The sequence below is a fragment of the Sorex araneus genome, chromosome X, assembly GCF_027595985.1.
Source record: "Sorex araneus isolate mSorAra2 chromosome X, mSorAra2.pri, whole genome shotgun sequence".
Lineage (NCBI taxonomy): Eukaryota > Metazoa > Chordata > Mammalia > Eulipotyphla > Soricidae > Sorex > Sorex araneus.
In genome coordinates this window covers 308,565,242-308,637,330 of record NC_073313.1, presented here as the reverse complement: position 1 = coordinate 308,637,330, position 72,089 = coordinate 308,565,242, and the positions used below count along the sequence as shown (strand labels likewise).

General features: G+C 42.3%; 1 protein-coding gene across 1 annotated transcript; it reads right to left on the bottom strand.

The window, feature by feature from the left end:
• Positions 1-21,085: 21,085 nt before the first annotated feature.
• On the bottom strand, positions 21,086-65,260 carry IL1RL2 (interleukin 1 receptor like 2). Its single transcript, XM_004617917.2, has 11 exons — positions 65,142-65,260; positions 64,509-64,577; positions 63,239-63,473; positions 59,286-59,481; positions 48,074-48,236; positions 43,521-43,595; positions 37,916-38,045; positions 36,945-37,081; positions 31,124-31,267; positions 24,259-24,417; positions 21,086-22,308 (listed from the first exon to the last, which is right to left on the bottom strand). The coding sequence occupies exons 2-11, from the start codon at positions 64,564-64,566 to the stop codon at positions 21,923-21,925; spliced, it is 1,683 nt and encodes a 560-aa protein (XP_004617974.1). The 5' UTR covers positions 64,567-64,577; positions 65,142-65,260; the 3' UTR covers positions 21,086-21,922.
• Between the last annotated feature and the right edge of the window lie 6,829 nt (positions 65,261-72,089).

Sequence of the window (72,089 nt, the reverse complement as noted above, 5' to 3'; positions counted from 1 at the left end):
TGCACCCTCTTGGTACCCCAGGGGGCCAGACACAGGAAGATGTGCTTGCTGCAGTGCTCACAGGGCCTGGGGCCAGTGTTCAGGGCCCTCTGGGTGCACTCAGGATGCTGGGACCGCTGGGATGTGCAAGGATCCAACTCAGGGCCTCTCACATGCAGGCACATGCTCATCACTGCAGCTCTTGTTCAGTCAGCCTCACAGTGGAATTTTTGAGTTTCAGACAAGTCAATTGTGGGACACTTGAATCCATTCCCAAGTCTGCACAGAGAGTGGAAAGATGGTCCACAGGACTCTCCGATCTGCGAGTCTCAGGATGGCAGCTAGAGATAAGATGGGGGTGAGTGGGGGGTCCTGGGAAGCAGAGCCTCCTGATGCTGCCCTGTGCCTGACCCAGCTGCTGACCCCAGAGGAGCCCAGGGTCAGGTGCTATGCTCTAGGAGTTCCCACCAAGTTCCCTAAAACTTGCTCTGGGTGTGTAAGAAAAGAGTCAACACAGAGTGATTGTTTGTTTAATTGTTTGTTTTTTTTTCTGGTCCCTGGCTTTCCAGAGTCTGGGAACAAGGAGAAAACATGCTCATTTCCCCATAAAAGCTATCTTCCAGGTGCGCACTGCTACAAGTAAAGGCCAGCTAAAAGGACATTTGTAAAAAACTAAAGCTCTCGGAAGAAACTGTTTATTCAATCTTTAAACTTCCATCTCCCGCACTCCCAGCTCCTGGCCTCTCTCTGGATCTACTCTGCTGGTATCTCTAGTCTCGCCTTCCCCTTGTCTCTCTCTCTCAGAACCCCTTTTTGCTCAGGGCGCAATACATTGACGGCACCAAAGGCACCAAAAGATCTTACAGGAAGAACATTGAGGCAACGTTATTCTCTTGTATCTGCAGGCCAGTAATCTAGGCCTCCGGAAAGAAGATACAAAACCAAAAATGAAGCCTTCCTTGGGCTGAAAGCACTCGGATTTACACACCAAAGACTGGGCTGAACTGCCACATGAAATCTACATTGTCAATTACAAACTAGGCAGCACCTGAAATCTACATCCCAAAGACTAGGCTGGGCCAGAGCCTGGAATCTACAATGTAGCAGAACACCTATTCTCTAGGACAGATATCTTTCAGCAGGACCCATCAATGATGAAATCCCATGGTTGTGTTTCTCCTCTCCTTGTCCAACAAACATATAAGTATTCATAATATTAATAGTTTTGTATGGGCATAGCAAGAGATGCATTAAGCTTTTAGAATTGCTCTCCTGGGGCCATCTCAATCTCAGACTACAGTGCTCAGGCCAGATTAGTCTTTCCTATCCCTAGCAGGGTCCTAGTCTCATCATTACTTTAAGATCATGACAGCACTTGTCCATGATCAGACTCTTAACGTATAGTTAAGAATAAGGCACTTTGGCCAGGCCCATCTCTATGCCAGGGTAGCACATAACTTACCGCTTGCCCTGGGTCCGTCTCGTCCCCCGTTGGGACCCTGCCTTTTAGAGGGCTAGGAACTGAGGGCAACCAAGGCTACAGTCAAGAAAGCAGATGCCCGGGAATTAATAATATTCAAAGCCAATTAAATCTGAATTGCAAAGGCATATTAATAAATGTCTTTCTTTGTCCATACAAAAAGGACTTGCTCTGAAATAAACTATGCAAAGGACCCAAGGAGAAGAGAAAAACATTATTTACAAGTCAACAGAACACTAAGAAAGAAGCTACAAATAAACACAGAGGAATGGGAGCACTGTGACAGGAGTAACCCAATAAACCTAAACTACCTGAAGCTATGTTATCCTACAGACATTGGAAGGACAGTCTTCTCTGTGGATCAGTGCCCTCTCAGTCACCTCAACACCAGCAGGGGGCCCGCAGGTAGCTTTGGGTAGGATGAAGCTCATTTCTTCTTACCCTTTCTGGGAGGGGAGGGTGGAAGGGAGCCGGGAGGTATATTCAAACATCTCCTAGGCACTGAATTGTCATGCTTGCTTCACTGGTCACTTTGCTGAACCTCTTGCCTAGAAAGCAGGCAGAGCGGAGATGAGGCATCTTGGCACAAAGGCCAGATGGAGGCATTGTGGGTACATGCACTAGGCTGTGTGCATACAGCCACTGAGGTGCCAGGTACGACAAAGTCGAGAAGGATCCTGAAGCTTCCTGCAGGCCAAGAGCAGAGCAATGCCCAAGATTCTGGTGCAAAGGTCTGGGCAGATCTCTGCAATGAGCTCTCTGCCCCTTCCCCAATCTCTGCAATGGGGGAGGAGCAGTCTCAGCTCTCTTCAAGGGGCACCCTCGTGGGGGGTCTTCACTGAGAGTGAGCTCTTAGAAGGCAGGGTCTTCCAGAATCTCTGTCTCCCAGGCCACTTGACAGTGAGTCAGGACTGAGGTGGCCAGGGAGTAAGCAGCCACCAGGAGCCAGGAAAGGCTCCTGGGGGAGCCTAGACAGAGCAGGCTAGGGAGGAGCAGAGGGAACCTGAGGATGCCAAAGCATTTGCCTCTGATATGGACTGCAGCTGCGTTCCCCAAACACTCAATGACTCCTCAGAGCACACAAAGGGGCTCTAAGGTAAAAGCCCTATAGTCCTGGAGGGCAATTCCACCCAGGGAGAAGAAGCTGGTCCGGAGAATCCTGTGTTTCACTCTGGGGAACATCTTCCAACTCCTGCCTGGTACAGCAGTGGTGATAAGGGAAGATTTCCTATCGTCCTTTTCTTATTAATTTCAATTTAAAGTCTCTTGTTTGATTTTGTATTGAATCACCACGGATTACAACATTACAAAGATATCTGTGACTGAGTTTCAGGTCTACACTGCGACAACACACATCATCCCTTCCCCAGAGTCCATCACCCTCCACCAAAGTCCCCTGTTGCCATCCAGACTCCCAGCCTGCCTCAGTGGCAGGCACAGTTCCCCTCCACAATTTTCTTAGTGTTCCTTCCCCTGACTTATCCCCCAGCCCCAGCCCCTGTGGCAAGAGTCCAATTCTCGTACCTCAATGGGATTGTTCTGGGAAAGTCTAGTGCAAACAACATCCAAGCAATCATGGAAGAACTCTGAGACTATCTGCTAAATCTTAAGTTATTTTGTTGTTTCATGTTTCTGAAGCAAGGAGGAGTGCAGCATCCCCGTCAGCCAGTCTGTTCTCTTCGGCGCATTATGCCTTAACATGGATCTGGAGAGCATTGTGTCAAATCCAGGAAAGGATTGTGTTTTCAAGTAGAATCTGAAACTGAAGGGTAATGCTACTGCGCCCCCTTCAGGACTTTGGACGCCATTGCAGGCACTTCCTTCAGCCGCCTCAGGACTGCAGGCTGGGAACATCCCTGGGGTTCAACCACAGGGGTTCAAGTCCCATCCTTTCCACTGAGGGTAAACCCAGAGGAACCCCTCAGGGAAGTCTGAGGGAGTCTCAGCCTGGTGGCAAGCCCCTGGAGAAGCCGACTGGCTGGATCTGGGTTGGAGACAGGTGCTGGCAGCTGCTCTGGAACCACAGCAGGCAGCAGCCTTGAGGGAAGCAGTTCTCCTTCCTATGTGCCCCTGCCCTTAGGTGGCCTGGGTGCCATGCCCCCTCTAACCCACCCCCCCCCCCGCCCTGCAGCCACCCAGGAGCCCCATCTTGCACTCCACAGCCCCAGGCTGTGCACAAAGAGACCACTAGAAACAGACTCATATACAGGCTCCTGAATGACCCTAGACAGGCTGGCAGAGGGCTTCGGTTGCAGTTGGCCAGCTCTGTCTCAAGGGCCAGGGCCCAGCTCCTTCCACACGCAGGCCAGATGGTCAAGAGGATTGGTGTGGGCATGGGGGTGACTCAGGATCATGACAGTGCCCACATATAGAGAGCCACATTCCCCTTCAACTATAGTTGCATTAAAGATGGAGAGGGACTAGAAAGATAGCGCCGGAGTCAGGCACTTCCCTTGCACGCAGCCAACCCAGATAAAATTCCCAGCACCCCATATGGTCCCCTAAGTCCCACCAGGAGTGATTCCTGAGCACTGAACCAGAAGTAAACCATGAGCACCACCTGGTGTGACTCAAAACTATACAAAAAAGGGAGATGGTAACAATAGAGGTAGAAAAAGTATGGTGAGAGCCACCCAGAGACACAGATGACCTACAGAGACATTGAACTCGGTTCAATTCACTTTCTCCCTTGATCTCTTATCTGACCCTCTCTACGCTCCTTCTCCCCACTCCTCTTCCACCCTTCCCGTGACTTGCTAGGATCTTTATGGGGGCTGAATAACTCATGTTGTTGCACACAGAGAAGTTGTAAAACTGAGAGGTAGGGGTGCAATTTCAAGTATGAAAACCAGGATCAGAGAGATAGCACAAAGGCAAAATGCTTCCTTTGTACACAGTCAACCTGGGTATAATCCTCAGCACCACATATGATTCCCCGAGCACTACAAGAATGAAACCAGAGCATAGAGCCTGAGCACAGCCAGGCATGACCAACCCTCCCCAAATAACAGCAAAATTAATCAAGCATGAAGATGAGGGTAAGTTTTCTGCTCTTGTCCACCTGCTTCCTAGCAAGTGTTTGGTTGCAGTGGGGTTTTTTCCATTATTATTATTTTGGTGAACAGATGCTGAGTTTTACTGATGACCTATTACATTCCCAAGATCCTAAGCATCTATTTGCAAGAATATATCAAGAAGGGTTGGAGAGATAGTCCAGAAGCTAGCAAGCTTGCCTTGCACATGGCAGACCTGGGTTCAATTTCCAGCACCTCATGTGGTGCCCTGAACCTGCCGGGAGTGATTCCTGAGTATAGAGCCAGGAGTCAGTCCTGAGCACCGCTGGATATGACCCCAAAAACCAGAAACTAAAAGGGAATACTTCAAGAAATTTCTCAAGCACATCTGTTCCTGTCAATGGTGGAATGTGAAATAAAATCAGAGAAAATAGCATTCTATTTTTTCACAATATTTGATTACATTTAATATTCAACCACCAATCCCACCACCATTACACCTTCCCACCACCAAATTTGGGATGTTTCCATCCCAAACCCCAAGCCCTATCTCAAAGCACAACCAAAATAATATATTTGATTATTTTCTGTTATGAAAAACCGCTGAAAATGCTACCAAAAAGTATCCATAGAGGAAACAGTGTGAAGATCATTCTATTTTGGCAGGGGCCACTAAGACATTCATTAGGATATCACATACATGTTGTTAAAGGTTGAGTGATGTGAGCTTTCGTATATATATCTGAAAATATGTATGTATGCATATATGTATTTCCCTCTATGATTTGTTGCCTACTATTTGAACCCCATCACATGTGTTGTGGTACTTATGGAGAATGGCTAGGGAGTGTCTCATGATGTTGCAACGGCGCGGTCCAGGAATGCGTTCAATCATGCGTGAGGCTCAGCCCAAGCGTGTGAGGATGGCCTCTGACAATGCTCTTGGCCATGGTGGCAGTTGGGCTCTGGAGGTTTTAGGCTGTGAGGGCTGGTCCCTTGGAGCAAAGAGAGCTCTCACCCGGCCCCCCTGTGGCGCCCTGAGTGAAACAGCCTGGCATGGCGTCTGGTGGCATGGCTATGGCGGACATCATGTTGCTCCCTTCCCGAAAATAGCATTCTAGACTCCCAGCTGTCTCCTCCTTGGAGGGAGACCCTCCGTCTCTTCCCCCATTACAGCCCGTGTCTCTCAATCGAGCCTCTGTCTCCTTCCATCCTTATTTTCCCTTTGGGGCCCTAAATACAAAAGACCCCCAAATGGGGAGGCAGCTTGTAAGCTCTGATGAGGTCTGGCTGCTGTACAGTCAGATGCAGCCAGTGCTGCTGTGGGGGGGCTCTCTCTGCAGAGTGCTCTGTCAGAAAGGTCTAGAGATTCTTCAGTGAATTCAGTGCCCCAGAACAGCAAATGTGCATTATATGATCCTTGGACACAAAGAGCATCCAGCCTGTTCTGACTTGTAATTAAGTTGGAAGTATCCCAAAGCATATACAGCAAGAAATCTCCCTGTGTCATCACCATGATGAGATGAGTGAGGCTGACATTTGCCATGGGGATGCCCAAGAGGGGTTTATTTCCAGGCACTTTTGGGTACCAGTTACAACAGGTGCCAGATTTCTGGAAGGGAGTTTGGACGGATACTATCTGAGCCTCAAGATTCTACCTTCAGTAATTTATTCAAGGAAAATCATCAGATGAGTACAGAATGCTAGCAAAGTTGCACACTGGAAACAACATAATTAGCCACAATTCAAGGTTAAATTGATTATAATGCATTAATGTTATGGAATAATATGCAACTGTTAATGTTGCTAAGCCAGGACATTAGGACGAGCCTCTGGATGCTGGCCTGCAAGCAGGAAGCAGAACCGAGGCCCCACTTTGAGTTAAGTGGGCTAGCTAAAGCTTGTGAGTCTGATGATCTGGAGAAGCACAGCATGCTCTCATATGCCCACCTGGTCATACATTATTTTGGCAGTACAAAGCATCAGTTTCCCCCTCTCTTACACAACCTTAATCTCGTTGGACCTTCAAGTATCAGTAAGAGCCTTCTCTTTGCCCTATGTGTAACCAACCACAAGAATGTGGGGTACGTGATCTGAAGGGCCTACGTGTCCAGCTCCATATCTTCCTCTGACGTTTTAATCATGACAACATAGCTTTGGCAGCATAGCTTTGACAAGACAATGTATACCCTGATGTTTCTTTGACAAATGCTCATCCTATAACTGTTTGTACTCTTGTTAATGAGTCTTTCTCTGTGATGAAGTCATTAGTATGTAACTGATAAAAAATAGAATAAAATGTGGCCTCTGGTGTGTTTCATCTCTGCTCCTCCGACTGACTGATTGATCACTTCATGCAACATGTTAAAATATGTGTCTCTGTGTTTATTGACTTGCATTGATGGCCAGGATACATCAGAATATTTATATGTTACTGCTTTAGTTAGGAACAATTACATATGTGCAGCAATTTTGTATCGTAAGATCAGTACAAAAGATCTGTATTAAAAAGTTAATTTAATACTGCTTTTCTAGACTTTTTTTTGTGGGGGTCACACCTGGCACTGCACAGAGGTTACTTCTGGCTCATGCACTCAGGAATTACTCCTGCGGGTGCTCGGGAGAACATAGGATGCTAAGAATCAAACCTGGGTCGGCCAGGTGCAAGGCAAATGTCCTGTCTGTTGTGCTATAGCTCCAGTCCCTTTTCTAGACATTTCTGATTTTCTTGATTTATCCAATGAGTAAACAAATGAGGGCTCAATTTAAATTTTGAAAAGATATGTTTAAACATATTTCCTTCATCTTACTCTTCAGAAGATTTGGTCCTTCTGTTTTCAAAGACAAATTTGTTCAAGTCTCTAACTTTGCAAAAAAATTAATTATAACTACTTCAGTTTTCCTTTTTTATTGAATCACCACTACTTCAGTTTTCAGCTTTATTTTGAGAACATTTCAGACATACAAAAAATTGAGAAAATTTCAGGATGATCTCCTTTGAACTTCATTTACAGTTGATCTTGTTTCATTAATTCTCCTGAGCATCATTCCTCTCCCAAAAATTCCTGAGCTGAATTCTTTTGCTACAAATTTCATACATTATAATATTTTATTTATCTTTTAATATACAATCTCTAGCACAATACACATAATGGAAAAATTTATTCTTTCCTTTAAAAAGCAAACGTTCTATAAATCCCTAAATTTGTGCATTTATATTTTGATAAAATCAAGCTATTCTTTAAAAAATATTCCATACTAACATTTTAAATGCATTTTGACAGATCAATTCATAGCAGGAGGGCAAACGGAGCCTGCGCTTACTCATGTGTGATACACTCAAGGTACACACTGACCCCTCCCCAGGCTCTCCCCTCCCCCACCCTCCCAGCAATTCCATCCTCTTTGCTCCCAACTGCACACTGACTTTCTTCCATAGACTTCAAACAATCAACTAGCCAAGTTAATTACGGTCCATCTAAACAAAGTTAATGCTAACCCCACCATGTGACTGAGGTTTACTCTGTATCACCTGGGATAGCTTTCAGTTAGCAGTTCACTGCAACTTTCTCTAACAATCACTGTATCACTGTATCACTGTCATGCCATTGATCATCGATTGGCTTGAGCGGGCCCAGTAATGTCTCCATTCATCCTAGCCCTGAGATTTTAGCAGCCTCTCTTTACTCTTCCTTCCAAACGGGTGCCACATTAGAGGCTCTTCAGGGCTGGGGGAATGAGATCCATCATTGTTACTGTATTTGGCATATGAATACGCCACGGGGAGCTTGACAGGCTCTCTCCTGTGTAGGTAGTGCCTAACAAATAAGAACAAAACAAGAACAAGAACAAGAACAACAACAACAACAACAATAATTAGACAATTAGAACCCAACAGCAGGTTGAATGGTTAAACTAAGAACAAACTGGAATTGAGGATGGGGATGTCCTTGAGAGCGGAGCTTGTCCTAGGAGTGAAAGGCTAAGTATCAGACAGAACTCAGAAAGGTCTGGGGTATATATACCTTGGTATGGGCATGGGGGTGATAAAGATAAAGGTGCAAAGATAAAGGTCTTTGCATCCAGAATCAAGAGCAAAGCTTTGGGAGCTCCCAGAGGACATTCACCCTGTGGTCCAGGGGATACTGCAGGTTTTCAGCTTCCTCAAAAATAGATGGGCATCATCATTGTATAGTTAGGAAGAAACTACTGAGGTTTCTTTTGAGAGAAATGTGTGTAAAGGATTAGGGACATGGAATCAAGTCCTTCTTAAGGTAGATCTACTTTGTACAGTAACTCAGTTTTAGAAGGTAATCTTAGCCTTAATCATATTCATAATGATACCAATGACCAACCCTTGTCTAGAGTGTAGAGGTTCTTTTCATTTAATGTTAATAGTCATGCTATCGAAGGGGTTTTCTATGCTAGACTCTAGAGATGGAACATTATCCCAGTGAATATTAATAATTTTGCCCTACCTATGCCAGCTGCAAAAATACCCAAAATTAGGATGCCTGGCTTTTAGACCTTATCATCACAAAACCTATAAAAAAGTAAACCTGGATGAAGCATACAGAATATTGGAAACGTGGATAATCTCGTCATCAGCCACAATCCAGAGTCACATGTCCTTCTCTCCCGGAAGGGAGCATAATACAACACTGCCATAGCCATGCTGCCGGATCCCGTGCTAGGCTGTTTCACTCAGGGGGTGTGGGGGGGAGGGGTTGGGTGGTTGAGATCCCTTTCCTCCCCAAGGGACCCAGCTTATAAGCACACAAGGCTCAACCTTTAACAACATGTTTTTGATCTCTTATAGAAAGTCTTAATGGTCCCTGGGTGAAATACAACAATCTACACACTCTTTCCTCTAAGGATGCTTTTTTGTAGCATTCTCAGCTGTTTTTCATAACAAGCTATGCAAAATAAATTATTTCAGTTCTGCTTTGGGGCAGGGGTTGGGGTTCAGGATGGAAACACCGAAATATGGCAGTGGAAGGTATAATGGTGGTGGAATTGGTGTTCGAATATTAAATGCTATCAAATGTTGTGAACTACTTCATAAAATCTTTAAAAATATTTTAAAAGGTTAAAAAAATTAAAAAGAGAATTTGAAATGTAGAGGGTGTTTGGAAAATGTTAGTGATCATCACTATCATTAGTGCTGTAATGATAAGCACTAAAAGGAAAATAATTAGAGTGAATAGGAGTTGATAAAAATAATATTAACTAGGGCCAAAGACATAGTACTATGGCTAGGACACTTGCCCTGAATGCATCCAACATGGTTTCGAGTCCTGGCAGGGTACATAGAATCTTGAGTCTTTCCAGGAGTGATTCCTGAACACAGAACCAGGAAGTCCTGAGGGTGTGACCCAGCACCGCCCAATAATAATAGTCAATACTAAAACAGCATTGCAAGTCAGGATTTATTAAGGCCCTACCAGATGTCAATACACATTTTGTTTATGGCTTATCCTACAATGTACAGAGGTACATTATCATTCTCTTGATACAGGGGGAGAAACTGGAGCACAGGATTTGTGACTTGTCAAGGATAAGAAATTAACCATTTGGCAGACTAACTCCATCAGAACGTGGTGGAGATAAGATTGGTGTCCAGATCATGTGACACTGGGGAGACCTTTAAGGAGGATGCTCAGCGCTACAGTCCTGTCCTGCAGGGACCTCCTGGTCCCATCTCAGATATCTGCAGACACAGACATCCAGGTGTATGTTAAGAGAAGGACACCGTTTCAACCTATCCCCAGCCTAAGAACAAGAAAGATAGTTTGGCCTTACCTTGGAGCGGCAGAGATGCAGCCCTGCATGCCCCTGCTTGTGCAGCCCTGTAGAATGGTGGGACCAGCTTCATTCACCAGCCTCATTTATTGCAGGCGAGATAAAGAGAATTCTGCCTCGGCTGCCAACAGAGAATGACCAGAAGAGGGCGGACGAGAGTCGGAATCAAAAGCACTGGCTGTCTTATTATTATTATTTTTTTTTTTTTGGCAAGTTAAAACAGGAGTTTTAGTTGCTCCCGTGTCTCCCTGGAGAAAATATTTTCTCTTTCTCAAGGTTGGTCATTCACAGGGTTGTTTTCTTTCCCTTTAGAAGACATCCTTTTACAATCGCAGAAATCGCAGAAGATTATGTCCACATAGAACCTTGTTAAGAAGGACCTGCTGCTGCCTTGTGGTGGTCGCTTAAAATAAAGGATGCTGATCAACCAGGAAGTCAGACAATTACATCAAGAGACCTAGAAGTCCTGATAAAGCCTGGCTGATTGAAAATGAAGCCGTTGTGCTTGGCTGGGGGCAATATCTGTTGGAGGCAGGGAGATGTTTTTCAAACTATTTTGGGGAACACAAGTTGATCATTAAACAAATTCCTTGGCTGTTACAAGTATTTTTGAAACCTTGACTAAGGCTAAGAACAACAAAAGTCAAACCCCGTAGCTCATGGCTTCCGTAATTATCAGTGGCCTTGGTGGTGGTATCAGCACTTCCGCTCAATCTGGGAAATCTACCCTCTATCTCTGTCCTGTCGTGCACATGGCTCAGCATGGGATGGGGATAAAATAAAAACGGGGTCATCCCCCAGAAACATCAGATTGTAAGATATTATTACAAGAAATTCTATGCCATTAGACTAAAGAACCTAGAAGAAATGAATGAATTCTTAAAATCATATGAACCTCCCAAAACTAAAGAGGAGGAAGTAAAAACCTGAAAAGACAAATCAAGGAAATAGAAACAATAACTAAAAGTCTCCCCAGGAACAAAGCCCTGGTCCAGATAGGTTCACTGGTGAGTTCCAGCAAGGTTTCAAAAACTTACTATCTTTACTCTTCAAACTCTTCCAAAATATCATAGCAACAGGGTACCTTCCTAACAGCTTCGATGGAGCCAACATTACCTTATTAACAAAAGTAGACATATTATTCAGAAAATTTCTGACAAATTTTCTTGATCGGTGCTAACACCTTTAACAGAACTTGGAGAGCTGAATTCAATAGCAAATGAAAAAGAGAACATACTGCAGTCAAGTGGGACTCATCTGAGGAATTAATTCAAGGGTGGATTCTACATATGCAAATCCATTTATTTAATGTAATATCAACAGACGGAGAGATAAAAATTTAATGTCTACATCAATGCAGAGAAGATTTTGACAAAATCGAACATTTATTCATGAGTAAAACCTTCAACAAAGTAAAATTAAAAGGAAACTCTCTCAAGATAGTAATGACCACTGAGAGCAAACCCCTGAGTAGAATCATACTCAGTGGTAAAAAGCTGAAAGCATTACCTCTGAGATCTGGCACAAGGCAAGGATATACACTCTCTCCACTGCTATTTGATTAATGTTGGAATTCCTAGCTGCAACAGAGTCTAGAAATAGGAATCAAAGGTGTTCGAGTTGGAAAAGAAGTCAAACTATGACTATTTTCAAATGACCCTAAAGATTCCACTCTAGCACTGTGGCATTGTTATCCCGTTGTTCACTGATTTGCTCGAGCGGGCATCAGTAACGTCTCCATTGTGAGACTTGTTGTTACTGTTTTTGGCATATCAAATATGCCACGGGGAGCTTGCAAGGCTCTGAGTGGAATAGTCTCAGTAAATTGCTGGGCTCTCTGAAAGGGATGGAGGAATCGAACCGGGGTCGGCCAAGTGCAAGACAAATGCCCTACCCGCTCTGCTATCGCTCCAGTCCCACAATACACAGAAGATAATTCTTTCAAACATCCTTTTTTGGCCAGAGAAAGGACCCAGCCACAGGACTCATCTCAGAGAGATGCCGGCAAATGAGTTATCTCAAGAAGGCCTGGGCCTCTGCTGGACCAACAACTCTGGACCCTAGTTGGGATAGGGGTAGCCAAGTCCCCTCCCTGCCAAAGATTCCACTAACAAAAAAAGAGTCTTAGAAACAATGGATAGTACAGCAAAATAATAGGCTATGAAGTATATACACAAAGTCTGTCACATTCTTATATGCTGATAGTAAGCTAGGAGGTGGATAGGGAGTAAGGAGCCCCTGGGTCACTGGTGAAAGGTCACTGACACCTATGGTGGGTTTAGAGTGGGAACATTAGATGCCTAAGATTCCACAAATTTTAGTATTATAAATCATAGTGCCTAAATAAAAATATTTTAAAAATATTTTAATAGGGTCGTCAGGCTGGACACATCTGAGAAATACATTGAAAATATTATCTCTACCCCCAGTCTAAGCCTAAGCCTTTATTTCCCATGCACTTCACTGTAGCACTGTCATTCCATTGTTCATCAATTTGTTCGAGCGGGCACCAGTAACGGCTCCATTGTGAGACTTGTTGTTACTGTTTTTGGCATATTGAATACACCACGGGTAGCTTGCCAGGCTAAAGGTGATCATTTGAGCCCTGCTGCTGGGTGGAGTCATAGGGGCAGCGGAAGGGAGGGGAGGGTGTGCATAAGTCTTGGTGACGTTAGCAAAGACAAGGAAAGGAAAAATTAAGATCCCAAGAGGAGTTCTGGGGGTCAGAGCACCTTTTATTGGAGAATTCCAGGTCTCTACTCTTCCTAGGGCTAAATTAGAGGCAGCATTAATAAATTAAAGGAAATACTGGACACCTACCCCAAAGAGCAAAAACTCTATTCTGAAAAGTCATGCTGCTTCTATATTCTCTGCAGCAGTATTCACAATAGCCACAACCTGGAAGTAAGCCAAGCCTCCATAGAACAGATGACTGGATAAGGGAACTATGTTATATACACACAATGGGATATGACTCGACTTTAAGAAAAGATGAAATCATACAAATTCCTGCTTCATGGACAGATCTGAATAGTACAACACTGAGTAAATTTAGTCAGCAGAGGGATAGATAAATGATGATCTGGTGGGGCATAAAGAAACATAGTCAGGGAATAACAAATGACAAAAGGTAACTGAACTTGAGAACTAGTCTACAGAACTAGGCTGACCATGGTGGGGCAAGGGGTGTGAGGGTGAGCCTCTTAGACAATGAGGGAGAGAGGCATACACTATGGTTGAGGGTGTGGTGTTATAACAGTGCATGCAGTTCACACTAGTATTAGCAGTATTATAGGGCCTGGAGGATAGTACAATGGGTAAGGGTACTTGCTTTGCATGTAGCCAACCCAGATTCAATCCCTTGCCATACCATTTGGTCCCCTGAGCATGGCAGGAGTGATCACTGAGTGAAGAGCCAGGAGTCACCCCTAAACATCATCAGGTCTGGTCCCAAAACAAACATCACCTCCACCACCAACAACAACACAAAAACATTAGCAGTATTGTAAATCACAGTTACTTTTATTTATTAATTTATTTATTTATTTATTTAAAAATTTTTTATTGAATCACCGTAAGATAGTTACAAGATTTCATGTTTGGTTACAATCTCACAATGATCAAACACCCATTCCTCCACCAGTACACATTCCCCACCACCAATATCCCTGTATACCCCCCATTTCCCACCCTCCCCCTGCCTCCATGGCAAACAATATTCCCCATACTCTCTCTCCACTTTTGGGCATCATGGTTTGCAACACAGACACTGAGAGGTCATCATGTTGGGTCCTTTATCTACTTTCGGCATGCATCTCCCATCTCAACTGGTTCCTCCAGCCATCTTTTTCTTAGTGATCCCTTCTCTATTCCATCTGCCTTCTCCCCTCCACTCATGAAGCAGTCTTCCAGCTATGGAGCAATCCTCCTGGCCCTTGTATCTATTGTCCTTGTGTGTCAGCCTCATGTGATATTATTCTATACTCCACAAATGAGTGCAGTCCCTCTCTGTCTGTCCCTCTCTTTCTGACTCATTTCACTTAGCATGATACTCTCCATGTCTATCCATTTATAAGCAAATTTCATGACTTCATACCACCCTGAACACGCCTGATCTCATCTGATCTCGGAAGCTAAGCAGGGTCGGGCCTGGTTAGTACTTGGATGGAAGACCGCGGTGACTTTTTTGTTTTTTTGCTTTTTTGGGTCACACCTGGTGATGCAAGGGGTCCCTCATGACTCTGCACTCAGGAATTAGTCCTGGCGGTGCTCATGGTATGCTGGGAATCGAACCCGGCTCGGCCGTGTACAAGGCAAGCACCCTACCTGCTGTGCTATTGCTCCAGCTCTGACCACGGTGACATTTCTAAAAATTAAAATAGTAGCTGCCAGTGACTCAGATTGAAAAACAAGGCATCCACTGAGTACAAAAGAGGGGAAGGCTATTACATATGTCCACACACTTTTCTATGATTATAATCAGAGCTTAACTTCACTGCCAGGATGGTGTAACTGAGGTGTAAGTGTGTGAATGTGACAGATTTGCTGCAGTAGAAATAAGATATTTGTTGTTAACCATGTTGACAAGAAAATAGTCATTTTCTCCTGGGTGCTAGACAAATAATACTGTGCTTTGTATTTCAGAAACTGAGTATGGTACATTTCCCAGGCCTTCTGACAGTCTTAGCAGTCCATTTGATTTTCCATTATAAACATGGGAGCATAAGAGGCAACGACCATTCAGGTGGCAGCTTACAAAAGGGATTCTTCCCACCATAGCTCATGATTCACTTTAGGAACCTGGTAAGATGTGAGGGCAACCCAAGTTTCACCCCTGCAGCTCTCCTCCATAATTCAGCTGAACTGAATGTCTCAAATCCCAGCCTAGCCCTAAACTGCAGCACTGCACGGGCAGGAAGATGAGTCCCAGAGCGAATCATGTGCACACAGCCTGGCTCTGTGTGTGAGTGCTTGTTCTCACCTGCTCAGGGGTGAGTGTTGGGAGCCGGACAGCCGCCTAATGAGGAGTGGGGGATGTCCCCTTGGCCGTCCAAATCAAATGCTGGCTCCATTCTCTCCATTCACCCCTTCTTGGTCATTTAAAGAATCAGTCATTGAAGGTAGAATGTGGCAATTGTCTCTAAGGAATAATGACATGGGAGAGCAAGTAGCACTGTAGCACTGTCGTCCCGTTGTTCATCGATTTGCTCGAGCGGGCACCAGTAACGTCTCCAATGTGAGACTTGTTACTGTCTTTGGCATATCAAATTTGCTACGGGGAGCTTGCCAGGCTCTGCTGTATCTGCAGGAGGGATACTCTTGGTAGCTTGCTGGACCTTTGAGAGGGACAGAGGAATAGAACCTGGGTCAGCTGCGTGCAAAGCAAACACCCTACCCGCTGTGCTATTGCTTCAGTCCAGGGAGAACAAGTACCAATGTCTAATTTCCCCTTTCCAAAATGTGCCTTGGTGTCTAGGGCACCAAGTGGCAGAAGGCTCTGTGTCCATCCATCAGGAGCCCAGAGTTCCCTGAGATGCCAGTGGTTCCCACTTCAGACCCAGAGTGGCGCAAAGTCAGCTCACTCACCCTCTCCCGCCGCCCCCCCCCCCCGACCTTCTTATAGGCACTGGGGCTTTGTCAGCTATAGAAAAATCTCTTATTTCAAGGAGGATTCCAGGGGCGGGGTGAGGGTGGGGAAATAGTCTACTGTTTTGATTTTCCAGACACTGCCCTGTAAAAGTCAATCATATGTTGGCAGAAAGTTTATAAGTAGTAACAAGGTCAAGAGCTCAGAAAAGGTCAAACTCCAGCTTATTTCAGGAAGCTCTGAGTCCCTGTGGGCTCCTGCTGGGGATAGAAGTTCTGGGGCCCTCTCTCCATGGCCTGTCTCTCCATATCTCAGTGGCAAGGTCAGACTAATTACTTGTGATATTTTTCTACGCTGCATCCGCATTAGAAACTAGTGGAAGCTGAAGATGAAAGTGCTTAAACTAATAGAACTAAGGTTGAGAATGAGATGGAAATTTGTGGGTATTCAAAACAGCAGCGATTTAGAATGTGTTTACATTTGGTAGTCTTTATGGGCTACATTCATGTTCAACATAACAACATAATAAAGTTTTGCTCACTTCTGGTTAACAACAAGACAAAAAAACGTGGCGAGCTCTAACAAAGTCAAGAGAAAATCCAGAGAAATCACAGAAGCCTAGCTCAAGTTCTTTTTAGAAGCCCATTGTAAAAAACATCTGGGGGGGGGGGTCTGTTGGGGAGAACCCTGGCAGCTCTCCCCATTGGCCACCCGGGTTTGGGGAGGGGAGCTGTGGTTCCGGGCTGCTTGCCCAGCTGGAGTGGCCCAGGCCATGGGGCAGATGAAGGAGGAAACAGGGCCAAGCCGGTTGATTAATCAGTTGCCGTTTATTCCATTCTCTCCACGCGCCTGTTCTAGTCTCTCTGAACTCCCATTCCAGTCTCACACTGCCCCTCATTCCTGTCTCCTTCTGTCTCTCCCAGCCCCTCATTCCTCGATCCCCGCTCTCCGGATTCTCCTCTCTTCTCTAGTCTCTCCCCCCTTATTTGTCTCTCTGAGCCCTAGTCATACCCAGCAAAATCAGCATAAGAAATCCCTTTCTGAGGCTGCAGCAATAGTACAGCAAGTAGGGCGTTTGCCTTGCACGCGGCCAACCCAGGGTTTGATTCCCAGCATCCCATATGGTCCTCTGAGCATGGCCAGGGTGATCCCTGAGTGCAAGAGCCAGGAGTAACCCCTGTGCATTGCCGGGTGTGACCCAAAAAGCAAAAAAAAAAAAACCCTTCTTGAGGGCCCACCAGGTTCAAAGGAAACACTAACTAGAGGCATTCCCCTCCTCCTAGCATTTTAATTAACATCTCAATATTAGTTGTTTCTGTATGGGCACAGTAAGAGATAAAATGAGGCTTGTAGGGCAGTTCTCCAGGGAACATCTTGCCACAGACTCAAACTACAGTGCTCAGGCCAGATTAATCATTCCTAACCCTAGCAGGGTCCGAATCTAGTTATTACTTTTTGGATCATGACAACATTTGTTCACAACCAAGCTCTTAACTTACAGTTAAGCATTAGGCACTTTGGCCAGGCCCATCTTGATGCCAGGGTAGCACATAACTCACTGCTTGCCCTGGGTCCATCCTGTTCCTCCTAGGAACCCTGCCTTTGGGGGTGCTAGGAAGAAAGGGCAGCTGAGGCTTATTTTGAGAGAACAGATGCCCAGGAGGTAAATATCATTCAGAGTCAAATGACTTCCAGGTTACAAAGCATAGCATTTACTACTGTCTTCCTGTGCCCATGCAAAAGGACATGGCGCTGAATAAACTATGCAAAGGACTCAAGGAGAAGAGAAAAACAATATTTACAAGTCAACAGGGCACAAAGAAAGAAGTAACAAATAAGCACAGAGGAATGGGAGCACTGTGATGGTAACAACCCAATAAACCTAAACTACCTGAGGCTATGTTATCCTACAGTCCACCTCCAGTGATTGCAGTATTTTTTATTTAATTTCAATCACAATTGATGTTAGGATCAAAAAACAGATTCCCATGATGTCAAACGCAAACGCATTGAGAAAGTAGAGCTGTCAATTCTGGCTCTGCCATGAACCCTGGAGGGGGCTGCAGACCCCAGTGTCCCCGTGGGGAGTGGAGAGGATGCCCCACTGAAGCCTGCGCTTCCCAGTCATCCACATCTTGCACACAGAGAAACAAGGCTGGCACTCTGGAGTGGATAGAGAAGGCTGAGTCTGCTCAAGAGCCAAGGAAATGAAGCCAGAGGAACATTCCCAGAATCCTTTGCGGTGAGCTAGTTAGGAAGGGATAGCTGGAAGATGTGAAAAGGACCACTCAAGTCCTATGTACTTCACTTTACAAGGGACATTTTTGGTGATTCGGGATGGCTCCTATCACCAGATCTGGGCATAGGATTCCATAAAAGTCTGAAATGGCAGCTCCGAAACATGAGCCAAAAGATTTCTTCTCAAGGGTCAGGTTCTAATCATGTAGCTTCTTTCCTGACCACTGACAATCTTAAATATTCTCTCTGCCTCTAAAGTTAAAGGGAAAATGTGCGTATGTTGAATTTTCCTTTAAAAGAGATCTACATCTTTCTGCTGCCGCGCGAGATCGACCCCGGAGGCAACTGAACCACTTTGGACACGAGCAGCGCCCCCAAAATGCCTCCAAACTGTGTGCTCGGAGCTACTGGCCCAGGCGCCGCCAGCGGGGTATGGTCTTTTCTCTCTCAACTCTTTCTTTTTGAACGCAGCGAGGCAACAGCCGGTTTTTAGACTATGCAGGAAGCCCGGGAAAGCCGATGGGGCGGGACTTCCGGATCCGCCCTGTGCCGATATTTAAGCACAGAGCCATGTGGGTACGCTCCTTTCTGCCGCCGCCGAGCGAGATCGACCCCGGAGGCAACTGAACCACTTTGGACATGAGCAGCGCCCCCAAAATGCCTCCAAACTGTGTGCTCGGAGCTACTGGCCCAGGCGCCGCCAGCGAGTGATGCAATTACCAAAAGAATTTTCCCTGGACTTCATATAGAAATCCAAAAACGCGGGGACCTAATATCTCTTGATTGTCAGCAACGTGTAAATGGTCCTTTTTAGCAGGGCTTACCGTGGGGGGAAACTCCAAACAATAGTACTGAGTTTTTTGTTGAAGGGTAAAGATTGTAGAGATAGAATTTTAGGCAGAATTTTCCCTGGACTTTATATAGAAACCCAAAACCGCACGGCCGCGGCAGCCTAATGTCATCTAATCATCAGCAATATGAAATGGTTCCTTTGTAATGGGTTGGACTTTGGGGGGACCATAATAGGGTTAAAGTTTGTAGTGACGTGTAATTTCTGGCTGTACTTTCCCTGGACTTTATACAGAAATTCAAAGCCGCAAGGCCGCTGCCATGGCTGCGCGACCTAATGTCATTTAATCATCACCAATATGAAATGGTTCCTTTTTAACGGGTTGGACTTTGGTGGGAAATCCTAACAAGAATAGTAAGTCTTTTGCTGAAATATTAAAGGCAATCAAAGTGGTAGCCATCTCTATAGACTGAACTAAGCCATATCCCCACGCCGGCTGAGAAGAAATATCCTTCTTTCTCGGGAAGAAACGCGGCGTGGCGTTAACCATAGTATGATGTCCATTAAGCTGACACGGACCTGGTGGCATGGGAATGGGATACAAGGGAATAAATCATTATGTACTTGGAACAGCGGGACGCTGGTGGAATCTCGAGCCGGGGCCGATACCAGCGTATTACTTTTGGTTCCAGAAACTGCTTGCAGACATTCTACCAGACTATCAACTAAGCCAGAGCCCCACGCCGGCTGATGACGGGAAATAACCAACTTTTTCGTTTTTTTTTTCCCTTTGTCAGGCAGCGTGGTGATTACTAAACAGGCATGAACTCGGTGGCACGGGACAAGGGGGGAAAAAATAGAAAAGTTATGTAACAAACAGCGGGACTTAATATCTCTACATTCTCAGCAATGGAGAGCTATCAAATGCTTCCTTGACAGTAGGACTGTCTTTTCTTTTTTGGGGGGGAAACCCTAGCAACAATAGTGAGGTATGTGTTGAAACATGGAATGTAACCAAGATAAAGCGTAAACGAAGTGAAACTTATCACTTACAAGGGCGGGGACTGGGGGGGTGAAAGGAGGTGGGAGGTATAATGGGGTGGTTGCTGATGGAATATGGGCACTGGTAAAGGGAAGGGTGTTTGAGTATTGTACAACTGACATAATCCTGAGAACTATGTAACCCTCCACATGGTGATTCAATAAAAGTTAAATTAAAAAAAAATAAAATTAAAGAGATCTACAGCTTTACTCAAATGATGAAAAGGGCTCTGCCAGCAAGTTATGCACGCCAGGTGAGCACCATCACACGATGTGCAACCCAGCTAGTACTCTAGCTCAGTTGAAACCTGTGTGCACAGGGCTGGAGTGATAGCACAGCAGGTAGGGCATTTTCCTTGCACGCGGCAGACCTGGGTTCGATTCCCAGCATCCCATACGGTCCCCCGAGCGCCACCAGGAGTAATTCCTGAGTGCATGAGCCAGGAGTAACTCCTGTGCAATGCCGGGTCTGACCAAAAAAGCAAAAAAAAAGAAAAAAAAAGAAGACCCGTGCAAACTGCCACCCTTTGTCCAGCCCATGAGAGTACTGTCAGCCCACGTGAATACTGTCACTCAGTGTAAACCCCAGTGAGCACTGTCACCCCATGTACAACTCCTGTGAGTACTTGCACACACTGTAACTCCCCATGAATATTGTCACCCTTTGTACAATCCCTGTGAATACTGTCCCCCTCTGTATGGCCCCTGCAAGTACTGCCACCAGTGTACAACTCCTACAGGGATTGTCACCCTGGGAGTACTGTCACCCAGTGCACTCACCCTGGGGTGAGTCACGCACTGCACCTGTTTTCCAATGGCAAGGTCCACCTAAGACAGGGAAGGGGCTACATGCTGCTCAAACATCACATACCAATAACCTTCGCTAGCACACAGAGAGTTCCCAAGTACTAACCCAGAGGAAAAGAGAGAGAGAGAGAGAGAGAAAGAGAGAGAGAGAGAGAGTGTGCGTGCGCGTGTGTGTATTTGAGTATGTGTGTGAATGTGTTGCATGTGTGTGTGTTTGAGTGTATTTGTGTGTGTGCATGTATAGTGCTATAGGGAACACAGAAGGAATCATCATTTTTCTCTTGGTTCACCATTAAAAAAAAAATTTATTGGGGCTGAAGCCCAATACTAGTGCAGTGGGTAAGGCACTTGCCTTGCATGAGGCCAACTCAGCTTTGTTCCCCAGCTCCCAAGCCCCACCAGAAGTGATCCCGTGTAGCCTAAAAATCAAACAAACAGCAAAAGAAACAAAAAACAGACTTTAAACTTGAAAATCTCCATGAGGAATTCTAATCCATTTCCAGGCGACTCAGGCTGCAAAGGTCTCAGGGAAAGGCTGTTGATTGTCACCTTATGACCTGCTGGTGGCCCCTCAGGTGCTGCTGTCCTCTCACTGTCCCTTCAAGGAGGGAAGAGAGAAGAGACAGGAGAAATCTTTCTTTCATGGCCTGTACCCACGGGGAAGGTGATTCGTGGACAGCTGCCCAAGTGCCCCCTGTCTCGGGAATCTGTCGTTTCAGCAGGATACTCTGAGACTCTGGCCACGGTTGTGTTTTGTGCTGAGAAATGACAGGGGCTCCTAGACGCAGCAGGTCATCCTGACAAGCAGTGCCCGAAGCAGTGGTCAGGCGAGAGGACGTGCCATGACCCTGCTGGCCACCAGCCCTTCCCAAGCACACGGCTGCCCTTTCTGCACTGCCCTGATGAGCCAGATCTCACATCAGGGGCCACAGCACATGCCAGACTAGCTTCTGCCCTCTGTGGGCAACTCCTCGGCCTGCTGAGCACTGCTGCTGCCAGTGACTCTGTGCTCCACGTGTGAGTCCCTGTGCCTTCAGATCAGAGCCAGCAGTGACTGGATGCCTTCTGGACAGGGGCTGTGAGCCCCCCAAAGCAGCAGTGCTGGTCCTGGCAAGCAAACACAGGCCCTCAAGATCATGTTCAACTGTGAGTCACCCAGCAGCGGGGGCGGCACTGGCTGTCGTCTAGCCCGCTGTGCGGTCACAGGGCGTGTGAGTCAGCAACTGGACAGGAGGCGAGGGTGGACACCGCCTGGGCGGCATGTGGTACCTCACTTTCTTCCAGAACTTGCTCTGGGCGAACTGCGGCTGCCGCGTCAGCGCCCCGCTCCACTGGAGGGCGCCGTGCTTCCGTCTGATGTACTGGATGGACTCTGGCAAGGCTGTGTAGTCCGTGGCCTCGTCCACCTCGATGAGGATGACCTTCATCCCGTTGTGGATGAGGGCATTGTAGATGGCGATCTGCTCCTCCGACATGTTCTTTAACAGCTCGAAGCTCAGCGATTCCGCCACTACCACGATGATCAGCCTCCTGCAGAGTTTAATGTTTTCATCGATGACGTTGGCCACGGCTGGAAATAAACAGAGAGACGGCAAACATCTCAGAAGGGAAACAGCTTGGGTCTTACTCGCCGGCAAGGATAGAACAGAGCACTGGGTGGATTAAAGTTTGTTTGAACATTTATCACCTCCTCTTTGAAAGCTGTGTCACTTCCCCTGAAAAATTGGTTTTCTGCATGCCTGAGTCATGCTTTTTGATGCATGACTTTCCTCGGACACAGATGCATAACTTTTGCTCCACCCACTGTCACCTGTATCAAATAGAATTTTATCAGCTTTATTCCTGGACATGGCTGAAAGTCTGGTTCCACCAGATAATGATTATATTTCTTACAGTAAGTGGAGTTTGAAAGGATGGAGGAAATGCCGGTAGCTTAGATGCTGTGCCAATTCTTTTGTTACGTTTTTCACGTGTGCATCTTCTCCTTTAGATAATAATGATTTGTAAGACTTACTTAAAAATCACTTTCATACACCCTGATGATTCCTTTGGAAAGGCAGAGTTCTGGAATTATCCATCTCTGCAGATATGACTCAGTCTCCCATTGCCTCTCAAGACTAGCAGGATAGATTGGCTCCCCAAGAGCAGATTCTCCTTTGGGGTTTGTTTTTGTATGTCTAGAGCTTGTAGCACTAGGTGGCATAAAGCAGTTACTCCATAAATATTAGCTGGGTAAGTGACCAAATTAATGTCAATGCATTCATGAAATTAGGGTCTCTAGCATCGTCATTACAAACTCTGGGCCAGTATCTATTTCCTCTTCAAGGATAAATTGACAGCTTGAAACAGATAGCCTTGTATCTCACTATAAATATAAGAAGCCTACAACTCAAAGCTCATGAAACAAAGTAACTGAGAGAAGACCAGCACCAAATAGATGTTAGCAATCATGGCTGGCTGGGGACTAGAAAAGGAGGTTTCAGATTTCAGTCAAGTATCCTAGAGAATAGCCAACAATTATAAAAGACAGAGATTTTCAAACTGCTTATGCCTGTGCCCTGCTCCAGTCCACCTGCTCAGAATCTCTGCTCCTTAGCATTAAAAGAAAGAGAAACATGGACAAAAGGGAAATTTTCCTCTACTGATTCTCCAAAAGGTGCTAAGCTCTGTCTTTCACAGGTTTGATATTACCTAATTTTCTCAGCCTAGTCAGGGAAGAGACCAAGGCTCAGAGACATGAATTGCATTGCCCAAAGACACTCTCCTGTTACCTGGAAGGTATAAAGACAGGAGATGAGTGGTTGGGGTTGAGATTTATAACATCAGTCATATATGTAGATAGATAGATAGATAGATAGATAGATAGATAGATAGATAGATAGATAGATAGATAGATGGATAGGCAGGCAGACAGACAGACAGACAGACAGATAGACAGACAGACAGACAGACAGACAGACAGATAGATAGATAGATAGATAGATAGATAGATAGATAGATAGATAGATAGATAGATAGATAGATAGATATTTGAGGGCTCCTCTGCAAGTCCCTCCGGATGAGGCCTGGGGCTAGATTGCTCATGCTAGACCCAGTGCTGTGGTACGACATGGTCCTGACCATCAGTGGGCAGGTCCAGATATATCCAGAGTTGCTCAGAGCACTGTGCAGTGCTGGAAGCTGCACTTGGGATCTTATACATACCCAAAAATGCACTCCTGTCTTCTATACTATGTCCCCAGCCCATCAACTCGACATTAAATACGAACTAATTGGATAATCAGACTGACATTTAGTAGTAGTGAGTGGGTTTCAAGCACATGAGAACAAAGGCCTCTGTCTCCTTTTCATTTCTAAAAGCCTGCCTTCCGGTTTGATTGTAACCTCTTCTGCTCGGGAGCTATGGACTGAGCAGCCTCTGGAAAAGGGACCTTGTGATTCTATGGGAGAGTGCCCTAACATAAGCAGAGGAAATCCTTTCTGATTTATTTGTTGGTTCTGTACCTCAGGGAAGGCATACCTTGCCCAGGAATCCCATCTCTGCCAAAAATAAAGAGCTTGTATCCACATTGCCTCTCCAGCACCTCAGGGAGGATCTTCAATGCCAGAGTGTTCACCTCGGGGCTCTTGTTTTCTTGGGCCTTCGGGTATAAGACGTAGGCATCATAGAGCTTCCCATCTGAAAATGAAATGGACAAGCACCTAGAATCATTCCCACTGTGTGCTCTGATATTAATGTGGAAACATGAATGCTACCATCATTTTTGTTTGGGTCTAAAGACTTCACAGTGTTCAATTGTGACTTCACTTGTGTCCAATACTGTCTTGTCATATTCATTTCATTTTTTGCTGGATGAGAGCATCCTATGAGCTTCTGCTTAGTCTCAGAATCAGAATAAGCCTATGGGCCATGATGCATTGATCAGTGATTCTCTGCTGTGACTCCCACTTCAGAGTAGCTAAAATGCACTTGACTTGGGTATTTCTTTTCCCCAGATCTGTTACCCTCTAATAACACCCCGGCAAACTAGTTTTTATTGGCTAGTTTCTCCTGAGGGGAGAAATTGCTAAGATCCAAGTGTTCTGATATGTATTTTAGAAAAGTTTTTTTAATCCCCGTGAGATACAGCATTACAAAGCTGGTTAGGTTCCAGTCATACAGTGTTCCAACACCCGTTCCTCCACCAGTGTACATTTCCCACTATCCATCAATGTTCTCATCCCTCCTCTTTCTCTGTGTCTCTGTGTCTCTGTCTCTCTCTGTGTCTCTGTCTCTGTCTCTGTCTCTCTGTCTCTCTCTCTCTCTCTTTCTCTCCGACCCTTTTGGGCATTATGGTTTGCACTATAGATACTATGAGGTTATAGTTCCTATCTTTTATTCTCCTATAGGAATTCAAGAATTCTATAGCACATATGTTTTGCCTTTTGTAGTTGTTCCATATTTCTTTAGTACTCTATCTACAAGCTCAGACATTTTTTCTTCAACTGTGTCTAGATTCCTAAGAGGTCAATGAGAGTCACTTCCTTTCTTTTGCAATACTTTTTTGAAAATCTCTTTTCTTTCGATTCTTAATTCTCTTGGAATTTGCCTCTCTCTGCATTCATTTTTTTCCCCATGTTTTCCCCCTGTTTTCCCATGCAGTTACTCTGTTAGAATTCATGTAACATTATTCATAAGTTGCTTAGAATTTCTGGTCTAATTTTTTGCCAACGTGCCTTCAATGTCTGGTTCTGGTGTTTTCTCTGTCCCTTCAAACTGTATATTATTTTTACCAGAGTGTCATATATTTTTCATGAACTTGAGTCATGTACTGAGAAAAAGGAATTGCTGTAAATAAGCTTTTGGTAATCAGGGTAAGGGGAAAGGGGTCATTCTCTGGTCCTATGACTGTGGATTATAAATATTTCTCAGTTTTTACTCCCATTTTATAGTGACTAAAATTAACTGGACTTGAGTAAAAAAGCAGTTATTTTCCCCCTCCCTTGGATGCCTAGAAAAGTTTTCCCCTGATCGTTATTGCCAGACCTTTTCTGAATTCTGAAGATGACCTTTCAAAAATGTATTCCTTCTCATAACTGGGTCCCTGGGAATTTCAGATTTGGCTACAATGTAGCCAATGTAGATTTGGCTACATTGATCCTCTAGTAACTTTGTCAGTTGCAAGTGTCATTCATCTGAATCTAAGAAGTCGTTTTAGAGGCATCTCCTTTTCATAGACTGTACCTGCAAGGGAAGTGGCCTTGTCCAAATAAAACAAGTGTCAAGTTGATATGAGAGAGACGACACCATTTTTCAAGGCCACCGTGAGTCTCCTTGCACGACTGTCAGTCCCTGTGAGGTGACTGGAAACAAGAACTGACTCTATAGTTTCTATCAGTATGACCCTTGGTGCGCCCTGCCCAGAGGAAAATAGTCCTCAGTGTATTGGGCAAAATTGGCTGCATCTTTCACAAGCGCAGAGTCAGCAGTGGATTCTGTGATTGCCATTGGACAATCCCATAACAGAGATGAGCATCCAAGCTGACTGCCGAAATCTGCTGTGCAGTGCTGGAGGAGTCTAACCATATCACCACCAAGATGAGCAAGAGTTTTAAAACAAGGAACAGTGCCTGCACACACCAGCAGAGAGATGATCAAGATGCAGATCTAGCGGGGAAACATGCTCATAGGCTTAGAGATAAAAATATGTTGGTGGGCTGGAGCAATAGTACACAGTGGGCAGGGAGCCTACCTTGCTCATGGCCCCACTCCATCCCCGGTTCCCGAGTTATCGCTATTTATTTGATTTCAGGGTAAGAGTTTGCCCTGTCTCTTTCTAAGGGGATTCAATACTGCTTTACTGTTTCTAGCACCACTGGCATTCTCCCCTTTTTGCATACATTGATGTTTATTAAGGACTGACTTAAAATTATTTAATTTCCTACTTTCTCCGGATGAGATATCGCTAAGGTTTAAACCTTGACCAAACTGCACCAATGGAGAAGTTGGATAGGTCCAATTGTCCTTTGTTTAAGTGCCTTTAGTAAATTGTATTAGATTTGGCATTTTAGATCAAATGCATGGTAGAAGAAATGTTTTAAAATATATATAAATTATGTTACTTCGCTTATTATAGGGTTGGTGTTGAAATTTCATAACAGCATAAAAACTAGGATCCTGAAGGCTGGAGATATAGTACACCGGGAAGGGACTTGCCTTGCATGTGACCAACCTGGGTTTAATCCCCAGCACCCCATTTGACCCTGAGCATTGCCAAGAGAGATCCCTGAGTGCAGAGCTAGGAGAAGCTCCTGATCACTGCTGGATATGCCAGTCGGGATGGGCAAACACGATGACCTCTCAGTGTCTGTGCTGCAAGCCATGATGCCCAAAAGTAGAGAGAAAGTACGGGGAATATTGTCTACCATGGAGGGGGGTATACCGGGGATATCAGTGGTGGGCAATGTGCACTAGTGGAGGGATGGGTGTTTGATTATTGTGTGATTGTAACCCAAACATGAAAGCGTGTGAAGATCTGGAGCTGCCGTGCGCGCGAAAAGGACCCTCTGCTCCTTAAAGACAATGATCCGAGAGGTCTTCTAACCCATTTTGGCACCCAGAGCGGCTTCTTACAGAAATGCATCTAGACTGTGAACTGAGCTAAAATATCAGAAATCCAAAACTCATAGAGCTCATAGAGTCTTCATTCTCAGCAATGGAAAACAAATTATTAAATGGTGCCTTTTCAGCAGGCTTGACTGTTGGGGGGAAATTCCAAATAATAACAGTGAGTTCTCTATTGAAATATTGAATGTATTCAAAGTATATAGAGAGAATAAAGTGAAGATCATTAGCCACTCATGTGGGGGGGTGGGTGGGAGAGGGGTATATTGGGGATTTTGGTGGTGGAACATGTGCACTGGTGAAGGGATGGGGGTTTAATCATTATATGACTGAGACTTAAACCTGAAAGCTTTGTATTTTTCTCACGGTGATTCAATAAAATAAAATATAAAAAAGAAAGAAAGAAGGAAAGAAAGAAAGAAAGAAAGAAAGAAAGAAAGAAAGAAAGAAAGAAAGAAAGAAGAAAAATATGTTAAGATCACAAAAAAACATGAAAGCATGTAACTATCTCACAGTGATTCAATAAAATTTTTATAAATAAATAAATAAAGGAAAATAATGAGGACTCTCTACTAAAAAAACATTTCCTTGGAAATTTGTCCCAGAAAAAGTCATGTGTTCCCTGAACAAGTGGAAAGTTTTTGTGAGTGGCAATTGCCAGTGACATGCTAAATGCTAATTGCTTTTGCTAAAGCAAGTTCTCCTTTGAAAACAATCCAAGATTTGTCTCTCACTCAACTCCAGGCTTTATTTTACTCTTCTAAAATGTGTTTTCCTGTGACTCTTGTACTAACTTTCTTTGTATGTTTCTGTTTTTATTTTGGTATTGGGGAAAAAAATCCAGGATCTGATCTACCACACATGAATCCCCATGAGATATAGAGTTACACAGCTGACCACAGTCAGGTTCCAGTCAAACGGGCACACATGAAGCAGATCAGTACAGAGTGCTCCACTGAGCTATGTCCCTTAGCCTGTGCACTGGCTTTAGTTGTTATGTTCTATGTGACCATTCTACACAAACCTATTTGGAATAAGGTAAGGCATTTGTAAAATTCCCCATTAGATTTGTGAACTTGTTTTATACTCTTGTGCGTTTCCACACACCTGGCAAAAGAATTTTTCAAGGATCTCTTACGAATTAAGAGAATAGAGAGAAAGCCTGGGCTTTAGCTAGGCTTGAAGATGACTCTTAATAGAACTGTGAGTCCACCACTCTTGTGGGCCATGTTATAAAGCTTAGTCTAATCTGTATCACTGTATCACTGTCATCCGGTTGCTCATTGATTTGCTCAAGCAGGTACCAGTAACGTCTCCATTATGAGACTTGTTGTTACTGTTTTTGGCATATCAAATACGTCATGGGTAGCTTGCCAGGCTCTACTGTGCGGGCGGTATACTCTCAGTAGCTTGCCGGGCTCTCTGAGTGGGATGGAGGAATGGAACCCAGGTCGGCCGCATGTAAGGCAAAGGCCCTACCCGCTGTGCTATTGCTCCAGTCCTAATCAAATCTAATTGGAGTAAAACAAATTTTCATGAATAGGACACAATTTTCTCCTTCGATTGTATTTTCCATTCACCACATCCTGTGTTACCCTAAATAACTCAGAAGATATCTTCGAATTATTCAATGCAAGTACCAACCCTCCCACAGGATGATTCTTATAGACTGAACTCCAGAGAAATGAATCACAAAGAGCACATGTGCTTTTGGGATCTGAAACATGTTAACAGTGAAGCATGAACTGTCAGCTCTAAATCCTCAGCCCTCTGGGGCTGAGGCCCAGCCTGAGCAGAGGGTACCTTGTCATCTGCTCAGCCCCTCTGCTAGGGGTGACTCACCCTCCATCTTGTTCTTCCTGCTAAACATGACCTCACTCAAAGAGAGTGTCTCCACGCACTTGGCACACACGTTGCTGGGAGTGTCTATGAGTCAGTCACTGAGACATGTCATGGACCGGAGTTTTGGGAACAGTCCTCACAGTCCTTTATAGAGCTGGAGTCAAAACAGCCAACCAGGGATAACTCTGTCAGACTCAATAGGTGGGTCAGAGGAAGCAAACCCAACCCAAAACTGAGCCAAGTTATCATCAGCTTCAAGTTACATGGGCCACAGAAACCAGATTTCCACAAACAAGTTTTATGACAGAGAGAGAGAGAGAGAGAGAGAGAGAGAGAGAGAGAGAGAGAGAGAGAGAGAGAGAGAGCACAAGTTTGTTATTTTCTATATCCCTCCCAGGCTACCAATACAGAATACTAAACTTTAAGTTAGAATTAGGTCCGAGTTAGGGCTTGCCTTTGTATGGAGGACAGACAGAGAGTATAGGAAAACTATCCTGTGAAACAGAGACTGATAATGCACTTGGACAGCACTTTCCGGTTTTCCTTTCTGATCAGATCTGCAAGTTTCTAGAAGGTTGCACTGTTGCACTGTCATCCTGTTGTTCATCGACTTGCTTGAGCTGACACCAGTAATGTCTCCATTGTGTGACTTGTTACTGTTTTTGGCATATCAAATACACCACAGGTAGCTTGCCAGGCTCTGCCATGCAAGAAGGATACTCTTAGTAGTTTGCTGGGCTCGACCTAGGAATTGAACCTGGATTGGCTAAGTACAAATCTGTGTATCTCCCATAAATGAATTGCACAGATTGCTTTTGGTCTTATATTAATTTTCTCTTTAATTAGAGGGCATTAATGCAGCTATATTCTGAAATAGCTCTGATGCAGGATGATTCCTTCCTTCTCTCCTTCCCTTCTTGCTTTCCTCCATTAATTCCTTCCTCTCTTCTATTCTCCCTCTTTTCTTCACTCCCTCCTTCCCTTCCTCCATCTTCCTCCCTCCCTCCCTTTTGTCCTCTCTTCCTTCTTCTTTTCCTTCCTTCCTTCCTTCCTTCCATCCTTCCTTCCTTCCTTCCTTCCTTCCTTCCTTCCTTCCTTCCTTCCTTCCTTCCTTCCTTACATCCTTCCTTCCTTCCTTCCTTCCTTCCTTCCTTCCTTCCTTCCTTCCTTCCTTCCTTCCTTCCTTCCTTCCTCCCGCCTTCATACCTTCCTGCCTTGCTGCCTTCCTTTCTTTTATTTCCTGCCTCCCTTTCTTCTTTCCTTCACTTTTCTTTCCATCCATTTTTCTTCTTTCCCTCATTTCTTCCTTCCTCTCTTCTCTCTCCCTCCCTCCCTCTCTCCCTCTCTTCCTTCCTTCCTATCATTAAAAAGAAGAAGAAAATGAAATACCTTTCTAAGATCACACAGACACTAAGTGGAAGTTAACTCCAAACTCAGGTGGGTCTTCTTTATCTAGGTCTTTTCCGGCACCAGCACACAGTTGGGAAGGAGGTGCAACCCAAGCAGCTCATCCCACCCTCTCCTCATTTACATAAATTCTATTCCCACTTCCTTGAAATTCTATTCAAGCCACTTCCTTGAAATGGTGTCATAGACAGAAAGCCCTATGCTCCATGGGAATTTTTTTTCTGCACCCAATGTTGTAAGAAACTTTCTAAAACATCTGCAGGGGTGCTCAGAAGATGCTGTACTCCTGCTATCTAACACATATTTACTCACTCACTATTAGCCTGCAAGTCTCATTTGACCAAATACATGTTGCTGACTATGAACATATTGTGTCTCTGAACTATGACACTCCAGGGAGATTCCTTCCTCTATGTTTGCCTACAAGATCAAAGAAAAACTAGTACATCATGACAAATGCATTTTCAGTGGTTCTATGGATGAGTGGCTGTCAATTATATTATGACATTTTTCAGTGGATACCCGCACTTACCTTCCATGGTCCTAGTAGAGCTGAAGGCACTTCGATACCAAAGTACAATATCAATTTTGAAAACATTGTAGATACATGTGACAGACACGACCACACACATCAGGCCAAGAAGCCCACCAAGCAAGTATGCGCGAAAATCTGGAGCTATAAATGACAGCAAAAATCAACAGATAAATACACAGATACATAGATTGGCTACTTATCTTTTTTTGATCTTATGGCTCCTCACATAAAAGAGGAGCTAATTATTTGCTTCACTTACAGAGATTGCATCACAAATGTCAAAGAGAAAATGTATTTGATGTCATTGAGACTGCTGCTTCACTCTTTCATACAGTGAAATCATGGAGTGGGAGTAGAATGGTCTGGTCTGGACCACAACATTTAGGAAACAATTGATTTCCTGGGAAGCTGGGAAGAGATCTCAGTGAAACCCAAAATGTCAAGGGTAAGTGGAGTGACAATCCACTTTTTCTCACAATTGTGTGAGAAATTCTCTCAAAGCACACACGACCAAATCTTCTGTGATTAATACCAGATACTCAGTGATGGAAATGAAAAATGTGGGGAAGTTCCCGGGTGCCTCTGGTTCATGATTATATAATATATATATATGTATATATATATATATATATATATAATCTGGTTCATGATTATAGCACTGCCTGATTAAAATCACTCTCCTGCTGACTTAGTATTGGGCATCAGAAGTCAAAAGTTTCGTTCCCCTCGTCTGCCAGCTTTTACTGCTGGCATTCAGACCTGTAAGAGCCCAAAGTCCACCTCCTCACTGGTGCAGTAGACCCTGGCCCGAGAACCTGTGTGTGAGACAGGCTTAGGAAAGGTGGTTTCTCCTCGGCTTCACAGTGAATGCATCACAGAAAATGACCAAGAAGAACCAGTTCCTCTAGAAATACAAGTACCCGAAAACAAGCTCCTACATATCTGAGAAGAGGAAGAGCGTGGCTTTTTCTCTTACCACAGGCCAAACATGGGCTACCAGAAAAGGAGCTTCTAGGAAGGGGAGCACCAGAAAAGGGAAGAAGGAGAGAGGAAGAGAAATTCTCCTCATTCTTAGATCCCACTATATCAACCACTTCCTTCATTGCTCCCTTCCTGATCCGCCACTCCCAGGATTCCTCCACTCCCAGAGGGAGGAAGGAAGAAGGGGGAATTTTCTTGCCTTTAAACTTCCAGGGCTGGAGCGATAGCACCAGCGGGTAGGCATTTGCCTTGTACATAGCCAACCCAGGTTCGATTCCCAGCATCTGGTATGGTCCCCTGAGCACGCCAGGAGTAATTCCTGAGTGCAGAGCTAGGAGTAACCCCTGAGTATTGGCAGGTGTGACCCAAAAACAAAAACAAACTTCCTAGAGTGTTTTTGTGTTAGAAACTCTGACTGAAGGGTCTATCACAGAGATAGGATCAAGGGTAAGGTTATTGTATATTGCAGATCAGATTTGATCCCCAGCATCCTATATGATCTCCTGAGGACTGCCAGGAGTGATTTCTGAGTGCAGAACCAAGAGTAACCCCTGAACATTACCGGATGTGACCACCACGCCCCTACTACCCCCCTCTTTCACAAGAAAAGGTCTATTACAAACTGCCCTGAGCTACAACATATTATAAACTTTTTTGTTTATGTGTATTCAGGACACACTCAGATGTGCTCAGGGCTTACTCCTGGCTCTCTGGTCAGGGTTCACTTCTGGGGAGGGGGGAACATTGAACCATATACGGTATCAGGGATTGAATAAGTAAGAATCTTATTCACTATGCTGTTATAAACATTTACTCTGTAACAAACACTGGGGGGAGGGAGGAGAGGCCTCACCTGGCTGTGCTCAGAGCTGACTCCTGGCTCTGCATTCAGAAATCACTCCTGGCAGAGTGCCAGGGACCATATGAGATGCTAGGGCTCAAACCTGGGCTGACAGTGTGCAAGGCAAGCAATCTTACCTGCTGTACTATGATTCCTGCCTCTGTTACAAACATTAAGGTCAAAATATCCTGCATGTCTTTAAATATGTTGTTCAATAAACTACTGATAGCTAAAACACATTCTATGCTGGTAAAAAAGAAAAAATCTATCACTCCATTAAGTTCCAGAGCAGCCAAAATCTCTAGTTTCTACTGGATGATTCTACTTTTCTCTTGTCTTCTACTTATCTTGGCATTTCCTGAATCTTGGACCAACAATGCCTGGGGACCTGGTGTGTGTGTATATATATATGTATACATATATGTATACATATATATATACATATATGTATACATACACATATATACATATATGTATATATCCAATATCCTGATATATATGTATATCAGGATACACACATATATACACATATATACACACACATATATATGTATACACACACACATATATATGTATATATATCCAATATCCTGATATATATGTATATCAGGATACACATATATATGCATATATATATGTGTATATATATATATCAGGATCTTGGTATTGTAGTAGTCATGACAAGACCAGACCCATCATCTTCAAAAGGCTCCTAATTAGTAGGCAGGGACAATGGAGTGGAATTTCTTTTGTTTATTTTTGGGAAGCCACACCCAGAAGTGTTCAGGAATTAGTTCTATCTCTGCCCAGGAATCACTCCTGACTCTGTGCTTAGGGATCAGATCTGTCAACGCTCAGAGGAACATGTGGGATGCCAGGGATCAAACTAGGATTGGGCACATACAAAGCGAGCATCGTACTCCCTGTACTATCACTCTAGCCCCAGGAATTTCTGAGTGTATCACTCATTGCATTCAGAAGAATTAACACCATCTGCTCTTAACTAAAATATAATCAGAAACAAGAAATTGATATTAAAATATAAATGTAATGTTGGAGTAAGTAGAAATCTAATGCTCAGAGAGAAGGTGTTGTTGAAGGCAGCATTTGTATTTGGGTCCATACGGTTACCTCCAACTTTCAATTGAGATAGTATCTAATAACAAGGATTACAAGAAGTCACAAATGGCATAGAGTTAACTTCCTGGGTATTTTGCGCCAAAAAAACAAAGTAAGATCCAAATTTTGAGAAGTCTTCAACCAAAATATAAATAAATAAGAATGAAGAAGTCAAATGGAGATGTCTCAACAAAACCTTTGGTGTAAGAGGCTACTATTCCTTAGAAGGAAAACAAAAGGATGCAGTGATCAAAATTATATTGCATGTGAAATAGTGAAATGAATGCAGGCAGGGACAAAGATGAATTTAGTAATTATGGGTTTATAATCCCATGAAGGATCACAAACAAGAGACAAACCACTCTTCCCTCCCTATTGCACAATTGGCAGATGTTACTAATTACAAAGCCTGGACTTTGCCTGAGAATATTTCTGGACGTGGTACTTCCAGGTAGTCAGTCTATTAAAGTCAGTATGGCACAGGAATCTGTGTCTGTAGCTTTAAATCTGTAGCTTTCTGATTGAAAGCTAGATTGAGTCTGACTTCAGCTGTACTTACTTTCAAGTTTCCTGCAGTCTCCAAAGTAGGCATCCCACAATCAAAGCCCCTTGTTTTTCCTTTCTTCTTTTTTTTTCTTTCTTTCTTTTTTTTTTCTGTTTGGGTCATACCCTGCGATGCACAGGGGTCACTCCTGGCTCTGCACTCAGGAATAACTCCTGGCAGTGCTCGGGGGACCATGTGGGATGCTGGGAATCGAACCTGGCTCAGCCACGTGCAAGGCAAACACCCTACCCATGGACCCTTAGGTACTCACTATAACAGTTCTTTTTTTTTTTAATTTTAAAAAAATTTTCTTAATGAATCACCCTGGGGAACAGTTACAGATTTACAAACTATCCTGCTTGCATTTCAGTCATACAAAGATTGAGTACCCATTCTTCTACCAGTGCCCATTCTCCACCACCAATGATCCCAATATCTCTCCCACCACCTCCACTTCCCCGCCCAACCCCCCACCTGCCTCTGTGGCAGGGCATTCCCTTTTGTTCTCGCTTTCCTTTGGGGTGTTGTTCACTCTAACAGTTCTACCTCTAATGATGTATCATCATCTAAAGTGACTACCAAAACACAGAGGAATTTTCAGTGACCTAATTTATTAATATCACCAAATTAAAACAATTCAAATATAACATATTTATAGAAAATGGATACAACTTGATCTAATAGTTTAATGAAATAGGAGTCAGCAATGAATAACCAGAGCTGAAGCTACGTTACTGACACATTAATGATATACATAAAGCTAAGGAAGTAAACCACATATCTATGACTCTCTTTATATAAAGTTTAAAGTCAGTCCATCAGAGAGTTGGAAATGCAGGGCTGTCCTGCAGGAAGGGAAGACCATGGTTAGAGACTGAGAGGTGCTTGGGCCTGCACAGTGATGAGAGGTGGTCCCTAATGGAGATGATCAGGAACAAAAAGGCAGGAAGAGTGGTAAGATAATGGATCCTCAATAATCACTCTGACATGTCACAAAGATAGATTTCATGCACAATAATACATTGAGGGAAAATGATTATAAAAAAAAAGACTTCTATGACAAGGCAAAGCCACTAAGAAAAGATTTGAAAAACAGATCAAGAGGCTGCTGAACTCAGAACTCCTTTTATCTGATGCAACTCAAGAGCGTCCCCCATAGATCTAGGGTTTGGGAACAAGGTGCCATGTGTTCATTCAGAGTTAAACCATCTACACACAGGGACTAGAGCGATAGTACAGCGGGCAGGGTGTTTGCATTGCACGTGGCCGACCCGGGTTCGATTCCCAGCATCCCACATGGTCCCCTGAGCACTGCCAGGGGTAATTCCTGAGTGCATAGCCAGGAATAACCCCTGTGCATTGCTGGGTGTGACCCAAAAAGAAAAAAAAAATTTTTTAAAGCATCCGCACACTGAGTGACCTTAGCTTTCAGACCATGGAAGTAAAAGCACAGTTCAGGAATTCAAGCTATATTAGACACATCCCCACTTATGGTTATTTAAGAAAGCTGACAGGACTTGGCAGTGACAAAGTCACACTTGCTAGCTCCATATAGTGAGCACTGAAATAATACTTTATGTTGTTCTGGTAGGACTTTGAAGAAATGCATATAAACTTGGGTTCAGTGAATCCTTAGTAGTATTGGCAGATTCTTTCTTAAAAGAATTGAGAGAAAATATGCTGTCTTGATAAATTTCATGCTAACTACTTTAGACACTTGCCCTGATGTGTAAAGAGAGTTAGCTTACTCTCAAGGTTGTGAATTCATCCTTCATTCTATCTTGTCTCTGAGTCTGTTGAATCGTCTCTCTGGGTCCAATCAGAAATCAATGCCCTATGTACTGTGTTAAATATGTTATATAATGCCAAGTGTGGATGTTGGAAATCTTGCACGATACCACCACACCAGAGGCGCAGTTCCCATGTGGGTTTTGAATCCCAGCTCTAATCACAGAATTCAGTCATTAAAGGTAAATTCATAAAATTAAATGGAAAAACACATACAGACATTCTATTCTTACATCAAGTTATTTATAAAAGGGAACTAAAATCTAAAACCTATCAAATAATAAAAGTTGAGGACTTGAATTTCAAAGAAAAACTTGTTCCATAAATTTGGTGCATAAATTCCTGATGTATCTTAAGATGACACTTTGTATCATATTCATGCATGTTAATACATTAGATAGAGCATCAATTTTCCCTTTCGTTTCATGTTGAGCTTTCCTATTTAATATAACTCTTTTGACTCATGGCAAGCCAGGATTGCAACTCTTCAGATGTTTCCTTGTCATTGTTTTGACCACGTGAACAGAAAGTCACAGAAACATTACCTGGGGGTTTCAATATAAAATACGCTGCAGCTACTCCAGCATGGCAGGTGAAAGGGTGGCCATAATCCTCCATCTTCACTTCTAAGAAGGTTATGTTTACGGTATAAAAATTATGCTCCCTCAAATAAACAGGGACTCTAGAAGAGAAAAGAACCAGGTATTCATGCATGCATCATATTGCTTAAGGCATAAGCAAGCCTGATAGCACAAACCTCTGACCCTTCTTTGATGCTTGGTGAAGCAAACTACTAAGATCTATAAAAGGCAGTACCAAAGGACATCATGCATCTATAATTTATAGCCCTGAATGTTGAGAGTGAATGTTTTTCTGGAAACACTTTGGATCATTGTTTCACTCAGAATACTTCACTGAGAACTTCCAGGTTTGTGGATGGACACAGATACACTGACAGCCCTGAAGAGATTGTCTCTATTTCTTTCCTCTCGTACCATCTGGTCCATACTGCAAGGCCCAGTTCAAGTTCTGCTGCTCGCTGACCCCATTAGTCTCTTTTGACCCTTGGTAGACCACCACAAATGAGCTGATAGGGCTCAGTTAGTATGCGGTGTCTCCCCCACAGTGCCTAGTTGCTTCTTGTTTAATTAATTCAACTTTGAAGGCCTATGGATCATGTTCTAACTGAAGAGTAATGAGACCTATCTTAAGTAGTAACTGAGAGAAACTGTTTCCTATATTTCCTCATCTTTCTCACAAGGCATAAGCAAGCCTCATCATGGCACAAGCCTCTCACCCTTTTTTAATGCTTGGTTAGGCAGAACAATAAGATCTGTGAAAGACACCCCCAAAAGAAATCAGGAAGGGGCAATGAAATTACCTAATAAAAGTAACACAAACAGCAAAATAACCCAGAGGGAAAATTCTCAATGGCTTGGTTTTCTGAGAACCACTGCACCCCCACCCCACCCCCCACCCCGCTTAAACAATCAAACAAAAACCATGGTGCACCTACTCAATCCCTTCCCTGATCCGTGTGGAGTCCCTGTAGTAATCATTCACCAGCGTGTCATTGACCTTCCAGCTTCGTGGATTTGTATTCCCCTTCACATCTGTTATATTGCAGTCAACAACGAGAGTGGAGCCTATATAAAATAGACCACAGAATTACAAATTTATACACATTCTTTCCTTCAGTCTCTCCAGTTTTTCAAACGACTCTCAAGGCAGCAAAGGGGGAGAGCTATGAACCCCACTTTACAAAAGACACATTAAGTTTCAGATAGATTGAGTAATGTGTCCAGTGTCATATATTTATTAGAGGAAGAAATTGGATAAAAACAGTGGTGCAACAAATTCAAGTCCACTGTCTTAGGTATCGCGGGTTGTTGTCCCTGCCTCTTTCCTCTTTCCTGTCCAGCATTCATATGCACAAATTCTATTTAATAAATGTATATTTTCACTTTATTCTACCCAAATCTAATAAAAATCTGTATATTTATTACAGAAAATTATATTTCTAAAATCCACTTCTATGATACATAGTTATGAGGCTTTGTTTTAATTTTATGAAACATAATACACAAAGTCAAAAGTATAAAATATAGATGTGAAGCTCCTGAATTAAAGAATATTCCGTACCACCTGTATCGCATAAAGAAAACGGTGTGTTTTCAGTGTTCTGAAAAAACAGCATATTTTCATAAACTTCCCTGTGTACCCTCCCTCTCTACTTTATATTTCCTTAATTATAGGCACACCCCACAACCCCACAACTCTTGCTTCCACTGTTCAAACTTTGTGGGGCTCTTTTGCATTGCTATCTGAAGGTATACCACATTCAGATGACATAAATCAATAAACCCCCCTTCTTACTAATTTCTTCTAAGGTTGCTTCATGCTCCTATAGAAATATGGTTTCCAGAAGTTACGGGTATGCCTAAGGCTTCCTTAATAGGTATCCTGGGATACACTTTTGCAGATTTCATTAATCCATACTCTACATATGATGGATTCATGTGCCAAAATTGATAAATTACAAATCATCCATATTTCCAATTTTAAAAGTGATGCCAGACCCATCTTTTTCTAAAGTGGCTGCACCAGTACACATTTCCACTAACAGTGTATGAGAAACACACTTACACGGCATTCTCAACATTGTATACTACTTCCAGTGCCTTTCCATTTGCCCATCTCCATGTGTATGATGTGGATTAAACTGGCATTTCCTTAGATTACCCCTGCTTAAGCATCTTTGCAAACTTTTGTGGACCTTGTCAATATCCCTTGCTGCAAAATGTCTGTCCAATGGTCCCTTTAAACTTCTACTGCATTGTCTCATTCTCGTAATTCTGGAAAAGTTAGTTCTTCATAGATTCTGGTTATGAGACCTATGTTCACTTATTGCACATATTTTATTCCAATCAGTGAACTCTTTCTATCTTAATAACCCAAATCTTCTGTGTGTGTGTGTGTGTGTTGCCAGGGATTGAACTCAGATCGTCACATATCACTGTCACTGTATCACTGTCATCCTGTTGCTCATCAATTTGCTCGAGCGGGCACCAGTAACATCTCCATTTGAGACTTGTTTCTGTTTTTGGCATATCGAATATGCCACAGGGAGCTTGCCAGGCTCTGGCTCGTGGGTGAGATACTCTCAGTAGCTTTCCGGGCTCTCCTAGAGGGGCGGAGGAATCGAACCCGGGTCGGCCACGTGCAAGGCAACCGCCCTACCCGCTGTGTTATCACTCCAGCCCATCCTCATATATATGAGGCTAAATCACATCCTGGCCAGAAATTTATACTTTTTACTTTACTTTATGTGAGCTAACATGGTTGTAGTGGTGGTAACAATTTTTGGTTTTGTTTCATAAGATTACTCTATCCTCACCATCAACAAAGTCTCCAAAATTCTCTACCACTATTTCTATGTCACTTCTAACCCATCTTTCCATCTGCCGACCTTGGCTATTTGATGATTTCAAGTTTTGTGCCCAAGCATCAAAGGTTTGTCATCCACAGTATTGTCCATTCCCTTGTTTTGTTTCTCTCTGTGTAATAAGTGAATGAAATCATCTGGTATTTCTACCAGATTTGCTATTGTTCTTCTCCCCCTGACTTACTTCATTTAACATAATGCCTTCTAATTCTATCCATATTGCAGCAAATTACAATATTTCATCTTACTTAGCCCAGGAGCTAAGGCACATATATTCCTTGCATGTAACTGACCCTGGTTCAATCTCCAGCACCACACGGTCCCCCGATCATCACTCAGTGCAGTATTGGCATGGTTCTAGCAGAGCAGACTGGCAATCCTAAACTTGCATTCAACCACTGGCTCAGCTGGACAAGAGTCATAGGAAGAAGCTCCAGGAAAGCTGGGTACTGCTGGAGATTCAGCACCACTAAAAAAAGTTCATCTTTTCTTTCAGCTGCTTCTATATCTTACCAATATTATCTCTTTGAATTCATGTTTTTGCACTAAAATTCTATTATATTAATATATTTTAATTGGAGTGGGAGCACAGCAGGTAGGGTGTTTGCCTTGTATGCAACCGACCTGGGTTCAATTCCTCTGCCCCTCTCAGAGAGCCTGGCAAGCTACCAAGAGTATCTTGCCCGCTCGGCAGAGCCTGGCAAGCTACCCATGGCATACTCGATATGCCAAAAACAGTAACAACAAGTCTCACAATGGAGATGTTACTGGTGCCCACTGGAACAAATCGATGAGCAACGGATGACAGTGATATAGTGATACAGTGATATATTAAAATGTGTTATTACATAATGTAATATACTTTATCATTATAAACATAATTCTATATAGTGATGATTATTAATAGGATAGAAATAACATCCTTTTGATAAGCTTTGATTCCTCTGCCCTTCTTGAAAAGACCGGCTAGCTACCGAGAGTATCTTGCCCGCATGGCAGAGCCTGGCAAGCTACCCGTGGCGTATTCAATATGCCAAAAATAGTAAGAAGTCTCACAATGGAGACGTTACTGGTGCCCGCTCAAGCAAATCGATGAGCAACAGATGACAGTGATACAGTGATATAGTGATATATCAAAATGTGTTATTGTATAATGTGATATGATATACTTTATCATTATAAACATAATTCTATATAGTGTTGATAGTTAATATGATAGAAATAACCTCTTTTTGATATTGAGCATTTTCATTTGGGAACACAGTAAGGAATTTCATTAAAGCAAATCTTCATTTATGCCCTGACTTAAAAGGTTGCTATTTTCACACAGGCATGTCTTTCAAAATCTTTTCCAGCTTATTCCTTAACATCTTTCTATTTTACTGTATTTACAAATGTTTTTATAATTATAAAATAGACAGTCATTTCAGCCATATAAAGTATTATTAGCTTTGAAAGTTTCTTCCTAAATTGGAGTACCTTAACAGAACATTGTAACTATTATAGTGTTTTGAATAATTTTCTTAGAATTTAACAGAGGAAATAGATACATACACAAACATTAGATAATGGGCTTTTTTAAAAAAGCTATATATTCCTCTCTAAGATCTACATCTCTTTATGTTTTCATTATTTTAAATGCATCATCTTGAATTTTCAAAGACAAGAAAGTTAATAATAGACATACTATTATTTTTTAGCTATTTATAAGACCAACTAGTACACTATTAACATGGCATTAAGATTATATATTAACATATAACTGATATGTCAAATAGATAAATAGATTCTATGATGGCATTGCCATCACCATAAAAGTTTAAAATAAATCCCTTTAAAACCTGTGTGTCTGCAGATCAGGATGATAACTCAAAGGGGCCCTGAGTTTAACTCCTGCCAGTGTAGGCATAAGAACTGCCCCAAGTAGCCCTGCTGGGTTCTACAAGGCTGAGGCCAAGCAACTGTGCACTATTTGACTGCACAATTTTTCTGTGTGAAAGGTGTGGCTTCTACGAATGCAAACAAGTCAAATTTATTATTTAATGGGGGTTTTGCACTGTAGTCACTGTAGCACTGTCATCCCATTGCTCATCAATTTGCTTGAGCGGGCACCAGCAATGTCTCATTATGAGACTTGTTGTTACTGTTTTTGGCAAATCCAATACACCATGGGTAGCTTGTCAGGCTCTGCCGTGTGGGCAGGATACTCTAGGTTGCTTGCTGGGCTCTCCGAGAGGGACGGAGGAATCGAACCTGGGTCTGTTGTGTGCAAGGCAAATGCCCTACCCGCTGGGCTATTGCTCCAGTATTGTCAGGGACAAAGAGGTAGCTAACATGGTGGATCATATGCCTAGCACTCATAAGGTCCTGAGTTCCATCCTCGCATCCCATGCCTCCACCCCAGCTCTGCCGGTTGTGACCCTGTTAGGCCTAGAATCTGAATCTGAGCATAGCAGATCTGAGACAGTCCATGGTCTTGTAGGAATGGCCCCTTACTAGAGTAAAAAAGTAACAAAGAAAGCTTAACACACAGAGAACACTGTCTATCTGTCTTTACCTATGTGTTGCCTCTCTGTTATGTTTGTGCTAACATACAAAATATTTGTGTAAGTGCCTACCTATTGTTTGTGCTAATGTACAAGGTGCTTGCCTATACATTTATATTTTAATTTTATTTATCTATTTATTTATTTTGGCTTTTTGGGTCACACCCTGTGATGCTCAAGGGTTACTCCTGGCTCTGCACTCAGGAATTTCTTCTGATGGTGCTCCAGAGACTATATGGAATGCTGAGGATTGAATTTGGTTTGGCCACATGTAAGGCAAACACCCTACCCATTGAATTATTGCTCAGGTCCCACATTTATATTTTTGTCTTCCAGGTCACATATATTTATATCTTTGTCTTTTAACAAGAATATGTAGTAGAAGTCCAATATAAAATATATCGAATATATTCTATAATAAGTATTCTCTAATATAGGATATGTAATTTTAGCTTGTCTTTCCATGGGGGCTTTATTTTTAACTTTCTTATTTCTTCAGAAGCCACTTACCTTTGGGGAGAGGAGCATACCCAGTGCTGCTCGGGCTTACTCCTGGCTCTGCACTTACTCCTCACAGGCTCAGGGGACCACATGCAATGCCAGGAATCAAACCCAGGTTGGTGATGTGCAAGGCAATTAACCTACTCACTATAATATCACTCCAGTACCTGCCTACCTATCTATTTACTAGTGATTAAACTTAGAGAAAATACTTTGAGTTCCTTTATCTCCACTCAGATCACAAACTGAGGAAATGTGTATTTATTTCTTCCTACATAAAATGCACACATTGCCCTACTGCTTTAATATGCTTTCCTGTATGAGATAACATGATCAACATCAGTGGAAGATTTGTGTTATATGTCATCTCTTTCATGAATGGTTTTTACACTTTCCATTGCTCTGATATAAACTGGTCATGGGAGCCCACTCCAAGAGTTTTAATGCCACAACTTCCTCAGGCATCAGTCTTTCTCATCTTTTTAATTTATTGCCTGTCCTGATGACCCAAGGTCATCTGAAAACTGGATGCTTATGGAACATGACTTTGCCCTTTAAATTTAAAATATTCTCTATGATATGTGACCATACAGATTCAGATTTCTGGCCTAGTAATTTCATTTACTCACCAAGTTGTACTTCAATTGAATTGTTCTTTGGATAAATTATATTTGGAATTTTTCCTCCATATACAACTTCTTCTGCTAAAAATAATAATACAATATGAAACTGCATTAGAATCACATATAATACATTCCTGGCTACTTTGATATTTTATTAACATAAAGAAAATAGCACAGAGCTGATCATCTAAATAAACATTGCTCAAAAAAATAAAATCTCATGACACAATGTAACTCTATAAACACATATTTTTGAACCAGAACTAATTAAGTTGCTAGAGAATAATTTCTTAAGCAAGGGAACTGGTTTTGCATTTGTATACTTGATTTTAAAATAAATATAAATCAGGGCTGTAGCTGGTAGGGCATATGCCTTGTACACAGCTGACTCAGATTCGATCTCCAGCATCCCATATGGTCCTCTGAATGCTAAGTGCAGAGTGCAGAGTCAGGGGAGTAACCCCTGAGCACTGCTGGGTTTGACTCAAAAAGCCAAAAACAATTGAACAAAAAAAAAATACACAGAATTATTTTAATAGCCAAATTTACTTCATAAGCAGTAGCTAGAATCAATGGTCTAGCTGACGACTCTGACATGTAATCTGTAGTTCTACCCCTATTCCTTCAAAATTGCTTTTCATATTTTTAGCCTTTGATCTTCTGTATTATTATTCAAGTTTAATTCTTTCACACATTTTATAATTATCTCCCTTATACGAACTTTCTGACTTCATCTTTTTCCATGTTTTCCTCTTCATCCAAAAACATTTAGCAAAACTCTCAAATTCTTCCTATATATCTGGGGTGAAATGTGGAAAGTTATAAAAGTTATAAAATGAAAGTCATATGTCTATTATGAAGGCAATAGTATTTGCACACCATACAAGCTGATCTCATTCAGGATGTGCCAAATACAAATCTTCACCAACTAGTTAATTCATTCCGTAGGTTATACACAGCAAGATCTGGCAGTGATTCTAGGCAACAGCTTCTTAGTCATCTTCAACTTATAAATTAACAAGTAAAACCAAGCTTACCTCCCACGTGTCTCAGTCCCTGGACTTTTTATTTACTCTGCTACCTCTATTCTCTGCTCTATAGTATTGTTGATATCTGCCTCTTCTTGCCACTTAAAGGCTATGCCTCTGAAAGTTGCACCCCCAAGACTGCCTCTAAACTCCAGGGCACACAAGTCTTGTCCTAGTTGACATGTCCACTTAGGCATCTCAAAAGCACCTTCTACTCCCACCCTTGATCAAAATCACAAGCTCTCTCCTACACCGATTTTCCTCCAAAGTCAACTTATTTTCTGTAGGGCACAACTCCGTCAGTCACAAATGCGAAAATGCATAGCTTTCTTGACCTTGTATTTTATCTTTTATCTTGTATTCAATCCAACAATGAGATCTGTGAGATAATCTCCTAAAATTCTATGAACCCATCCATAACTCTCTATCACAGGAGTTAGGGAGATACCTCTATTCCTGCACCTACCTTCTTACTCCAGTCTTATCTCTGGAGAAGCCACGATGATGTTCTGGAAATATAGATTACATGATGTCCCTTTCCTGATCTCAACCCTACTGGTTGCTTATTATTTTTTAGAATAAAATCCATGCCCCTTGGTTTGGATTGTGTGTGCCTACCCGGTATTGTCTCCTGACTATTTTGTCAATATTATTATCTAGCATGATATTCAGAACCATTCCAACAAACCTGTCTTTATTCTGTCCTTCAGATATACTCTGACAGGGCCCAGGGAGACAGTAAGGGGTTAGATGTAGCCCTGTGCCTGACCTAAGTCCAGAAGCTCGGCGCTTCCTGAGCACTGAAAGATGATGCCTTGGAGGCCTGGAACACTGCTGGGTGTTCCTGGGGACCCTGGCCCCACAGTGCTGAGAGCACCATATCCTCACGTCCTAGCACTGAACCCCCAGCCCAAGTGACTAAGTATGACAGGAGTAGCTGCAGGACCCTTAAACACTGCTTAGGAGGCTCCACATGAAAAACTAAGATTTAAGTTAGAAGAAAAACTGACACAACTTGGTATATCTCTGATCATGTCCTCACTTTGGCTGCTCTTTCACTTTTGAAAAACCTTGCATCGCTCAGTACATGCTTCCTAATCCTCAGCATCACCACTGGGAGCCAGGAAGCTCCCCTGACCTGCTGCTGTCTCTGCAGAACCTTGTCTGTAGATCTCCTATTTTCTTTTCCTTTCCTGCGTAATCTCCTTGCTAATTACACATCGTGTTCTTATACCATCCGATTGTTCTCAACCTCCCCACACTGCTCAGACCTCAGCACTCCACCAGAGCAGTGACCAACCCATTTTCCTGGCACAGGATCCATGCCTGTCTGTACACACTCAGTAAGTGCCTGAGGAATAAAGCCAGGGCACCCTGCTAAGTTCAGAGGATCAGCACTCTTCTTGACCTTGTGGGGGTCTCCCAGCGGACCTCCAGTCCTTGAGAACAACTCCAGTGTTTGCTTGAACCATCTCAAGACTTGTGGCATGCATCACAGAGGAAGCCTCTCTCCTCTGCTCTGGGGCCCATGCAAGGACTCCATGGCAGCTGCAAGGCATGTGCCCTGTGCCTGTTTGCTTGTCTTTGCTCCCAGCACTGCACCTCAGCCCTAGGTACCATCCAACAAGGTGGGTTTTAGCGTCAACAGAATCCATGATAGTTGATGTGTCTGCCTCCCCTCACCCTTGCACTGCTGCTGTTCTCCCTCTGCCTTACCTAAGTCTCACTCACACTTCCTGATTCAGATGTGAAGCTGTTTCCTCTCCCAAGACTGTTCACTTGCTGCATGACAACTACCTCTGATTCTTTCCCTCCTCTCCATAATCTTCCTTTAATTCTATTCCTTACTATATCTTGTTCAAGTTACCCGTCACCATCTATCGTTACTTCCACTACTACCAGATAGGGAGCATATAATAGAAAAATTTTTTCCATTTCCAATGATCATGTTCTAATACAATTTTTGGCCTAATCCACTATAAACAATATTGACTGAAATGACACAAATTCTAGACTGTTGGTATCCGTGTATTCTTGGGGCATTCCTTCATTTTTGAAATGTCTCTTTTCAAAGAATTTCTACTAGCTACTATACTGTACTCCCACATAAAAATACTCAATTATTCAGCTAATAAAGAAAGCTGTACTTACTCTCAGACAGGTACCATGCTTGGGTTAGGGAATCAGTTGTGAAGATGAGATCATATGTGCCTACTTTCAGAGAACCCAAAAATAAGTTAACCCAAAATCTAATGCATGCCATTCATAAACTCTAATGAAATCAATTTTCTCAGTTCAATCCACACTGAATACATGCTTCAAGGGTGATGGCTTGAGAGAGAATACAGAGGTCCAGGTACTTGCCTTGCATGTGGCCAGCCTGGTTCCTAATACCTGTTTGACTGAGCATCACTGGGTATAGAACCGGATGCTGCCATTTCTAGCATTATAGTGCCCAAGTAGAAGAGCCTGTTCACTTTGCTCTGAATAGCCAAACTGGTTGGCCAAGATCCACTGGGAGGGACTTCAGGCCTTCTGATCATTTGTCAGAAACAAAGCACAACAAAACATCCCCAAGAGGGTCAAATCATAAAGCAATTGCTAGTATTGCCTAATATCATAAATTCTCATAGAAATTCATGACAAAGACAAAGATAAAGAAATATTTGGTCTTCAGTGTTTTTCTATGTGGGTGAACAAATTCTTTTTGAAAGTGACAAAACTGTCAAAAACAGAATGAAAACAGAAAAAAAAAGGAACATAACAGGAACGCCTTACTAGATATATTAAGAATAAAAAAACCTGAAGTCCTGAATTCTGTCCCTGTTTCTGAAGCTAGCTAATTTTGTAGTCTCTAATAAGTCACTGCTCTTAGCAATTGGCTTAGAATTAATGTCATATACTGAATTTTTGGGTGGATTGGAGTGGTTTGTGTCAGCCCCGACTGAGTTCAGGGCTCACTCTTGAATTCCTTACCCAGGGGTCACTGCTGGTGGTACCCAGGGGACTAAGCCACTTAGCCTCGTTACTATCTCTCTCTGTCCCGAGGTCAATTATTTTTAAGATTTTGCTTTCAAATCTCCATGTCGTGTACTCAAGAAATCTGACCTCTCTAGTGTAGGGACTGAAATTCCACAGCATTTGTTTATGCTGGATGCAAGTCCAGAATCCTTGGGAGCCACAGCTGGTAAGGCAAGGAGGCCAAAGCTGAAGCAAAGCAAAGATCAAGTCAAAGCCCTCTGAAGTGGTCACCCAGTGACATCTGGGGATGAGAGCAGGGCCACAGTATCTGCCATGTCTGGAATAACTGCACTTAGCTTTATGTGCAAGATTTCACTGGAGGTACACAAATAAGAGTTTCTAACAATGTTCTTATTTTTTCTTCAGACAACTAAACTCTTCATGCCCTTTGTCACATCCTTTCTTCCCACTGGTTCTGATATGACAATTTTGAAAGCCTGTTAATCTTTGGGAAAAATCAAGACCAACTAGTGTCTCAGACCAGAAACCATGTGGGATGAGCAAACTTACTGACAGTCACAGCAATGCTTGTCTGAACTGTGTAGGACTTCTTTGCATGGATCAATGTGGCTACACAGATGTACCTCCCACTGTCCTCTGTTGAGATGTTGCTCACCATAAGATTCTTTTCCAAAGCATCAAAACGCTCTCTTTTAATAATCTCTGTACAGTCCTAGACACAAAAATAAGCAAAACATGTAGACAAAAGGTACTTTTAATTCAGACTAGCATTGAGTACTTGTTACATTCATAACCTGCACTTTTCTGTGAACTGTAAGGAGGAATGAGAAATCAGTGTGGTCCCTGGACTTTCGACAGTTTTATCTAACCAAGGACTCTATATGCATTTTTGCATACATACATATAAGCATATGTATATCTTTAACTATAAAAATCCATGAGATCTGACAAACACTATTTTACAGGCTAAAGTGAATACTGTGACTATCGAGTCAGATAGAAATTGAGGGAGGCTAAAAGGAAGACTTTGTGCAAGGTGATTGGGTCTAGACCACAAAGGGGTTTGCTAGAAGAGTGCAGACTGGTTGGATATCCTCTACCTGCAGGGGTCCACCTCCTCCAATGTCTCCCAAATGACAGCAAGACCAGGTGAATAACAGTTGCTTCCTCTATGCTCTAAGTCTAGTTACACTCTCAGGAGGGTGAGGCACTGGGCTGGATTTGACAAAGGTCCAAAAAAATCGTCCCCCAACTTCTCATCAAGGAGTCTTTCAGCAGTAATGCAAAAACAGGCTATGTCATTTACACTTCAACAAAGGGGTGTCCTCAGGGCAAAGCAAGACTGGTCACCAGTTCTCAGTGTCCTCTTCAGCATGCAGGGGTGAGTCTCCAGTTCTGTTCATCTGTCTCCTCTGCAGTACCTACACTCATTATTATGCTAACTGCACTCCATCAGATGATAAGGAAACACTCTGGGAGATTAACTCTTGTTTGCCTGGCTGTCAAGGGTTAATCTGGCTGTCAAGGGTTAGGATTTCTGTCCTTGCCTAGTCTGTAGCTCAGTCTTAGAGTTCCTTCTACATCTTGGAGAGTGAAATGTAATGACACCAGAACAAGCAACTTTATAATGTTACCTACAATTTTCTATCATTCTTACTTTGTTTCTCTATAAATACCCATGTATTGAAAGCAAATGATTCTCAAATAAATTGATTACTAAGTAGTATGGAAATTACTAATAAGAGCCCAGTGAGTGAAGGCACCAGCTTTTCATAACATGATGCTGTCTTCTTCAGAGTAAGAAGCAAGAATAGTGATGCTTGGGAATCTCTTTCCTGACTAGGCATTACACAAGCACAATCTCATTACACAAGCAAAATCAGGAAATCTCCATTTCCTGATTTTCACTGTTGACCTGTCTTTCTTTTAATTGACTCATTATTTCCAAATATTTACTCAATCTAAAGTTCGGCCTTGTTAGCTTAAAGGTAATTTTGTCCTTTTCCTTTACCTAAAATCACCTCTCATGAAATCATCTGGGACATAACAAGCAAAACTTAAATTAAAATACAAATAGTAATAGCAACCAACAATCTCAGGTGTTTTGTATTTGAAACACCAAAACACTATGTCTAAGCCTGCATGTGCAATGGTTCAGGTGTGCAGATGAGATTAGCGTATCCTGGCTCAGTTGTAGCAGCTAGGAAAGAATATGGAAATGATGAGATGATCAAATTCAGTCACAGAAAACCATAAAGACAGGCTTAACAGTTTCTGAGCAAGATAATGTGACAATACTCCTGAGAATTATCTCTGGTTGCTGTGAGAGAAAGAATTAAAAGTGGGGTTGTCCTAAGACAAAGCTGTCACAACACAGAAGTTGTATGTATAAACTAAGGGGAAACAGCATAAACTAAAGCAGTGAGGATAGCAAGAAGGGAACAATTTTGTAAGCAGCTCTAATCTACAAGATTTTGTCATAAACTAAGACTGTGTAAAAAGAACATGATTTCAATGACCACAGTTTGGGTATACACAGATATCATTAGATGGGAAAAAAATGCAAAAAAAAAGAACAGAATAATAATATTTCTTGGTAGACTTAAAAGTATCTCTAGGGTCAGAAAAAGAATACAGAAAGGAACTTCCCTTGTATGCAGCCAACCCTGGTTTAATTTCCAGCACCTTAAATGGTTCCCTGAGCCCCACTAGGAGTAATTCCTAAGCACAGAGCCAGAAGTAAGCCCTCAACACTTCCAGGTGAGTCCCCAAAACAAAACAAATAAAATAATCTAAAGAGAAGTTGTGGGCTGGAGCGATAGCACAGCGGTAGGGCATTCGCCTTTCATGCAGCCGACCCGTGTTCAATTCCTCCGCCCCTCTTGGAGAGCCTGGCAAGCTACCGAGAGTTCCCGGCAAGCTACTGAGAGTATCGAGCCTGGCAAGCTACCCGTGCGTATTGGATATGCCAAAAACAGTAACAATAAGTTTCTCAATGAGAGACATTACTGGTGCCCACTTGAACAAATCGTTGAGCAATGGGATGACAGTGACAGTGACAGTGAAAGAGAAGTTGGGCTGGAGAGTTAGTACAGCCATAAGGCACTTGTCTAGCATGTAGCCAACCCTGGTTTGATCCCCAGCATTCCATATAATCCCCAGAGCATTGCCAGGAGTGATACTTATGTAAAAAAATTAAATAAAATAAATGTAAGACTGGGCTGCTGAAAGGCCAGCGGTAACCTCAGCAATTACACATTCAGCACAGTGGTGAAGCAGAAATCATTGTATTGAAAATAAATTTGAAATGGACACATGGGGATCTGACAGCTTTTCCAAATGCAAACACTTCACTATGTCAATATACATTCAAGCTTCTGAAACTTCTCTTTTATAATCTCCTTAGTTTCTCTTATTTTAAAAAAAATAGTGATTCCTTCCATTTCTTTTAATTTCTTGTCTATGTGATAGAAAAGTGTCCTCAGATATTTCCCTGTTACTGTAGAAAGTGGTAAGTGGTTTAGAAAGTGATGAAAGATTGCTACAAACTCTTCCTTTAATTTCATAGCTCTGTAGAAATCCTGGCCAGGTGCTTTTACAAGTTCTTGTAAAGAAAGAAAGGTTTCAAGTTACTATATAGTCCTACTGTTAGGGGTTCATAGCATATATTTTTCATATAGTAAAAATTTAGAATATTCTTGAATTTGGAAAACATAGACAAGTCTCTTTTATCAAAGGCTCTTAGACTGGTCATCAATCTCCTCAGGCTCAAATGCCCTCAACTGATTTTTTGAATTAACATAATTTATTTTTTATTTTTCATTAAATTTTAATTTTTTATTAAGAAGCCATGATTTACAAAGTTATGTATAGTTGAGTCGCAGGCATACAATGTTCCAGCACTAATCCTACAACCGTTATAAATTTCCCTCCACCAGTGTCCCCAGGTTCCCTCCCAAACCTCTGCCCCAACACCAGCCTGCCTCACTGACAGGTACATTTTTTAAGTTTGGTTAGTTGTAGTTTGGATCTCCTGCTCTCAGTGTTGTTGTCTCTGAAGCTTGGATAAAAAGCAATATCACACCTCTACACCAGTAATGTAACCAAGACCCTGACCCTGGTCCTCATTGCTTCCTGTTCACTTCTTCTTGCTATGCCCCTCGATTCATTCCCCTCTCTGCCTTTCTCCTTCCTATATTATGTGGTCAAGTGTTGTAGGATAACATAGCTTCAGGTAGTTTAGGTTTATTGGGTTACTCCCATTACAGTGCTCCCACTCCTCTGTGTTTATTTGTAACGTCTTTCTTAGTGTTCTGTTGACTTGCAAATACTGTTTTTCTCTTCTCCTTGAGTCCTTTGCATAGTTTGTTCAGAGCAATGTCCTTTTTGTATGGACACAGGAAGACTTAGCAAATGCTATGCTTTTATAACCTGGGAATCATTTGACTCTACATGATATTTTCCTCCTGGGCATCTGTTCTCTTGACCTAAGCCTCAGCTGTCCTTACTTCCTAGCACCCCCAAAATCAGGGTCCCGACGAGGGACGAGACGGACCCAGAGCAAGCAGTGAGTTGTGTGCTACCCTGGCATCGAGATGGGCCTGGCTAAAGTGCCTAATGCTTAACTATAAGTTAAGAGCTTGATCATGGACAAATGTTGTCATGATCCAAACAATGATAACTAGATTTGGACCCTGCTAGGGTTAGGAATGATTAATCTGGACTGAGTGCTGTAGTCTGAGTCTGTGGCAAGATGTTGCCAGGAGAGCTGCCTTGCAAGCCTCAATGTATCTCTTGCTATGTCCACTCAAAAACAACTAGTATTAAGATGTTAATAAGTGTTTGGATTAAGGAAAAGAAAAAAACCTTAAGAGTCAGGAAGGGTTTTGGAATGCCTTGCCCTCAGGAAGGGCTTTCTTATGTTGATTTTGCTACCTGGCTGGGTGTAGCCTAGAGGGCAAAGTGGGAGAGAGAAGTAGGAGGAGAGAGAGAAGCAAGAGAGGCTGGAGTTGATCCAGAGAGAGGACGGAGCCAGGAGTGCGGGAGATGAGAAAGATGGAAGATTGAATAAACAGTAACTAATCAGCAACCAGCTTGCTCCTTGTTCTTCCTTCACCTGTCCTTGGCCAACGGCTGTCCCTATCTAGCCCATACACAGTGGTTCCAGAGCATCGAATGTGGGCGGTGAGACACAGCTGCCCGGAGAGTCCTCGAGTGCACACGCCCCTCAGCGTGCTTTAGTTTTTTACAAAGTGTGATTAAATAGTCCCTTCAGTTTCTTTTTAAAAATGTGCTATTGTTATAGTTTAGGTCACATGTTTACAATAGCACTAATGTTTACTGGTTTGATATACACAGTTACCACATCACATTCAAGCAAAGTGGTCAATACTCTCCACTAATATCTTCATACTACTTCTTCATTCTACCACCTCTACTCCCCTGACTGCTAAGTAATCTCAGTTTTGTAATCCAAGTCCAAGGTCTTTCATTGGTCCATAATGTCTATTTCCTCATCTTGTTGCTATGTGATCCACAGATGAGGAAACTCATCTGCTATTTACCTTTCTTCATTTTTAAAAAATGTAGGGATTCTTTTGAATAAGGTATATGGAGGGGATCCCAAGCAGTGCCCAGAGGACCAGGACCTGGGGCCATTTCCAGTGACACTTGACCAAAGGTCACATGGTACAATACTTAGGTTTGCTATAAGGTACTGACGGGTCCCAGAGGTGTTGGGACCTCTAGGACTACACCCACAGCATTGGAAAGGGGAGCATGTATTCCTCGGGATCAGACTAGGAGCCTCATGTGCCAGGTATGTGCCCCAGCCCTATGAACTCCATGGTACTTTAAAAAATAATAATTTTAGGGGCTGGAGCGATAGCACAGCGGGTAGGGCGTTTGCCTTGCATGCGGTCGACCTGGGTTCAATTCCCAGCATCCCATATGGTCACCCGAGCACCGCCAGGGGTAGTTCCTGAGTGCAAAACCAGGAGCAACTCCTGAGCATAGCTGGGTGTGACCCAAAAAGAAAAAAAAAGAGTAAAAAAAAATAATTGTAGCTGTATATCTTCTAAAGTATAAAGAGACTTGCATGAATTGAAACACTAGTGTCTAACCACCATATATGTATATAATATTTCTCTATTATTATTTCTGTCTATTGTACCTATATTCTACCTTAATTTAAATCCAGCTCCTGAACCCCTTAATTTTGTCCTGTTGACTAGTTTCTGTAGGTTCAATCTTCCTTTCCTAACAAACCTAGGCTCATGCAACCACAATTTTAATCATCCTTCTTATGAAATCTCAACTCTGTGCCTTTTAACCCCCAGCATCTTCACTCTGCAAGACTCCCACTCTGACTAGCTCTGCCACACCTCTACTACATTCCTACCACCAAATAAGCTGTATAGGAGACCTCTACATAGGCATGGGTCTTGGCTCCTCTGTGATTTCTGGTAACTGCCTCATGCAATTTTTGCAACCTATTCTCCCATAATAATCTTTCAGAATTTCCACATAAATCTCTCTCCAATTAACAGGAAAGTGGGGATTGTCAGAACTTTTCCCTTTCTCCTACTTTCCCCACAGTTTGTTATTTCTACTTCATGTGCACATTTAAATAGTTCACATTTCTTAATTGAATTTCTAAGATAAATGCTAAGAAAGCAACCATTTTTAACCATTCCAATATATTCATTACAATGCTTATACTGAGGACTCAGAAAATGTGTCCATCATATTTATTAAAAGACTCTGACTTTTTAAAGGGAAAGGGTGTGTATAAGTCTGCAGGTAAGCTCCTGTCTATTTAACAGGATGAATAGACAGGAGCTTCAAGGATGTGTGTACATCAGCAGGAAAGCTCCTCTACTTTATAGCATCTCCTTACTGGATTCTAAGAAGTACCCTAAGTTCTATTCAATGCTCTCAAACACCCTCCTCTTTCATACTTAATACTTGTGTATACACCGTTTCCCATCTTCTTCCACCCATTGGGTTAATTATACATATTCTTGAAGCACAATTCAACAGTCATCTCTCCTAGCTATCATTCCCACATGCAGTTTCAGTGTCTGGTAATTTTTTTTATTTATCTCAAAATTTTATATATTAAACTTGTGTGTCTCCTCTGAAATTATAGCATTTTGAATGAAGCACTCTTTCATCAATATAGCCTCTCTGTCTGGCATAGCACTCCATTGATAATAGACTCCAAAATATCTGAAAAAGATATGCCAACCCCTCACTTAAAATGAGATCTCAAGTTTGACCCAAGACTTGATAGTGACACAGAGCTACACCTGATGACTCTAACTGAGCAAGTGATTTCTCCATCTTATATAACTTACAACATAACTTCCTCTCTTTCCAAGACAAGTTGTTATTTTAAAAACAAAGATATCTGAACCTCATTCATGGATAATCTAGACGTTCATGGATAAGTGGCAGTGCTGGGCATTTGTTTTTTCTTAAACAAGACATAGGATAAAAACATATGTCCACTTAGATTGATATCACAACTCTAAGTCCACCTCCAAGTCTTATAGAAATAGAAACTCACATTAAATTAGTATATATGACTATCACTCTTCCAACATCACTAATAATCACCCTTTCTTGGGGCTGGAGTGACAGCACAGTGGGTAAGGTGTTTGCCTGGCACGCGGCTGACCTGGATTCCATTCCCAGTATCCCATATGGTCCCCAAAGCAGCACCAGGAGGAATTCCTGACTGCAGAACCAGGAGTAATCCCTGAGCATTGCTAGATGTGACCCAAAAAAGATAAAAATAAATAAATATAATCACCCATTCTCTTGGGTTAGAAATATTAAGACTTGGAACACCTTACAAAGTCATATAGTTTAAACATCCACTGTGTAAGTCATATGGTTAAGAACAAATCATTATCTTGGCACTGGTAAATAGGAGAATTGACTCTATTTTTTTGTCCATACCTGGTGATATGGACTGGAGCGATAGCACAGTGGATTCCTCTGCCCCTCTTGAAGAGCCTGGCAAGCTACCAAGAGTATCTTGTCCACACGGCAGAGCCTAGCAAGCTACCTGTGGCATATTTGATATGCCAAAAACAGTAACAACAGGTCTCAAAATGAAGATGTTACTGGTGCCCGCTCGAGCAAATCTATGAGCAACGGGATGACAGTGACAGTGACAGTGACCTGGTGATATATCAGGGTCTACTACTGCCTTTGTGCTCAGGAGTTACGGCTGGGAACTCTATTTGGTCCTGGTCTTTCAAATCAGAGAACCATACATGGTTCCAGGAATTTGAACCAAGGTAGCATCCAACATAGCCACATGTAAGACAAGTGCTATACCTCCTGTACTATCTCTCTAGCCCCTAAAAATTAATTCTTAAGATCCATCTCTTCAAATATATAGAGATAATCCATAACAAGTTTGTGTGAAGAATAAAAAAAATTACAGAAGGGTTCTATTTTCAAGATACCAAAGAATCATAACACTAAAGCCAGGAAATGATTATAGCAAGATCACTAAAAGGTGGAAGACTGGATGCTTAAGAAATTTAATCTAAAGAAACCACATGAGGAATGTGTGACACCATATCCTTAAAGGTCTGAGGCTTGAAAAATGTGTAAAACCTAAGCCAACTAAGATGAAGCAGAGGGTATGCTGGCAATGAATATCTTTGAAGAGAGCAATGTTAATTTTTCAACTGTAGCAGAGCCAATGCTAATAAAAGGCTAATGAGATAATCTGTGAGAGCACTTATTATGTTTCCTGATACCCAGTGGATATTGAATGACTACTGCTAATTGTAAATTTTCTCATTGGTTCAGTAGTTAATAATAAAAGTAAAAAAAGTAAAAACAATGATGAATATAGAAAAGTAGACTTACTGACCATTTAGCTATTCATTTCATATTTATTGAATATCTCCAAAGTACTGGGTATTTTTTATTTTCATAAAGCAGAGTTGGTAGCTGTAAAGCCTTAAGATATAAATTTGGAAAGTACATCAGAATGGGCTTTCATTAATGGAGAGCTAGGTGTTTTCAAGTAATAAACGTGAATGATTCCTAGTGATACCTCATAGAAGATAAACTGGCACAAGTAAAAAGAAATGGCATTTTCTGCCAATTTTGAGCATATGCCTTAAGATTTAACCATTTAACTCTTATGTAAATGTTTTCCTGAAATGAATGCATTTGTGAACCAAAAAGCGCATACAGGAAGATTTATACAGGTGATAATAGAATCAATAATGTTTGGCAATGAGAATTAATAAACTAAAGCCATTTGGATACAGCAGGGATGATTCTCAAGCACTTACTACTGAACCAAGGAAGTCAAAAACAAAATAATGCCTATAACATGATTAAACTCTAACTAAGTTCACCAGCAAATAAAAGAATCAATAATAGTAAATATCGGAATGGGTATTTTTGGAGAGCCCGGCAAGCTACCAAGAGAATGTAGCCAGCATGGCAGAGCCTGGCAAGCTACGCGTGCATATTGGATATGCCAAAAACAATAACAATAAGTCTCTCAATGAGAGACGTTACTGGTTCCTGCTCAAACAAATCAATGAGCAACGGGATGACAGTGACAGTGACAGGAAAGTATCATGTTGGGAAGATGGCAGAAGTGGAACTATGAGGCTTGACTTTTGTTTTAATTGTTGACCTTAGTGGAAAGGATACTTCAAAGACATTCACTTTCTGATTAGTCATTCAACCTCACTTGTGATTAATGCATTTTCTATCTACATACACAATATTCCAACAAAATAAAATTCTAGTATATTTCAAATATCAGTACCTAAGATATAAAAGTGATAACTGGAGTGATAGCACAGCAGGTAGGGTACTCGCCTTGCACTCAGCTAACCAGGATTCGATTCTTCTATTCCTCTTGGAGAGCCCAGCAAGCTACCGAGAGTATCTTACCTGCACAGCAGAGCCTGGCAAGCTACCCGTGGCGTGTTCGATATGCCAAAAATAGTAACAACAAGTCTCACAATGGAGATGTTACTGGTGCCTGCTTGAGCAAATAGATGAACAATGGGATGACAGTGATACAGTGAAGATATAAAAGTTTATGAAATCTTCTATACATCAATAACAAAATGGTTAGATAAAAATGAAAAGGGAAGTAGCAAAAATATATATATTTTGCCACACAATTCAGAAGAGCTTTAAAAAATGAAAGTGGTCAATAAACATGAGAAAACTGATCATTGACCTCATCAATAAAACAAGAAGCAAACTAAAATAATAAGATATTTTATACCCAGAAAGCTGTTATTAAAAACTTTTTAATCCCATGAAAAAAGCTCCTACAAAAGGAGGAGACACAGATACTACTGGGGAGAGTATGAACTGATACAAATTTTTGTAGAACAGTTAATAAACATTAATGACTTTCATATTTTACTCATATGCATACCCCACAGTCTAAAAATTTTAGGTTAAAAATCATGTTAAGAGACAGAGACATTCATTGGTATATTCCCTGTGATGGAGAAATATGGAAAGAACAACAAAAAGGCAGTGTAATATAATGGGAGGTCAAAAATGCAAAATTAATTATCCAAAAGGAGTAATATAACTGAGATATCTTTAATATGTCTAATCAAACAAGAGAGATGAAAAAGGATATAAATGCATTGTAATAGGGATTAGTAGGAGCTGCCCTCATTACGAAAGCAAACATGATAAGAGAAGAGATGATTTTCTCATGCTAGATTATTTGAAACATTTAATGAAATGGGAAATATCCCAGAAAATCAGATCTTATCATAATTCATTCAAGATGATATAAGAGAAATATATAATCCTATAACCATAAAAAATAAACCTGAATCGATGGAAGAAAACCTTCTTACAAAGAAAGCTCATATTTATAGGAGAGTTATACTAAACTAATTCCAACCACATAACCTGTGTCTGCTCCTCCATGACAAAGATAATCTCTTGCCTGCTAACACATCAATGAAAGAGGATGTTTGAAGGTGAGAACATAGGTGCAAAATAATAAGGACAGGACACTCCATTTGAATGTAGAAGGGAAAGTGTGGGCAATATAACTGTATTTACTTGAACAGAGTATTACAAGCATGACACAATGAATACAAGAAACTAGTAACAGTGACTATAGTTTGGGAAAGAATAATGGGCTCAAGGTAATATGGATGAGGGGTGGAAGAAAACTTTCCAGAGTGTGACCTCTGATTTGGGTACTTGCAGTACCCATTCAAAGAAACAAAATAACTAGCTAATATGTTAGAGGGAGAAAAAAGGTAACTAGGGAGAGTTTTTTAAAAAAAAGAATAATTATAGGAGGTGATAAAAAAATAAAATATTATAAAACCATGATAACCATATATTTAAAAGCTGTTGTTTGTTTGTTTTAAGGAGTCATTTTTGGTTTCTGTTTGTTTATTTGTTTGTTTTTGCTTTTTGGGTCACACCCGGTGATGCACAGGGGTTACTCTTGGCTCTGCACTCAGGAATTACCTCTGGTGGCACTCAGGGGACCATATGGGATACTGGGAATCGAACCCAGGTCCACCTCGTGCAAGGAAAATGCCCTACCCACTGTGTTATCGCTTCAGCCCTTAAAAGCTGTTTTCAACTTTTAAAATCAGCAAAAGCAATTAGCTAACAAAACATTTTAAAGTTCTACCTTAAAAGATATAACATAAGTAAAACCAAGTACGTTTTAAAGAAGCAGAGGGAAAATATCAGTAGGAACATTTTTTTCTACCTTGTACCACTTGATCAGTTTAACAATCCAGCTGCTTGGGAATTCCACATAACATACAAGTTTACCATAATTTCCAACATGTAATATTTGTTTGTATTCATTTGATAAATTCTGTTGACTGCTTCCAGAAGTATTGCACCAATCTTTACTTAAAACAGTTAGGTTTACAGGTATTCTATGACAGATGGTCATATCACTGTAAGAAAATGACACATTGAAATTTTATAAACAATAACTAAACCAAATGATTACATTCATCTTCAAACATTACCAATTCATTGTTCAATTGTAGTATACAAACGGTCAGCCTCAAGACAATGTATATTTCACAACTCATTAGTTATCAAAAGGAAAACAATATTGACTCTGTGACAAACGCTGTATTGCATCTTAACCAAGTGATGAGAATGGAGGTCAGGGACAATGGACACAATAGGTCTCTGAGTGAGTTGCCTCAGGAGACACAAACACAAGCTTGTCCCTCCAGTCAAAAAAGCTAGACTTCAATCTACACTGGAAGAAAAATCTGGAAAATTCAAATCATGAACAACAACTCCCTGAAAAGAACTGTCACTGTCACTGTCATCTGGTTGCTCATCGATTTGCTTGAGTGGGCACCAGTAACGTCTCCATTGTGAGACTTGTTACTATTTTTTTGCCATATGGAATACACCATGGGGAGCTTGCCAGGCTCTGCCGTGCGGGCAAGATACTCTTAATAAATAGCTTGCCAGGCTCTCCAAGAGGGGCAGAAGAATCGAACCCGGGTCGGCCTCATACAAGGCAAATGCACTACCACTGTGCTGTTAAAAAATTTTTAAAAGTCTATGTCCTGGAAGGAAATAGAGAGTATTACGGAGTAAAGTCAATTAGGAGGAAAGGGACAGACACAGAATCTTCTTTCTCATATGTTAGATTTAAAGGTACAGAGCAAGATAGCAACATAGGTCTAAAGGCAGCATAGTAAGAGAACTGAGCCACACAATTGAGTAGGGGAGGCACTGGGGTTGGGGTCCTTGGAAAGAGAGGTGGGTAGGTGATGGATATGGTGTTGGAATGATGCACATGATAATCCATTATTAATAGCAGTGTAAACCACAAAATCTCAATTTTAAAAAATTAAAAGTCTATGTTCTGGGGCTGGAGTGATAGCATAGCGGGTAGGTCGTTTGCCTTGCACGCGGCCAACCCGGGTTCGAATCCCAGCATCCCATATGGTCCCCTGAGCACCGCCAGGAGTAATTCCTGAGTGCAAAGCCAGGAGTAACCCCTGTGCATTGCCGGGTGTGACCCAAAAAAGCAAAAAAAAAAAAAAAGTATGTTCTAAGTAAAACAGACCATGGGAACTGTTCCAGATGAAAAGATATTATAAACACATGACAACCTAGTGCAAAAGTTTACCTCGAATTGAATTCTCTAAGAGAAATAAAAGGGAAAAGTTACAAAGGTCTTCGTTACAATAATTAGTGTGTGGTGATTAGGTGGCATCAATGATTAAATTTTCTTTCTGAATGTGATCATTGTACTATGACTATATAAAATAATATTCTTGTTAATAAAGGTACACAGTAAAATATTTGCAGGTAAAGAATATGGTATATGCAACATAAATGATTTGGAAAAAGAATTTAGAAAAATATTTGGGGTATAACATACTAATGTCTGAAGAAAGAAGGATTGGATATACATGAAAAAAAAATAGTGGAGTACCTAGATTGATGATCAAAAGGTTGATGAGAATTTTTGGTACCATCCTATTAGGGCTATGCCTGATTCTGGTCAGGGCTCACTTCTGGCTCTACACTCAGTGATCACTCCTGTCTGTACTTGGATTGAATCTGAGGCAGCAAGGCAAATGCCTACTTGCTGTACTATGTCTTCAGTCTGTATTCTCATAGCTGTTATTTACATTTTAATCATTTCAACGTAAATAATCCCAGGCTAGAGAGATAATGCAAGGGTTAAGGGGCTGCTGTCTTGCACAAGGCCAAGTTTGGACTCAAATTCTTGGCATTGTGTATGCTTATTTCTTGAGCATTGGCAGATGTGCCCCCCTCTACAAATTACTAAATAAATACAGTATTTGAATGGGGGATGGGAGGCTTCTGGTAATTCTAGGTCAACCTGGCTGCATTTAGTGCAAGGGCCCAAGGATGTGGCCCTGTGGTGATGAGAGTCACAGGGCCTCTAGGCCACACCCAGCTATACTTACTTAAGAGCCTCCAAGGCTGAGTCTGGAAGTGCTCGGGGGACCATGTGGTAGGTGGGATCAAACCAGAGTTGGTCACATTCAAGACATGTGCCTTCACCACTGAACTAAAATCCGAAGGATTTGTGAGAATTGGTATTCACACTTTTTCATGACATAATATCTATATCTACTTTTTATGGATCCTCCACCTCTCTCGGAGAGGCCGGCAAGCTACCGAGAGTATAGAGCCCGCACGGCAGAGCCTGGCAAGCTACCCATGCATATTGGATAGGCCAAAAACAGTAACAATAAGTCTCTCAATGAGAGATGTTACTGGTGCCGCTCGAACAAATAGATGAGCAACGGGATGACAGTGACAGTGACTTTTTATGGAAGACAATTTTCCCCTTACTTTACAACTTTCGGATCTAAATACATTTGACCCTGCTCTAATGCCAAGATAAATTTGTGTGACAATGATCTACAATTCTGATTGACTTATCAGGTAGAGTAAAGTAAGTGAGCAGATCTCTGAAAAGTTTTAGCAGCTCTATCTATATGAGCGTCAAAAGTATGGGGCAAGGACATGGGACACTAACATTGTCCACACTAAGTTATTGTGTTTCTGGAGCTGATCCAACATAGGAAAATAGGTCTGGCATGACTCAAAATGAAATATGAATGAGATATAAACATGACTCAGAATGAGAGGTATACCCAGTGGGACTGGCAGAAACCACTGAAACAAAACATGAGACAAAAATTCAACTCTAGTTTTGGAGTGTCTACTTTGCATAATGCCTCAGATAATTTTTATTTCAACCCTATCCAACTGACATTACTACCATCTACAGGTAAGAAAAGTAAGGCTTGGAGAGGTCAAATCACTTGTTAGTCATATAAAATAATACAGGAGGATGACAAAATTGGGCAAAGTTTGAGCCACAGATGACCATGTGCAGAGCTTAAAAATGTAAATGTTTACTCTAATTGGAAAATTAACATGAGTTAAATTTCTACTAAAAAGTAGACCAGCAAGCCTAGGTCATTCATTGCATTAATTTCCAGCCCAGGACTGATAGAGGAGAACATGAATATACCTGATGCTTAAGTCACCATAACCTGTTATGGCCCATGAGCAGCTTCCTGACCAGAAGATACTCTAAGCGGCTTGCTCCTATATGGATGTGAGACTGTTAAAATAATATTTGATCTTTGGAGAAAGAAGCCTGCAATAAAGAAATTTTTTAAGCAGGCCTGGCCCATGCACCAATCCAGTAGGAGGAAGATATATTTCCTGTGACCATAACAAATTGCTTTGAATCCGTTCTGTTTTAAAACTGTATTTATTAGTATCTCACAACAATGATAAAACCACTTTATTCTCATAGAGCTCTTGATCATTGTATCACTGTATCACTGTCATCCCATTGCTCATCGATTTGCTCGAGCGGGCAGCAGGAACATCTCCATTGTTAGACTTGTTGTTACTGTTTTTGGCATATCTAAATACACCACGGGTAGCTTGCCAGGCTCTGCCGTGTGGGCAAGATACTCTCGGTAGCTTGCCGGGCTCTCCGAGAGGGGTGGAAGAATCGAACCCGGGTCGACCTTGATATTAATGGTTTTCCTTAAAAATTGTACCTATTATATATAAGCAGGCTATATGTTATAATACATAATAAACAATGTGGCATTTATGATATTGCATGATATACACATAAATGTTAGCGAGAAAATGTATTTTAAAGGAGGAACTTACTTGACGATACATTGGTAGACCCCAGAGTCACCCCAGATCAAGGGGACAAACAAAATCCAAGTCTGTTCCTGGTGAATTCTGGAACTTACATTTTTGGAAATTGGAGTATTGCTGGGATACTTGTACCATGTCACATTTGCTTTCCCAGACATTAGCTGAAAGTCTTGACAATTAATAGCAGCAGGTTGGCCCACTGATCGCACTTCATTCTGTATGGAACTGTCCTTGCAAGCTTCTAGAGAAAGATGGAAACATGAACAAGAACTCTGTGACTCAGAATGTGTCATAACAAGCTCCTCTCACACAATAGCCTTGAAATTTTATTTGAGAATTTCCGTATGTGGAATGTTCTAATATGTCATGCTCTGATTGCATGACTAGCAGTGTCCAGAGATCAGTACTCAGCTCTGTCCCCCACCAGAAATCACCCTCCCTGTTTGGAACCCTTGGTTCTTCTCATCCTCTCATCCTCTCCTTCAGTTCTTATCTCGCCTTCCTTTACTTCATAGTTTTTTGGTTGTTGTTGTTTTTCCTTTTACCTAAGTCATGATGTGGCTTGTTTTGTTTTTCTTTGCCTGGCAGTTATTTCATGGATTCTTGAAAAACAAGAAGGGCAATGTATTGGCCCCCAAATGGCTGTATAAAAATTCACTCACTGTAAAGTTTGTTTTCATCGATCTGCTTAGTTTTTCTTGAATGACATTTGTTCCACTAAAGGTTGCCTTGCTTCCATCCAGGGTCACAAAACTACCGTTAATCACAAATAGGCATGCATGTGCACCTGTAGCATTACATTTACATGTGAGGACTTTAATTCAAATTTTGAATGTTTGTCTCAATCCCCGCCCTCCAAAGTCCTGTCAGATCTCAAAGGGACATTTGGAGCTGAACACTGGATACATGGAAGAGAAACCTACATTGGCCCCTTGGGGATTCCTTCAGCCTTGCCCACTAGATGAAATCCGTGGAAAGAGAGGTGCAAGCCAGCCAGGTGCTCACACGCCCTCCCACCGTGCCCCTTGTCATAACCGCTCACCAGCTGCGCAGGTGTCCCACCCAATGTCATGCAACCCTGCCAGGTGCGCTCTGCCATGCCTTCCATGCCCACCAGATCCAAGCAACCCAGTGCAGTACACACGCCTGGTGAGCTCACCACCCCCCCACTCTTTTACATGCTCCTGCTCCTGCTCCCCACCTCACCCCACCCCTCGCACCTCCCGGCTAATGGCTGCAGCTCCAGGGCGAGCAGGGCCCCAGCCCAGACGCCTACCTGCTGTGATAGCAAGTGGGAAAGCGATGGACACGCCCCAGAGCAGCAAGGACAGCATTCCCGTGCCACCTGCGATGCAGAGAAGAGGGGGATGCAGAGGAAGGCCCCCTCAGTGTTTCAGGTCCCACCTGTCAGGCTGGGAATCAGAGACCCAGGATCCGGGGCAGGGAGGGAGAGAGGACCGGGGGTCGGGCGGGGCGGAGGGAGGACAGGGAAACGGGACAAGGGTAGGAGAGGGCCCGGGACCGCGACAGGGGAGCGTGCGGGGGCAAGGAACGGGAGCCCACGGTGGTGGTGGGGAGAAGCCCAGAGGTAGACGGAGCAGCTCCCTGGGGGAGGACAGGGGAGTGCCCGAAAGGAGCACAGGTGAGCGCCCGGAGGGAGGGGGGCACAGGTGAGCGCCCGGTGGCGGACTGGGAGTGCGAAGGGGTGGGCAGGGGAGCGCCGGGCCCTGGATCTCGGAGAGGCCCGGGTGGAGCGGGCTGAGCGCCGCCCGGACCCTCCTGCAGGGGCGCCACCCTGGTCCGCCTCCCACGCCACCCGACCCGGGCCCTCCCGCGCGCGGTGGGCCCCTCGGCCCGAGGGTACCTGCGTGGATCGCTGGGCCGGGGTGTGGCCGTCGCCCTGGCTGACCTGGCGCCGCCCGGGAAGAGGGGTCCGAGGCGCGGGTCCGACACGACGTCCCGGCGCCGCGGTCGCCCGCAGGTCCTCCCCGAGGTGGCGCGCGCGCGGAGCGGCGGGACAAGCAAGCACGCGGCGCCTCCGCAGCACCCGCCCGGCCAGCGCAGACACGCGAGTGGAGGCGGCGCCCGCCCGAGCCCCGCTGCCCTCCACGAGCCTGTCCCGGAGGCCACAGGCTACAGAGGTCTGGGAAACCTTGAGGCAGCTTAACCCGACCGATTGGGGCCAAGCTGCTTCTTCCGGGTGGGGCGAGGAGCCCGCTGCAGCGATCGCTTAGCTACCAGGCTGGGAGCTGGCGCTGTGCACGCTTCTGAATTCTTAGAAATTGTGGTGGGTGTGGGCTGCAGTGATCGTCCCCCGGTAAGGCGCTTGCCCTGAACCCGGCTAACCTGATTTGATTTCCGGCATCGCATGAGATCCCCCGAGCCCGCCAGAAGTGATTCCTGCGTGCAAAGCCAGGCATGTAAACAACTGAGCCCTGCTGGCCCAACCGTCAAAAAGAGGGGGCAAAGAAACTATGATGAGTACCAGGGGATTATGTTTGTGTTGTCAATACTTATTATACTGCAAACTAAACTTATTTTATTAAGTTAACTTGTATTTTAATTATTTAATGCATAATGATATTTATGCACGGTGTTTTATTATTATTATTATTATTATTATTGTTATTATTATTATTATTATTATTAATTGTTTGGAGTTTGGGGCCTCATCCAGATGTGTCCAAGGCCTCCTCCTAGCTCTTTGCTCAGGGATGACTCCTGGTGGGCTTAGGGATGATAGGTGGTGCCCGGAATCCAAACAGGTTAGGCTCATGCAAGGCATGCCTTAAGCTCCTGTGCTAATTCTCTGGCTTTTTCTTTCCCTCTCCTTTTTTTTTTTTTAAGAACTTTAATAAAATGATTTATGTATTTTCTTCAACCATCCTAGAGCTAAGCTGTAAACAATAACAAGAAATACCACAGAATTTCCCAAATACTGGAGATTACACAGTACACTTCTGTTTCATGGATGAAGAAGAAAAAGATTTCTCAAAATAAATTAATAAATTAATAAACTAAGTTTTACTTAGTTTTAAACTAAGTTTTCTGAATGAAATTCATAGTAATAAATATCTGTAATTTCTAAAAAGGAGCACTATCAAAACAACAGTCCAAGCTTTCACCTCAAGCCTTTTTAATCAGTAAAATGAAGCAGGAAATTTAAGAGCAGAAATCAACAAAATTGAAAAACAATAGAGAAAATTCATGAAACTTGATGATTTGGAAAGATCGGTAAGACGCATAAATCTGTAACAGGACTGAAAAAGCAAAGTGAGAAATGAAACAAATGATCTATACCAGAAATGAGAGCTAAGATCTCACTACAGATGCCCTAAATATCAGAGGGATCATAAGGAACTTAACTGAACATAAATTCAAAAATGTGATTGAACCTACTCCTTAAAACCTACTGTCACTGTCACTGTCACTGTCATCGATTGCTCATCGATTTGCTCCAGCGGGCACCAATAACGTCTCCATTGTGAGACTTGTTACTATTTTTGGCATATTGAATACTCCACAGGGAGCTTGCCAGGCTCTGCCCTGCAAGCGGGATACTCTCTGTAGCTTGCCAGCTCTCCAAGAGGGGCGGAAAAATCAAACCCAGGTCGGCTGTGTGCAAGGCAAACGCCCTATCGGCTGTGCTATTTCAAGCCCTAAAAACTACAAACCACCAAAATTTATATAGTTTTTATTCCATCAATCCCTTGTCACATTCTTGACCAATTGCAGATATTATTGCATGGTGAGTATTCTTAGAAATTTAGTTCATTAATAACAAACCCTGGAAATTTTATCCCCCCCTGGTCATCTGAAATTACAGTACCATGACCAAGAAGAGTCCCAATCAGGACCAAAAGTCCAAGACCAACTGACTACGTCAACAGAAACAATTGATTATCAATTTTCTTTATCCTGGGATGCACCAGTACCTGAGACAAAAATTCAAGCAACACTTGCTAAACTACAAGACCACTCTAGAGGTCATCATCGTATTTGGATTCAGAACTTGCTTTGGGGGTGGCAAGACAACTGGCTTTGGCATGGTTTACAATTCCATGGATTGTGCAAACACAGACTAGCAAGACCTGGCCTGTAGGATAAAAGAAAAAAAAATAGAGAGAGACCTTGAAAAAAAGAGGCCAGACAAACAGAAAGTAAGTCAGAATTGAGTGAAAACAGTGGTGGGGAGCAGGGGTTGGGGGACTGTGAAGGCCAATGTCAGTGTGGGTGAAAATGAGTAAAGCTCCAACACTGTCGTGGATATGCAGATCAGATTTTCATGAATATTCATAATTTCCAGCAAATTAAACACCTTTAAAATATTTTTTTAAAAACTCACTAGTCATGGGTAGGGTAATGGACTGTAAATTTGGTTGTTACAAAATGAAGGAAATTCCTCTACTAATTCATTATTTTATCCTGAGAACAAAGCTGTAAGTGAGAAGCAATGCTCTGGTGATGCAGGAATTGATGATTCTGGACGGTAGATTTTACTTTCCATCCATTTGATATTGTTGGCGCTGAAGACAGGCTGGCCCAGGATATACCCATGTGGCATGTGGATTACTTTGAAATAAAATAAATAAAGGACGGAAGATTCATGAAAAGTGTTTCACCAATGATCCTTTTTCCATAGAGATAGAAAGGAAATCTTAGAAGTGACTTGAGATATGCATAACTTAATCACCCCAGACAAGAGCTGGAAAAGTCTGTTTCCTGCCTGAAACATATATAAATAAACCCTCTAGTGTTTCTTTTTCTTTAAATTGCTATGTTTTTGCTCATTTTTGCCTTTTTAAATTTAATGTTCCTGGGCACTATGCAACATCACTGAAATGACCAAATGACAATTTCCATAACTTTATATATGGACCTCTATGTATGCATAGTTAATATTACTCATTTTTCTCTTTAGTCTTTCTTGGACCAATTGTAATACTTTCCAGTCATCTGGACCTAGGAGAGTAGAGAATATTAGCTTTCCTTCCTAATAATATTTAAACCCGATGTGATGAGTCATATCTGGAAGAGTATGAGTATAATAGTTTTAGTAAAGATTTTATGCATGGATAGATATTTATATAATGCACAATAGCTTGTATTTGTTTTAATATTGGGTGGATTTCATTGAACATCACTGGCAAATGACGTTTCCTAGTGAGAATCAAGCAGAGACAGGCCTATAAGTCATGGTCCTGGTCAAGGTTGTCAAACGCAGGCTGAAGCCACAGAGTAGGGTTCTACCAAGATCTTTCAGACTCTTTCCTCTCTGGAAGGCTTTAGAACATACAGCAGCAATTCTGTAGTAGACTGTGCTGCTGGACTGGAACAAACTTCTGGAAATGGGAGAAACAGAAAGTGGGACTGTGATGGTGCTGAAAGCGTTTGGTTCCTGAGTTCTTCAGCCTCAGTTTCTCAGCTTTCATGCTTTTTTTGCCAGTTTATTCTCTTGCCCATAGAGTATTTTTATTGTTCCTCTGCTTACTAGGTGCTACTAAGTACTGAAAACTCAGCTAAAATAGGCAGGGTTTTTCTGTTTGTTTTTTTTTAAACAGTTAAAAGGAAACAAAAGCTGGGGTATTTAACTGCATATATATATATATATATATATGCATATATATATATTTCTCAGTTATACCCATATAAGATGATAAAATGTTTATAATTATTTTTATGTTGTAAGATTATGCTGTAATACTTCTCTGAAATTTCTGTATTTGTTCAAGTCAATACTTAGGGCATAATACAAAAAGATTTTAAAATTTGTTTAATAAACATATTACTAATACAATTAACTGACAGGGTTACTTTACCAACTCCTATAAAGTTCTTCTCTAACCTTTTACTTTTCGATTCCCCCTGCATTGCCATTTCCCTTCAGTTAACTTTATGCCTAATGCCCCAATGGTTCTCGTATACAAAAACCCAATGATAAAATTCAAATATTTCAATCAGATATTCATCCATATACACTCACCTCCCTAATCGATTTCTCTTTTCCTTGTTCTCAGTAGCTTTATTTGTTTTTTCCTATTTTGCCATTTTCTCAGTGTCTCATAAATTGTAGATACCTGGTTGGCATTCGTAAAATAATCCCAAAGCAAAGCTGAGATAAAAAAAAAATTAAGTCCTTTATGTTTTGGAATTAGTGAGGAGGATTTAGTATTTGGACATAGAATAACCCGGAAGTAATCAAGTACTTTGTACTTTCAGAATATCAGCTAGCAATAGAGGGTTTAAACAGGTGGCCGTGTCGGTCAATGAGTAGTGAGATTGTCTCAGGCAGCACAGCATAGGCCATATCTGATAATTAAGGAGAGAAAAGAGTGTGGCCACATACAAGACCAACCACAGGGGGAAGTCTGAAGTGAGTTTCCACAGAGCTGGTCAACAGGCAGCAAACTCTTCCTAGAGAAGTCTGAGGAGTCTCATAGCCACAGATGTCTCATAAAGGGAGGCTAAGGAGCACTGATGGAGCCTTTCTCAGGCCCAGCAGCACAAATTTAGAGACACGCAGATCATATCAGGGTCAAATGGGATGAAACGACGTTCATCGATTTTCACTTCGCAGGTGCTTTTCGAGAAGCCAATAGAAACCTGAGAGTCTGGGTTCCAGAGGCGTGAGCGGGACTTTCTGGCAGCTGCAAAGTTAAACGACAGCAGCATTGCTCTATGGCTCCAGATTTGAGTGACCTATGAGATTTCTCTCCTTCAACTAACTGAGCCTTCCTAAGAAGAATCCTGAAAATTTGTGTAGAGATGATAATGTTTCTCCTTTAAAAGGCTAATGTTTTAAGTAGTAGCATTGATATCCTCACTCCTCCTCCTCCCTACCCCCCCCCCAGCAACTAGCATGTACATTTGGTTATAAAAGGCAGTGTTCTTATGCCAAAATGTCCCGCAATTTGTCTTCCATGTGTATTCATCATGCACAACTGGTTTTTCCTATTCTATGAATTCTTACTACTGTAGTGATTCATTTTACGTAGGCAAAAAAAGAAGAAGAAAAAAAAAAGAATTAAATTTCTGCCTTTCCTGCCCAGGTTATTCTCTCACCTGCCTGTTTCTTTTTTTCTTTTCTTTTCTTTTCTTTTCTTTTTTTTTTTTTTTTGCTTCTTGGGTCACACCCAGCAATGCACAGGGGTCACTCTTGGCCCTGCACTCAGGAATTACCCCTGGAGGTGCTCAGGGGACCATATGAGATGCTGGGAATCGAACCCAGGTCGGCCTCGAGCTAGGTAAACGCCCTTCCTGCTGTGCTATCACTCCAGCTCCTCACCTGCTTGTTTCTATTCTGTGTCTATGCAATCAACTCTCTCTCTGGAAGAGATTTTGTTCTGTCTAATTAGATTAAGGAAATCTGATAATAAACTTATTTTACACTCATACTTAAAAATATTCCTCAATTAATATTTGGAAAATAATATAAAATGTTTTTATATATCTAATATATATAAAACAATATAAAAGTGTCCTGACTTCTAAAAGTGGATTAAGTAAAACTACTTTGATTTTTCATGGGTAGAGAGAACCACTGGGGAAAGCTCTTGCCTTTCTTGCAGTTATACCGGTTTCAGTTCCCCAAACCACAGACGGTCACCTGAGCCCCACCAGGAACGATCCCTAAACACAGAGCCAAGAGTAAACCCTAAACACTGCCAGGTGCAGCCCCCAAACAAATACAAAAAAAATACCATGATTTTAATAGGGGTCACCCCAGCAGTACTCAGGGGACCTGGCCACTCCAGGAGATGCTGAGCTGACAGCCTGGACCAGTGCCCTGATGCTTTGACAGCGATACTCCAGGATGCCACAGGAACCACACCCAGCCATGCTGCTGGGTAGAGAGATGGGGGTGGCAGGAATTTCCGGGGGACTAGGGGACAAGGATAGGACCCACTGTGTGCCATCAAATTCTGCTATTCACCCATGCAAGGCATATGTTTTATCACTTGAAATACCTCCCTGGATCTGAACTCTCATCATTTTTAAAAGTTTATCCCAACATGGATGGAAATAAGATTTTTGGTGGCAAACCTACTAGATGCAGATAGTGATTTATAAGATTGTAGACCAGAAGGCTGCATAATGTTACAGGTTACTTTACTACAGGCTAGCACTGTAGCACTGTCATCCTGTTGTTCATCAATTTGCTCGAGCGGGCACCAGTAACGTCTCCATTGTGAGACTTGTTACTGTTTTTGGCATGTCGAATATGCCGCAGGTAGCTTGCCAGGCTCTGCTGTGTGGGCAGGATACTTTAGGTAGCTTGCCAGGCTCCCCGAGAGGGATGAAGGAATAGAACTCAGGTCGGCTGTGTGCAAGGCAAACACCCTACTTGCTGTGCTACGCACCAGTCCTACAGGCTATATTAATAAAAACCAACCTTATAAGAGCAGCTGACATATTTTTTCAATTTTTTTTTTAAATTGAGTCACGGGGCTGGAGCAATAGCATAGCAGTAGGGCGTTTGCCTTGCATGCGGCCATCCCGGGTTCGATTCCCAGCATCCTATATGGTCCCCAAGCACCGCCAGGAGTAATTCCTGAGTGCATGAGCCAGGAGTAACCCCTGTGCAATGCCGGATGTGACCCCCCCAAAAAAAATTGAATCACTGTGAGATACAAAGTTCCAAAGCTATTTATGATCAGGCTTCAGTTACACACTGAGTTCCAACACCTATCCCTCAACCAATATACATTTCTCACCACCTGATTATTTTTTAAAGTAGCATCAGGATTATGTTTCTTCTTTTCCTCCACACCTAAAGCTCCAGAATTATAAAGAAGATACATTTGGGGTGAATGAGTTTTTCAAATTAGATCTGTATGGATGAACGGTATAAGTTAGA

Excerpts from the sequence above, each read along its gene's own strand:
- IL1RL2 (XM_004617917.2), bottom strand. The coding sequence starts at position 64,566 with ATGCTGTCCTTGCTGCTCTGGGGCGTGTCCATCGCTTTCCCACTTGCT. Across the intron at positions 63,474-64,508 it reads CCCACTTGCTATCACAGCAG|AAGCTTGCAAGGACAGTTCC; the intron begins GTAGGCGTCTGG and ends ATCTTTCTCTAG. Across the intron at positions 37,082-37,915 it reads CGGATCAGGGAAGGGATTGA|AGTCCCTGTTTATTTGAGGG; the intron begins GTAGGTGCACCA and ends TTTCTCTTCTAG.